General features: G+C 36.5%; 5 protein-coding genes and 3 pseudogenes across 5 annotated transcripts; 5 read left to right on the top strand and 3 right to left on the bottom strand.

The window, feature by feature from the left end:
• Positions 1-17,175: 17,175 nt before the first annotated feature.
• On the bottom strand, positions 17,176-18,605 carry LOC127122021 (uncharacterized). The gene is made up of 3 exons (XM_051052436.1): positions 18,600-18,605; positions 17,743-18,084; positions 17,176-17,490 (listed from the first exon to the last, which is right to left on the bottom strand). The coding sequence occupies exons 1-3, from the start codon at positions 18,603-18,605 to the stop codon at positions 17,176-17,178; spliced, it is 663 nt and encodes a 220-aa protein (XP_050908393.1).
• Positions 18,606-19,006: 401 nt separating this feature from the next.
• Positions 19,007-19,842, top strand: LOC127122020 (E3 ubiquitin-protein ligase At3g02290-like; annotated as a pseudogene).
• Positions 19,843-34,708: 14,866 nt separating this feature from the next.
• Positions 34,709-36,138, bottom strand: LOC127122019 (uncharacterized). Its single transcript, XM_051052434.1, has 3 exons — positions 36,133-36,138; positions 35,276-35,617; positions 34,709-35,023 (listed from the first exon to the last, which is right to left on the bottom strand). The coding sequence occupies exons 1-3, from the start codon at positions 36,136-36,138 to the stop codon at positions 34,709-34,711; spliced, it is 663 nt and encodes a 220-aa protein (XP_050908391.1).
• A 401-nt stretch (positions 36,139-36,539) lies between these two features.
• LOC127122018 (E3 ubiquitin-protein ligase At3g02290-like) lies at positions 36,540-37,375 on the top strand (annotated as a pseudogene).
• A 12,688-nt stretch (positions 37,376-50,063) lies between these two features.
• On the top strand, positions 50,064-50,942 carry LOC127122017 (uncharacterized). The gene has a single exon (XM_051052433.1). The coding sequence runs from the start codon at positions 50,064-50,066 to the stop codon at positions 50,940-50,942; it is 879 nt and encodes a 292-aa protein (XP_050908390.1).
• Positions 50,943-52,352: 1,410 nt separating this feature from the next.
• Positions 52,353-62,740, top strand: LOC127122016 (uncharacterized). Its single transcript, XM_051052432.1, has 5 exons — positions 52,353-53,203; positions 53,290-55,046; positions 55,185-55,270; positions 55,376-55,573; positions 62,501-62,740. Exons 1-5 carry the CDS (start codon positions 52,353-52,355, stop codon positions 62,738-62,740), a joined length of 3,132 nt encoding a protein of 1,043 aa, XP_050908389.1.
• A 445-nt stretch (positions 62,741-63,185) lies between these two features.
• On the bottom strand, positions 63,186-65,900 carry LOC127122015 (uncharacterized). The gene is made up of 5 exons (XM_051052431.1): positions 65,895-65,900; positions 65,268-65,379; positions 65,026-65,186; positions 63,753-64,094; positions 63,186-63,500 (listed from the first exon to the last, which is right to left on the bottom strand). The coding sequence occupies exons 1-5, from the start codon at positions 65,898-65,900 to the stop codon at positions 63,186-63,188; spliced, it is 936 nt and encodes a 311-aa protein (XP_050908388.1).
• A 401-nt stretch (positions 65,901-66,301) lies between these two features.
• LOC127122014 (E3 ubiquitin-protein ligase At3g02290-like) lies at positions 66,302-67,137 on the top strand (annotated as a pseudogene).
• Positions 67,138-72,089: the final 4,952 nt, after the last annotated feature.

Here is a 72,089-nt window from a genome sequence, read left to right as displayed (position 1 = left end):
AGATATTAAATGGACAGCATTGACAATTGTAATATTGTAAGAGTTTTGAATTTTTATTTGACCGGAAATTATAAAAAAAATGTTACCTTAAAATAGTTAATACGTTGAACGAGAATTATAAAAAAAAAGTTACCTTACTTTTTTTATGCTTTTTTATTCGTTATCAATAAAATAGTATGTACTTTTTATAAATATAATAGTCTTACTCTAAAAAAGTACTAAAAAATACGTTGATCAATATTATATTAAACAATTAAAAATGTGTGGTTTTTCTATTTTCAATACACTTAATCGAATATTTAATTGTTTGTGGTGTTGTTTATGTTGAATTCAGCGCATGATGCAGCAGTTAATGCTGCAATTCCCACCGCCTCAGTAGTAAGTCCTTTCTGCACTTAAGCTGAAACATTTGGGACAATGTTCAGTTTAGGTGTGGGAGGGGTCCTTTCATTGTTTGTTGTTTTGTTATTTTATTTTATTATTGTGTTTTGTTTTGTTATGTTTTTCGTTTTTTTGTTATGTTTTTGCGTCTACCGTAATTGTTACAGGCTTGATTGACAGAGACTGGAAACTGACAGATCGATAGTTATTGGATGAGAATACAACCTCAATTTGTCTCCCAAGGCACCCTGGAAGTGGTACCACCAATTGAAAGTTGGACGCTGCTGTCGATACTTGACTGGGCTGGTGGATGGTGTACCTGATACGGGAAGGAGCTGCATGACACTCGGAGTGTTCTGGAACCTGTAAGGTTACCCCACATGGTGAGATCACAAAAAGCCAAATTCATCAGATAAGCATCATGAGAGTTCGTCAGGTATGACTCTATCCCTCTGAATTTGCGTCCGTTCTATAGACACGACTTGACTGGAGGACACACACTGAGGCACTTGTTTGTTTAAAACCCCTGAGCCTTTTAGCCATCCATTTTCATTAATTTTATCCTTTGCTAACCCTGTTGAGCCTGTATCCATTTGTTTGTTTTCAACCACATGTATAAACCATTGGCCAAACACTCCTTACCCTTGTTTAGTACGAATGTGGTGTTTCTTGAAAGTGTGCAATAATTCAAGTTTGGGGTGATACGTGTAAAAGAAAGGCGAAGAAAGAAAGAAAAAAATGAAAAATTAAAAAAAAAAGAGAAAAGAAAAAAAATATAGTCTAAGATACCCGAGTGATCTAAGACTGAAAAAAAAAAAGACAACACTTGCATTGTTCTAAAGAGAAACTCAAGAATTAAGTGAATAAAAAGTTTGAGAAATCACCCCGAGATCACTAAGTGAGCACAAACACGAGAAGCATGACATGAGTACCGAACCAAATAAACCACTAGCTGTCCATTTCCTTGTGTATCCCACCTGTCCTAAGCCCAGTTACAACCCGAAAGTCCTCATAAAGTGTGTGTATTCTGTCAATGTTATGAAAGTAGAATTGATTCAAATTCAAGAGTCGATATTGCATATCATGATTGTATGAGCGAAACACTTTTAACCAAGAGAGAATGTGTGAGAAGTGAGAAAAGCTTGCAGGTACTGAGATACTTTGATGTGGAAATGCAGCAAGAGTCTGGTTAGTGTCATCAGAAACCAAATCAAGAAGGTAGGAACAGTGGCGAATAACATTGGTGGTTGTGGAAAGAATGAATTCAGGGTGACCTTTGCATATGTCGCTTGCATCACTTGAGGACAAGCAATGAGATAAGTTTGGGGTTGTGATCGGTCACCATTTCTATTAGATTTTAGTCTTGTTTTTGTTGATAAGTCGATCAATTCGGTAACAATGTTATGGTATGTTTATGTTTTTTTTCGCATTGTTTTGTTTTTCGTTGATTAGTGTGTTAGTTGCAATGTTAGGTAGTAAAGTGAGTTGTTTTGGTGTTAGTATCTTTTTAATTTGAGTTCTCTATGCGTGATGCTTGTTTTCGGTAGTCTTGTGTATGTGCAGCTTGAGCAAAGAGGCAACGAACGTGCCAAAGGAGAGAAGACATAAAAAAGGACTGGAAAATACAAAAGCATGAAGACCCGCACGGCCTGTGCAGCAGCACACGGCCCGTGCAGGATGGATGCTCCCCTCCCATACAAAAAACAGGGAGTTTGCACGGCCGGCCGTGCAGGTTGGCACGGCCCGTGCAATAAGGTCTGAAGCAGAATTATTTTTGAAGAAAATCTGGGAGCTGCACGGCCTGTGCAGGATTGGCACGGCCCGTGCAGAGTGCGCGAATAGAATTCCATATTTTATGTTTTCTTATGCTTTTTGGATCCGGAGGGGTATTGTTGGTATTTTGGTTTGGGGATTTTATCTAGACTATTTAAACTGAGGAAAGAGAAGGAGAAAAGGACTTTTTGCAAAATTGGGAAAGAAGATTACACTGAAGAAGATTGAAGAAACAAGAGAATTCACGACGGGGAGATTCAAGGTGACCAACCATTGAAGATCATCGTTTGAAAACTCATTGTAATGTCTAATTTCTTGAACATGTCTATTTTCTACAATATGAGAGGCTAAATCCTCCAATGTTAGGGAGGTGTCAATGATGTGTTAGGGTTTAAGAATATTGATCTCTTTGTTTTGAATTCAACGTTTGAATATTTTTGCATCAATTTTATCATTTAATCATTTGTTTGCTTATGCCATTGGGAACATAGGGATGAGTTTATTTAACGTAAAAAGCTGGAAAGTAACGTTAAAGGCTTGGTGAATGATAATATTGTGAAGATCTCACTTAGGTATAAGGTTTCTTCACAATAACTAGAATAGTTCTTGATAACTAATTGCTTAATCTTCACACTAATTTGAACGGAAGTAAAGATTAGGGTAGAGATTAAAGTCTTTTTCACTAAGGAATTAGGGAAAAGTAAACTTGAGAATCAGTGATGGATGCATATGAACCTGTTGAATTTATCTAAAGAAATCACTTACCCTACACATTATACACCAATCCCTAACATTTGTTTAATTCATAGAAAGTCAATTTTAAAATCTAAATTCGTTCTTGTGCACAAGTTATTCTAAACAAATTCAACTAAATACTTTTGTTCAACTGATAATCGTCACTATTTCGTATTTCTAACGCAATCCTTGTGATTCGATACTTGTGGGATAAATTCCATTAAAACTACATCGGTAACATAGTACACTTGCTATTTTCCCGATCAAAGACAGACCAAACACTTTTTATCAAATGTATTTAGAATATTTGGTAAGAAACAATTAAAATATTAGTAGTTGGTCAACACCCCGAAGTCATACAAAAATAGTTTTAAAAAATTGGATTCAATTTTTTACGTTAGCGTATTACCATATATGAGTCTGACGTATTCTCCATATGCCAATAAGTAAGTGCAATATTTTAGAATTATAAATCACTTTTATATAATCACATTGTTTTTTTTGCAAAACTACCTAATTTTGATGGAATTTTTATTGAAGATGTTCTTGAAGTTTATGGTTTTTTTTGCAATAAAATTGGATAATAAATTATATTATATTGTTATTTGTTATTGATTTAATTTTATTGTAAATTTTATTAGAGCGTATATGTTTAAGTGCAAGCAAGGTCTCAACAGGATATTTTTTGGTTGACATGTCTTTTTATTCTAAAAGAATTTTTGTAGTCATTCTTCACTCGATAGGCCATTTTATAACTAATAAAATCGAAGGAGAAGAATATCATATGAATCAACATGACATTAATGAATATATAAAAGCAATCCTAAAAAAAATTAACGGTTAGGCTGAAATGCATTAAAAATTATATGGACAGGGGGCTGCATAATTATATACTAAATTAAAGAGGCATGGGGCGACTCAGGTACCATAGTACCTATTATACCCTGTACGCACTCAATATATGGTTATTTAGTTTAATTTAAACAATTAAATTAATATTTATGTATATTATTTTTAAAAAATCATAACTACTAAAATATTAAGAGTTTTAATAAAAAATGTTTGTGTATTTAATATCTTCACAAAAAAGCTTGAAATCCTTTTTAATTTTATTAAAATCTTAAAAAGATAAGTATTTTAAAATTGACACATTTGATTTTTCAAGATATATGCATATGGATAAGGGTACTTAAATTTCCTTACATGCTTATACAACTATAAACATTGTTTCCCACGTGGATAAGGATACATGCATAAAGATTCTTTTAAATTATGGGTATGGACTCTGACAGGGAGACTTTTTGAATTGTCGGTGTGGAGTATATCAAACATTTACCACTACCGTCCCTCGTATAGGATGATAAATAGATAAACATATATATAATTTATATTTAAATCTGAAAATAATATTCATTTAAAAAATATTTAATTTTGTATAAAAAAAATCTCTCTTATAATTTTTTTTTATGGGTGAGGTAACTAAAATGGGTTCGCTAGTTGGACTATATGGGTGCGAGTTGTTTGTCAGTTAGAGTTCAATCCTTGGTTATTCCACAAATTTGTAGTTTTTTATAAGATAATAATACAAATAAGTTTGAAATTAATATTTTATATTAATATAATATGCACTAAAATTAACGAAAGGAAAATTAAAAATTGTAAAGCCTTCCATCTGACGCAGTATAAAAAAAATATAAAATACAAGATTAGTTTTTTCAATGAACTATAAATAAGTTAATATATAAACTTAGGCGTAAAATAGGTAATTGAAGAAATGAATAAAAAATATAAAAGAAACAAATATATAATCAAAGCTATAATGTGAACCGTCCTTCAAAAAAGATATTAAATGGACAGCATTGGCAATTGTAATATTTTAAGAGTTTTGAATTTTTATTTGACCGAAAATTATAAAAAAAAATGTTACCTTAAAATAGTTAATGCGTTGAACGAGAATTATAAAAAAAAGTTACCTTAATTTTTTATGGTTTTTTATTCGTTATCAATAAAATAATATGTACTTTTTATAAATATAATAGTCTTACTCTAAAAAAGTACTAAAAAATATGTTGAGCAATATTATATTAAATAATTAAAAATGTGTGGTTTTTCTATTTTACATACACTTAATCGAATATTTAATTGTTTGTGGTCTTGTTTATGTTGAATTTATTCTTTAAATATAAAAATTAATATAAGAATGAACGGGTACTAATTTTTTTAAGTGCTTTAAATTTTATATAAAGACACATGATATTTAATTGTGGACATATAAGTTAAATATTCACAGTCATATATAAATATATTTAGTCACAAATAAGTATTGGCAAGCAAGACAGACAAAAACTTTTTTGATTAAATGTATTTAGAATATTTGGTAAAAAACAATTAAAATATTAGTAGTTGGTCAACACCTCGAAGTCATATAAAAATAGTTTTAAAAAATTGGATTCAATTTTTTACGTTAGCGTATTACCATATATTAGTATGACGTATTCTCCATATGCCTATAAGTAAGTGCAATATTTTAGAAATATAAATCACTTTTATATAATCACATTGTTTTCTTTGCAAGACTACCTAATTTTGATGGAATTTTTATTGAAGATGTTCTTGAAGTTTGTGGTTTTAGTACTTACAATTGCGTGTGTACAGGTTGGAAATGTACAAGCCATACCACGTTGTTGTAAAGATCCTGGTGATATTTGTCAACCACTTGTATGTTCCAAACCCCCATGTTGTTACTCCTCCAAATCTTATAATATGAACCCCTAAGTATTTGTATCTCTTCTATCATTTTGAACCAATCATTTATCATATCGAAATAGATATATGTCTTGTCATGATTTAATCAATAAGATTGGATAATAAATTATATTCTATTGTTATTTGTTATTGATTTAATTTTATTGTAAATTTTATTAGAGCGTATATGTTTGAGTGCAAGCAAGGTCTCAACGGGATATTTTTTTGTTGACATGTCTTTTTATTCTAAAAGAATTTTTGTAGTCATTCTTCAGTCGATGGGCCATTTTATGACTAATAAAATCGAAGGAGAAGAATATCATATGAATCAACATGACATTAATGAATATATAAAAGCAATCCTAAAAAAACATAACGGTTAGGCTGAAATGCATTAAAAATTATATGGACAGGGGGCTGCATAATTATATAGTAAATTAAAGAGGCACGGGGAGACTCAGGTACCATAGTATCTACTATACCATGTACGCACTCAATATATGGTTATTTAGTTTAATTTAAACAATTATATTAATTTTTATGTATATTATTTTTAAAAAATTATAACTACTAACATATTAAGAATATTAATAAAAAATGTTTGTGTTTTTAATATCTCCACAAAAAAGCTTGAAATCCTTTTTAATTTTATTAAAATCTTAAAAAGATAAGTATTTTAAAATTGACACATTTATTTTTTCAAGATATATGCATATGGATAAGGGTACTTAAACTTCCTTACATACTTATACAACTATAAACATTGGTTCCCACGTGGATAAGGATACATGCATAAAGATTCTTTTAAATTATGGGTATGAACTCTGACAGAGAGACTTTTTGAATTGTCGATGTGGAGTATATCAAACATTTACCACTACCGTCCCTCGTATAGGATGATAAATAGATAAATATATATATAATTTATATTTAAATCTGAAAATAATATTCATTTAAAAAATATTTAATTTTGTATAAAAAAAAGTTCTCTTATATTTTTTTTTGATGGGTGAGGTAACTCAAATGGGTTCGCTAGTTGGGCTATATGGGTGCGAGTTGTTTGTCAGTTAGAGTTCAATCCTTGGCAATTCCACAAATTTATAGTTTTTTACAAGATAATAATGCAAAGAAGTCTGAAATTAATATTTTATATTAATATAATATGCACTAAAATTAAAGGAATGAAAATTAAAAATTGTAAAGCCTTCCACCTGACGCGTTATAGAAAAAATGTAAAATACAATTTAGTTTTTTCAATAAACTATAAATAAGTTAATATATAAACTTAGGCATAAAATAGGTAATTGAAGAAAGGAATAAAAAATATAAAAGAAACAAATATTTAATCAAAGCTATAATGTGAACCGTCCTTCATAAAAGATATTAAATGGACAGCATTGGCAATTGTAATATTGTAAGAGTTTTGAATTTTTATTCGACCGGAAATTATAAAAAAAAATGTTACCTTAAAATAGTTAATACGTTGAACGAGAATTATAAAAAAAAAGTTACCTTACTTTTTTTATGCTTTTTTATTCGTTATCAATAAAATAGTATGTACTTTTTATAAATATAATAGTCTTACTCTAAAAAAGTACTAAAAAATATGTTGAGCAATATTATATTAAACAATTAAAAATGTGTGGTTTTTCTATTTTCAATACACTTAATCGAATATTTAATTGTTTGTGGTTGTTTTTATGTTGAATTCAGCGCATGATGCAGCAGTTAATGCTGCAATTCCCACCGCCTCAGTAGTAAGTCCTTTCTGCACTTAAGCTGAAACATTTGGGACAATGTTCAGTTTAGGTGTGGGAGGGGTCCTTTCATTGTTTGTTGTTTTGTTGTTTTATTTTATTATTGTGTTTTGTTTTGTTATGTTTTTCGTTTTTTTGTTATGTTTTTGCGTCTACCGTAATTGTTACAGGCTTGATTGACAGAGACTGGAAACTGACAGATCGATAGTTAGTGGATGAGAATACAACCTCAATTTGTCTCCCAAGGCACCCTGGAAGTGGTACCACCAATTGAAAGTTGGACGCTGCTGTCGATACTTGACTGGGCTGGTGGATGGTGTACCTGATACGGGAAGGAGCTGCATGACACTCGGAGTGTTCTGGAACCTGTAAGGTTACCCCACATGGTGAGATCACAAAAAGCCAAATTCATCAGATAAGCATCATGAGAGTTCGTCAGGTATGACTCTATCCCTCTGAATTTGCGTCCGTTCTATAGACACGACTTGACTGGAGGACACACACTGAGGCACTTGTTTGTTTAAAACCCCTGAGCCTTTTAGCCATCCATTTTCATTAATTTTATCCTTTGCTAACCCTGTTGAGCCTGTATCCATTTGTTTGTTTTCAACCACATGTATAAACCATTGGCCAAACACTCCTTACCCTTGTTTAGTACGAATGTGGTGTTTCTTGAAAGTGTGCAATAATTCAAGTTTGGGGTGATTCGTGTAAAAGAAAGGCGAAGAAAGAAAGAAAAAAATGAAAAATTAAAAAAAAAAAAGAGAAAAGAAAAAAAATATAGTCTAAGATACCCGAGTGATCTAAGACTGAAAAAAAAAAAAGACAACACTTGCATTGTTCTAAAGAGAAACTCAAGAATTAAGTGAATAAAAAGTTTGAGAAATCACCCCGAGATCACTAAGTGAGCACAAACACGAGAAGCATGACATGAGTACCGAACCAAATAAACCACTAGCTGTCCATTTCCTTGTGTATCCCACCTGTCCTAAGCCCAGTTACAACCCGAAAGTCCTCATAAAGTGTGTGTATTCTGTCAATGTTATGAAAGTAGAATTGATTCAAATTCAAGAGTCGATATTGCATATCATGATTGTATGAGCGAAACACTTTTAACCAAGAGAGAATGTGTGAGAAGTGAGAAAAGCTTGCAGGTACTGAGATACTTTGATGTGGAAATGCAGCAAGAGTCTGGTTAGTGTCATCAGAAACCAAATCAAGAAGGTAGGAACAGTGGCGAATAACATTGGTGGTTGTGGAAAGAATGAATTCAGGGTGACCTTTGCATATGTCGCTTGCATCACTTGAGGACAAGCAATGAGATAAGTTTGGGGTTGTGATCGGTCACCATTTCTATTAGATTTTAGTCTTGTTTTTGTTGATAAGTCGATCAATTCGGTAACAATGTTATGGTATGTTTATGTTTTTTTCGCATTGTTTTGTTTTTCGTTGATTAGTGTGTTAGTTGCAATGTTAGGTAGTAAAGTGAGTTGTTTTGGTGTTAGTATCTTTTTAATTTGAGTTCTCTATGCGTGATGCTTGTTTTCGGTAGTCTTGTGTATGTGCAGCTTGAGCAAAGAGGCAACGGACGTGCCAAAGGAGAGAAGACATAAAAAAGGACTGGAAAATACAAAAGCATGAAGACCCGCACGGCCTGTGCAGCAGCACACGGCCCGTGCAGGATGGATGCTCCCCTCCCATACAAAAAACAGGGAGTTTGCACGGCCGGCCGTGCAGGTTGGCACGGCCCGTGCAATAAGGTCTGAAGCAGAATTATTTTTGAAGAAAATCTGGGAGCTGCACGGCCTGTGCAGGATTGGCACGGCCCGTGCAGAGTGCGCGAACAGAATTCCATATTTTGTGTTTTCTTATGCTTTTTGGATCCGGAGGGGCATTGTTGGTATTTTGGTTTGGGGATTTTACCTAGACTATTTAAACTGAGGAAAGAGAAGGAGGAAAGGACTTTTTGCAAAATTGGGAAAGAAGATTACACTGAAGAAGATTGAAGAAACAAGAGAATTCACGACGGGGAGATTCAAGGTGACCAACCATTGAAGATCATCGTTTGAAAACTCATTGTAATGTCTAATTTCTTGAACATGTCTATTTTCTACAATATGAGAGGCTAAATCCTCCAATGTTAGGGAGGTGTCAATGATGTGTTAGGGTTTAAGAATATTGATCTCTTTGTTTTGAATTCAACGTTTGAATATTTTTGCATCAATTTTATCATTTAATCATTTGTTTGCTTATGCCATTGGGAACATAGGGATGAGTTTATTTAACGTAAAAAGCTGGAAAGTAACGTTAAAGGCTTGGTGAATGATAATATTGTGAAGATCTCACTTAGGTATAAGATTTCTTCACAATAACTAGAATAGTTCTTGATAACTAATTGTTTAATCTTCACACTAATTTGAACGGAAGTAAAGATTAGGGTAGAGATTAAAGTCTTTTTCACTAAGGAATTAGGGAAAAGTAAACTTGAGAATCAGTGATGGATGCATATGAACCTGTTGAATTTATCTAAAGAAATCACTTACCCTACACATTATACACCAATCCCTAACATTTGTTTAATTCATAGAAAGTCAATTTTAAAATCTAAATTCGTTCTTGTGCACAAGTTATTCTAAACAAATTCAACTAAATACTTTTGTTCAACTGATAATCGTCACTATTTCGTATTTCTAACGCAATCCTTGTGATTCGATACTTGTGGGATAAATTCCATTAAAACTACATCGGTAACATAGTACACTTGCTATTTTCCCGATCAAAGACAGACCAAACACTTTTTATCAAATGTATTTAGAATATTTGGTAAGAAACAATTAAAATATTAGTAGTTGGTCAACACCTCGAAGTCATACAAAAATAGTTTTAAAAAATTGGATTCAATTTTTTACGTTAGCGTATTACCATATATGAGTCTGACGTATTCTCCATATGCCAATAAGTGCAATATTTTAGAATTATAAATCACTTTTATATAATCACATTGTTTTTTTTGCAAAACTACCTAATTTTGATGGAATTTTTATTGAAGATGTTCTTGAAGTTTATGGTTTTTTTTGCAATAAAATTGGATAATAAATTATATTATATTGTTATTTGTTATTGATTTAATTTTATTGTAAATTTTATTAGAGCGTATATGTTTAAGTGCAAGCAAGGTCTCAACAGGATATTTTTTGGTTGACATGTCTTTTTATTCTAAAAGAATTTTTGTAGTCATTCTTCACTCGATAGGCCATTTTATAACTAATAAAATCGAAGGAGAAGAATATCATATGAATCAACATGACATTAATGAATATATAAAAGCAATCCTAAAAAAAATTAACGGTTAGGCTGAAATGCATTAAAAATTATATGGACAGGGGGCTGCATAATTATATACTAAATTAAAGAGGCACGGGGCGACTCAGGTACCATAGTACCTATTATACCCTGTACGCACTCAATATATGGTTATTTAGTTTAATTTAAACAATTAAATTAATATTTATGTATATTATTTTTAAAAAATCATAACTACTAAAATATTAAGAGTTTTAATAAAAAATGTTTGTGTATTTAATATCTTCACAAAAAAGCTTGAAATCCTTTTTAATTTTATTAAAATCTTAAAAAGATAAGTATTTTAAAATTGATATATTTGATTTTATATGCATATGGATAAGGGTACTTAAATTTCCTTACATGCTTATACAACTATAAACATTGTTTCCCACGTGGATAAGGATACATGCATAAAGATTCTTTTAAATTATGGGTATGGACTCTGACAGGGAGACTTTTTGAATTGTCGGTGTGGAGTATATCAAACATTTACCACTACTGTCCCTCGTATAGGATGATAAATAGATAAACATATATATAATTTATATTTAAATCTGAAAATAATATTCATTTAAAAAATATTTAATTTTGTATCAAAAAAATCTCTCTTATAATTTTTCTTTATGGGTGAGGTAACTAAAATGGGTTCGCTAGTTGGACTATATGGGTGCGAGTTGTTTGTCAGTTAGAGTTCAATCCTTGGTTATTCCACAAATTTGTAGTTTTTTATAAGATAATAATGCAAATAAGTTTGAAATTAATATTTTATATTAATATAATATGCACTAAAATTAACCAAAGGAAAATTAAAAATTGTAAAGCCTTCCATCTGACGCAGTATAAAAAAAATATAAAATACAAGATTAGTTTTTTCAATGAACTATAAATAAGTTAATATATAAACTTAGGCGTAAAATAGGTAATTGAAGAAATGAATAAAAAATATAAAAGAAACAAATATATAATCAAAGCTATAATGTGAACCGTCCTTCAAAAAAGATATTAAATGGACAGCATTGGCAATTGTAATATTTTAAGAGTTTTGAATTTTTATTTGACCGAAAATTATAAAAAAAAATGTTACCTTAAAATAGTTAATACGTTGAACGAGAATTATAAAAAAAAGTTACCTTAATTTTTTATGGTTTTTTATTCGTTATCAATAAAATAGTATGTACTTTTTATAAATATAATAGTCTTACTCTAAAAAAGTACTAAAAAATATGTTGAGCAATATTATATTAAACAATTAAAAATGTGTGGTTTTTCTATTTTACATACACTTAATCGAATATTTAATTGTTTGTGGTCTTGTTTATGTTGAATTTATTCTTTAAATATAAAAATTAATATAAGAATGAACGGGTACTAATTTTTTTAAGTGCTTTAAATTTTCTATAAAGACACATGATATTTAATTGTGGACATATAAGTTAAATATTCACAGTCATATATAAATATATTTAGTCACAAATAAGTATTGGCAAGCAAGACAGACAAAAACTTTTTTGATTAAATGTATTTAGAATATTTGGTAAAAAACAATTAAAATATTAGTAGTTGGTCAACACCTCGAAGTCATATAAAAATAGTTTTAAAAAATTGGATTCAATTTTTTACGTTAGCGTATTACCATATATTAGTATGACGTATTCTCCATATGCCTATAAGTAAGTGCAATATTTTAGAAATATAAATCACTTTTATATAATCACATTGTTTTCTTTGCAAGACTACCTAATTTTGATGGAATTTTTATTGAAGATGTTCTTGAAGTTTGTGGTTTTAGTACTTACAATTGCGTGTGTACAAGTTGGAAATGTACAAGCCATACCACGTTGTTGTAAAGATCCTGGTGATATTTGTCAACCACTTGTATGTTCCAAACCCCCATGTTGTTACTCCTCCAAATCTTATAATATGAACCCCTAAGTATTTGTATCTCTTCTATCATTTTGAACCAATCATTTATCATATCGGAATAGATATATGTCTTGTCATGATTTAATCAATAAGATTGGATAATAAATTATATTCTATTGTTATTTGTTATTGGTTTAATTTTATTGTAAATTTTATTAGAGCGTATATGTTTGAGTGCAAGCAAGGTCTCAACGGGATATTTTTTTGTTGACATGTCTTTTTATTCTAAAAGAATTTTTGTAGTCATTCTTCAGTCGATGGGCCATTTTATGACTAATAAAATCGAAGGAGAAGAATATCATATGAATCAACATGACATTAATGAATATATAAAAGCAATCCTAAAAAAACATAACGGTTAGGCTGAAATGCATTAAAAATTATATGGACAGGGGGCTGCATAATTATATAGTAAATTAAAGAGGCACGGGGAGACTCAGGTACCATAGTATCTACTATACCATGTACGCACTCAATATATGGTTATTTAGTTTAATTTAAACAATTATATTAATTTTTATGTATATTATTTTTAAAAAATTATAACTACTAACATATTAAGAATATTAATAAAAAATGTTTTTGTTTTTAATATCTCCACAAAAAAGCTTGAAATCCTTTTTAATTTTATTAAAATCTTAAAAAGATAAGTATTTTAAAATTGACACATTTATTTTTTCAAGATATATGCATATGGATAAGGGTACTTAAACTTCCTTACATACTTATACAACTATAAACATTGGTTCCCACGTGGATAAGGATACATGCATAAAGATTCTTTTAAATTATGGGTATGAACTCTGACAGAGAGACTTTTTGAATTGTCGATGTGGAGTATATCAAACATTGACCACTACCGTCCCTCGTATAGGATGATAAATAGATAAATATATATATAATTTATATTTAAATTTGAAAATAATATTCATTTAAAAAATATTTAATTTTGTATAAAAAAAAGTTCTCTTATATTTTTTTTTGATGGGTGAGGTAACTCAAATGGGTTCGCTAGTAGGGCTATATGGGTGCGAGTTGTTTGTCAGTTAGAGTTCAATCCTTGGTAATTCCACAAATTTATAGTTTTTTATAAGATAATAATGCAAAGAAGTCTGAAATTAATATTTTATATTAATATAATATGCACTAAAATTAAAGGAATGAAAATTAAAAATTGTAAAGCCTTCCACCTGACGCGTTATAGAAAAAATATAAAATACAATTTAGTTTTTTCAATAAACTATAAATAAGTTAATATATAAACTTAGGCATAAAATAGGTAATTGAAGAAATGAATAAAAAATATAAAAGAAACAAATATTTAATCAAAGCTATAATGTGAACCGTCCTTCAAAAAAGATATTAAATGGACAGCATTGGCAATTGTAATATTGTAAGAGTTTTGAATTTTTATTCGACCGGAAATTATAAAAAAAAATGTTACCTTAAAATAGTTAATACGTTGAACGAGAATTATAAAAAAAAGTTACCTTAATTTTTTATGGTTTTTTATTCGTTATAGTATGTACTTTTTATAAATATAATAGTCTTACTCTAAAAAAGTACTAAAAAATATGTTGAGCAATATTATATTAAACAATTAAAAATGTGTGGTTTTTCTATTTTACATACACTTAATCGAATATTTAATTGTTTGTGGTCTTGTTTATGTTGAATTTATTCTTTAAATATAAAAATAAATATAAGAATGAACGGGTACTAATTTTTTTAAGTGCTTTAAATTTTATATAAAGACACATGATATTTAATTGTGGACATATAAGTCAAATATTCACAGTCATATATAAATATATTTAGTCACAAATAAGTATTGGCAAGCAAGACAGACAAAAACCTTTTTGATTAAATGTATTTAGAATATTTGGTAAAAAACAATTAAAATATTAGTAGTTGGTCAACACCTCGAAGTCATATAAAAATAGTTTTAAAAAATTGGATTCAATTTTTTACGTTAGCGTATTACCATATATTAGTATGACGTATTCTCCATATGCCTATAAGTAAGTGCAATATTTTAGAAATATAAATCACTTTTATATAATCACATTGTTTTCTTTGCAAGACTACCTAATTTTGATGGAATTTTTATTGAAGATGTTCTTGAAGTTTGTGGTTTTAGTACTTACAATTGCGTGTGTACAAGTTGGAAATGTACAAGCCATACCACGTTGTTGTAAAGATCCTGGTGATATTTGTCAACCACTTGTATGTTCCAAATCCCCATGTTGTTACTCCTCCAAATCTTATAATATGAACCCCTAAGTATTTGTATCTCTTCTATCATTTTGAACCAATCATTTATCATATCGGAATAGATATATGTCTTATCATGATTTAATCAATAAGATTGGATAATAAATTATATTCTATTGTTATTTGTTATTGATTTAATTTTATTGTAAATTTTATTAGAGCGTATATGTTTGAGTGCAAGCAAGGTCTCAATGGGATATTTTTTTGTTGACATGTCTTTTTATTCTAAAAGAATTTTTGTAGTCATTCTTCAGTCGATGGGCCATTTTATGACTAATAAAATCGAAGGAGAAGAATATCATATGAATCAACATTACATTAATGAATATATAAAAGCAATCCTAAAAAAACATAACGGTTAGGCTGAAATGCATTAAAAATTATATGGACAGGGGGCTGCATAATTATATAGTAAATTAAAGAGGCACGGGGCGACTCAGGTACCATAGTATCTACTATACCATGTACGCACTCAATATATGGTTATTTAGTTTAATTTAAACAATTATATTAATTTTTATGTATATTATTTTTAAAAAATTATAACTAGTAACATATTAAGAATATCAATAAAAAATGTTTATGTATTTAATATCTCCACAAAAAAGCTTGAAATCCTTTTTAATTTTATTAAAATCTTAAAAAGATAGGTATTTTAAAATTGACACATTTATTTTTTCAAGATATATGCATATGGATAAGGGTACTTAAATTTCCTTACATACTTATACAACTATAAACATTGGTTCCCACGTGGATAAGGATACATGCATAAAGATTCTTTTAAATTATGGGTATGAACTCTGACAGAGAGACTTTTTGAATTGTCGATGTGGAGTATATCAAACATTGACCACTACCGTCCCTCGTATAGGATGATAAATAGATAAATATATATATAATTTATATTTAAATCTGAAAATAATATTCATTTAAAAAATATTTAATTTTGTATAAAAAAAAGTTCTCTTATATTTTTTTTTGATGGGTGAGGTAACTCAAATGGGTTCGCTAGTTGGGCTATATGGGTGCGAGTTGTTTGTCAGTTAGAGTTCAATCCTTGGTAATTGTCATACCCCGATTTTGGCCTTGAAAAATTTTCCCCCCATCAATCACTCGTTTGCATTCTTTCTTCATTCACCTTCATATCCTTCATTCATGTTCATGTTTACTATTTCATATTTTTCAAATCTACATTCATATTTTCTTCATTCACATTGAAAAAAGTTCCATTCATATTCAAGAATTTCCACATACTCATTCATAGTTCGATTCCTTCGTTCATTCATTCAATCATAATCATCAATTTACATGGCATATGAATAACTTATAATAATAAAATAAAAAAACGTCTCATCACATGAATACATGAAGTTTCTAAGATGCAAAGGGAGATCCTTGTCTTGCTACAAGAAACACCAATTTTCATTCATTGCAAATCATAGATTATCCAACAAAAAATACATAATTTACAAAGAGAAGCACGTAGCATTATCTGATCACGTGAAATTCACAACTGAGTCCTTTATCGGCCTTGATGTTATGAACTATATTCAGCTTCTCGGTCCTGAATATGAACTCTTGAAGAAGAAGTATCTGGATGAATCTTCTGAGAGAAAACGACTTCACAAGTGCAATACGATTGTCTTCACGACGTTTCATATCCACATGGCTACGTTCACGCTTCATTTTCTACTACCTGCTGATTCATCTGCTGCTGAAGGTCCATACAAGATATTCTTGTGTCTGGAACACGGGTTTCTGCCAGTTTTAGTTGCCCAAGAAGAACCGCCTTAGATGAGAGGCTAAAAAGCAGTGAGTATTCAACTGCAGCTTTATGTGGAACGTTGCTTCACCAAATATTTCAGGCTGGACTTACAAATGACAATCTTACAATAAACTTTTTGGAATGTTATACAAAAGTGGTTTTAAAAAAAAATGTTGAAAGCTTGTTTGCATGTGGAGTAAATGAAAAGGATGTTCGCAAAACCATGATTGATGGTATCCCTAAAATATACAATTAGATCATGCTGTTCAGAAATATGGAGGCATTGCTTGAACTTTTAGATCAAGTTGAAGATGCAATTGGTGTTGATAATGATACAGTTTGTGATAAAAACACTCATTCCTTTAAATCACAAGATGGCATTGCTAACGAGCTCCCTGTCAGAGTCAACCATCTAGTTGAAAGTACTAAATCACATATACCTAAAGAGGTTGTTGGTGATTTCTCCAATTCTAATTATTTGGTTTTGGAGAAACGAGACTGCTCAACTAATGCCTGTCTAGCATTGGTTTCTGATAGATAAAGCCATTGGAAATATGGCATCCGTATTTGGAGGGATAGAAGGGAAGCTTGAGCACAATCCTTCCGTGTTTTATTGCCAGCATCAATGGAAGAGTGAACTTCAGCAGCTTCAATGAAGTAGCGCATGGAATCCAACAAGTCTTCATCCTGGTCCTTGTTATAACGCCGAAACCACTGCTCACATGATTGCTCTGCTCTGGACTCTAAAAGAGTGGCCGTCTCATGTTTCATATCAAAATGAGTATAGACCTGTAAAGAAGACAAATGAAAGATGTTAAGCAACAATGACTCCGGGAACAGAGAAACAAAAAGAAAAAAAACTATATGAGCAAGTGAAAAATGCAACGCGCACACTTCTTAAGTAGATGCTTCGAAACAGTATGCAACATTGAAATATAATTAACTAATTAATTGTATTTGAATGTAAGCAACACACAACCATCAATCTACAGACAAAGCTCAGTAGCCAGCATTTCATCAATATAGAAATTAAATACAAACCAGGGCAAATGCATCAAGGTCATTAGGGTTGAAATGCTTCAAAGATGTAAGAACGGCCATTCGAAAACCTCTGACAGCCTCAGCAGTGCCTGTGTTTGTGTCGGCAGCAGCAGAATACTTTTGAAGAAGAAGATCCAATTGACCATTTTCTATAAGAATGCCAAGAATGAAATTGAGAGCATAAAAAATTTCAACTCCAGTTATCAGGCGAGCCAAGCACGGGAAATCACCCTCCAAAACATAAGCATCAACCCTAGTTGCAGCAAGGGAAACAAGAACATCAACTCGATCAAGGCAAGCAGATGATTTGTAGAAGTGATGGGACAGAATAAGAAGCTCAACCTGAAAATGCCAATTTCACAGGAAGAACATTGTCAGCTCAAGACAAAGGAATGAGTCAGCCAGAATTGTTAAGATACATTCTTAACTAATATTTCTTTCATACAAATTACAGCTACTCAACGATTATCCCTTTAAAAGATAGGGCAGCGCACAACAGCAGCAGAAGAGAGGGGTATACCAGTTCTCAAGTTGTTATTGGATAAAGAGGAGCAAGTCTTAAATATGATCTTGTAAGAATGGTCATACAACAACACCGAGTTTATGGCATAAATTGTCTTCTAATCCTCAACATTCACGGAAAACTTGATTAAAATTCACTTCTTCTGCTCTTATTCTAGACTAGTTTACTCACTTGACATGTTCTCTCGAGCGAGAGTTAGAGTGGGTGTTGAAAAGCGTGTTCCTAGCACTCCTCTTTTTTTTATGTCTACGACTGAAGTTCTACCACACCCGAGGTAATTATGGGTCAATTTTTCGGTCAAATGTATTGGCTGGATAATGGCTTAACAACTTGCCTCCATCCTAGAAAAACAACTTGCAAGTTTACTAACCAATAAATACATGTCAACATTGAAATTGATTCACATGTGGTTTGTTGGTGATTTCTCCAATTCTAATTATTTGGTTTATGAATAGTGCACAACAGTGGTTTCTCCAATCTATTATGCACTATTCACTTTGTTTACAATATTAGCCGGTGCAATCATGTTTAAGGATTATTCAGGACAAAGTATGAGCAGTATTGCATCAGAGCTATGTGGGTTTCATCACTGTTTTATCTGTAACAACTGTATTGCACTGCACTAGAATACCAGATCCTCCCGTCAATACCGATGTGCACAGTCCCCTGTCACTAAAACTCTATCAGCATTACAAACATAATGAAGAACAGTTTTGGAGAATACAACAACACAAAAATTAAATGCAAAACCTGTTTGATGAAGGCCTCTATTCCGTGTTTCTGTTGAAGGTTCAAGAATGGAATCTTTGGTGTCGGACTGTTGTGTTCAGTTGGAACAGGTAACTCCGTGGCAGTGGTCGAGTTGCGACGGAGATGATGCGAGGCAATCAAGGTTGCTGGATAGTACACACAAGCATTCTTCTTGTGTCTACTGTATCCCTCCACACCGACTGGCTGAAATAAGAAGATTATGTGAAGACTACAAAAAGAAAGAGAACAACAACAAAATACATTATCGCTTCAATTTCGCAGTTTCATAGCAATTCTCGCCGAAAAATCCAAACTTTCACCTCAAAACTTTTGTATACTCTTCTCAATTTCACACTTCCAGGAACGGCATGTGTCTCAGTTGTTTGGTACAGAATCTTTTGAATGTGTGTGCATCAATATTCCGAAGAGGCGAAGCACTTTCAATTTCTTTATCTCTTTACGGAACAACATCCATGACATCTGCAGCATCACTTGATAATTCTCTACCGGACATGTACTGTTCTCCTCCAAGGCCCTTGCCATATGATGCCCGAGAAGATGAATTGAAGATGTACCGTTCTAAGTCTGCATCAAGAACTTTCATCATCAAAATACACACTTGGAGTCGGGCTTGTTTACACGTCACCATCAGAAGAAGAGGATATCTGTCCAACTTGCCTCGAAGAATAAACTAAAGAGAATCCCAAGATAATGACAAAATGCTCTCATCATTTTCACCTTAGCTGCATCTTGAGTGGACGGAGAGAAGTGACAACTGTCCAGTTTGTGGAAAGGAGATGGAATTCAATGAGACAATATACTCTTGATAATCTGGAGGTGGATAAAAGCAACATGTAAAGATAGTAGTCAGGCTGCAGTGAAAAGAAAAATCATTAAGAATCAGAGAGAATTTGAATTTGAAGTCAGTATTCTGGGAATAATTCAACACAAAAAATACCATGTATCCCGTGCTTGGGATGGATATAATGATCTAGAAACTATTAACACGCAGCAAGTTCATTCAAGCATTTTTGAAAATGCCATGAATTTGTCTTCGGATGTTCATGGTTTGCCCGAAGCTTCGGTGTCTGATGTTGAGATCAAGCCAAATGATTTACCTCATCATAATGGTGTTAAACATGTCCATGCTGCATACCTCAAACCTGCAGTTTTTGTCTCCAAACGAGCAAAATAGAGTGCACATCAGCCCAATAATAATAATTCAACCATACTACTAAACCACAACAATTCAGAGAATGCAGGAATCATTTACAACAGCTTTGATTTATCACATTCAGATTGACTAATTTGGAGAATGTGTTAAAAATACAGAAGAACCTACTGAGTCTCAACATACCAATTCACCAGTGCTAGAAGAACCTGCTGAAACTCAGCACAAGGAGGCTCCAAAAATAACCGACAGAGGTTTTTCATTGCTGCAAAACAGAAGCAGGAGGAGCAACAACTGTTAATACACCAACAACAACAAATGCGATACACAGTGGACCCGTTATTGCTTTTCCATTCTTTTGCTTGCATTTCACTATAGTAAAAAACACGTTAACACTCAGCAAAGCGGTAAAATTCCACCATTAATCCAAAAAAGGAATTGAGACAAATTCAAAGCAAGAAAGCATAGGATCGTATTACCTCTTCAGATTGAGTACCAAATTGAGGCAAACAAACTGAGCACCTTAAAGCACTCCCAAGAGCATGCCCTTTTGATCTCCATAAGCTGAATCAAAAACCCTAACCAGATGAGTATAAAAAGAGGAGAGCTGGAAAAAACCCAAAATTTTTCTAGAGGAGAGAGCGGCTACTGTTGAAATTTTTCTTAAGAAAACCCTAGAAAATAAGTTCTCGACGGAAAGAAGGCAAAACGGCGGAAGATTAACAAGGCCTTTATCCAAGTGTAGCACGGAGCAAGCTCACGCAGACGACGTTACCTTCCCTTCGACCGTGTGATCTGTAACACCCCAATAAAAATAAGATAATTATTTGATTTAAATTAATATTATATTTATTAATTTAGTTAAATAATTGGAATTATTGGATTATTATTATTATTATTTTGGAATAATAATTATTGGAAAATATATAAGTGTGAAGTAAGGAAAAAGAATCCCATTTGGTAAAAAGAGTTTTACGTGAAACAGAGAAGCGGCTGAAAAGTGGAAAGTGGAGAAAGGGCAAAGAGGAAGAGCAAGGGCAAAGGTTGGAGAAGAGAAAAGCTTGGAGCTTAGAGATTGCCGGATTAACTCAGGTAAGGGGGGTTTATCGTCGTTTAATGGGTATTATGGGTTAGCATGTAATGGGTAGTGATAAGCCGTTGAATTGACCCTAATTGGGATTATGAATGCTGGAAAATTATGTTGGATAAACTGTGTTTAGGCTGTAATTGAATCTGTGTTTGGGTTAGTTGTGAATTTCCGAACGTATAGCTTTTTACGGAATTGGAATCGGAGGTCCGGAAGTCCTCCAACGGCGGAAAATGCGGAGAATTCTGCATTCTGCCTTGTGTTAGCGCAGGAACAGCTTTCTGTCTTGCGTTAACCGGTTAACCCAGGGTGTTAACCGGTTAACACTGTGTTGTATTGTGTAAAATTGCTGTTTTGTCTGCGTTAACCGGTTAACCCAGGGCGTTAACCGGTTAACACTGTTGTGATTGCTGAGATATTGTTGTTCTGTCTGCGTTAACCGGTTAACCCAGGGCGTTAACCGGTTAACACTGTTAAGTTTTGGGCAGGAAGCGTGTTTGTGCTGCGTTAACCGGTTAACCCAGGGCGTTAACCGGTTAACACTGTTGCAGAGTGGAAAAATTGTTAATTAAAATGTTGTGGGCCTAATTGATGGTTGCCTATATCGGTGTGTGATATAGTAGGGATTATTTTCCCGCTGTTTTGAGCAGTATGGGTATTAGTAGAGTGTGCTAATACTGTGTTTAATTATTTGACATGATATGATGTGTTGATACATGTGTTGATAATGTATGATGGTACGCATAATGTTGTGAATGTGTATGTTATGCATGTGTTGTGAATGGACTGTTTTATGGCTTAGAGAGTGAGCATCGGTCCATTGTGGATTATTGTTGTGATGTTGCATTGCTAGGTGATTAGCGTGCATAATATGGCCTTTATGGTGGTAGCTAATTCCCATGGTGAGGAATTAGTGATGTTAGTCATTTGGACTGTTTTTGATGTTGCATGCTAGGTGAATTAGCGTGCATAGCATGGCCCTTGGGGTGGTAGCTAATTCCCATGGTGAGGAATTAGTGATGTGAGTCACTAGGTCTCAAATGAGTGGGACTGGTGAGCTTGGTAGCCGTACCTGGATTTGGTCGGTGAAGTTGAACTATATGTTCACAAATAGTCGGTACCGCATGCATGGAGTCTCATTGCATAATATATGTGTAGTGTATAATATGAATGGATGTATTCCAATGTTATACGTGTGTTGTGTTGGCATTGAGCATGAGTATGAATTGTGTTGATATTGAGTATGATGTTTGAGTTGATGTGCCGTTACTTAATGTGTGATACAATTAGGGTGATTAATGTGTTAAATTACTTAACATGACATTATATTCTATAATGCTTATTATATCGATTGAGGAACTCACCCTTACAACTATTTTTCAGGTAGCGAGCAGTGATTGAGTAGAAGCTAATGCTTGGAGTCTAGTGTAGTCTCCTTAGTGGGTCATGCTCTGATAGATGTAACATCGGGAGGGAACATTTTAATTGTGTTGTTGATGTTTGTTGAACCAGTTTACATGTAGTATGTTACATGTTTTGAATGATCGATTTGATCTCTATCCGCTGCGTATTGTGCAATACTTTATGTTTTGAGTTAAATAATGAGCATGACTAAATAGTATGACGAATGGTGCGAAATAAATGTGTGACACCCTTAATTGCATGATTACTCTGATTTATATGTTGTTATTTTAATTAAATATTTGGGGTATTTTAGAAGGGTGTTACATTAGTGGTATCAGAGCATAGTCGGTCGAGTCGAGTCGTAATTATTCTGTTTCCCCTGTACGGGATAGGTGTTGTGTAACCCTATCAGTACTTATTGTTTTAGCTTGTTGGGTTTTCAGAATAGAGATGGCGGGAAGAGGTAGAGATGATGCTGCGATTGCTGAGGCTCTGGGTATGCTAGCTGGAGTACTTGGAGGGAACCCGAATGTTGTGGGAATGGGAGCTGCTCGTCAACTGAGTGAGTTCCAGAAGAACAATCCTCCAATGTTCAAGGGAGCATACGATCCAGATGGCGCTCAGAAGTGGTTGAAGGAGATAGAGAGAATCTTCCGAGTGACTGAGTGTGCCGATAACCAGAAGGTCAGGTTCGGTACTCATATGCTGTCAGAAGAGGCTGATGATTGGTGGGTTGCTACCCGCACTGAGTTGGAAACCGCTGGGAATGCTGAGATCACTTGGGCTGTGTTCAGAGAGAGATTCCTGAGGAAGTACTTTCCAGAGGATGTCAGAGGAAAGAAAGAGATAGAGTTCTTAGAATTGAAGCAGGGTAACAGGTCTGTTACTGAGTATGCTGCTAAGTTCACAGAGCTGTCAAAGTATTACACTCCCTATAATGAGGCTGCTGGAGAATTTTCAAAATGTGTGAAGTTTGAGAACGGGTTACGTCCTGAGATCAAGCAGGCTATTGGGTATCAGCGGATTAGAGTGTTTTCTGATTTGGTGGACTGTTGCAGGATTTTTGAACAGGATTCCAAAGCCAGAGCGGAGAGCTATCAGCAGAGGGTTGATAGGAAAGGCAAGAATCAGAATGATCGTGGATAACCGTATGCAGCTGGCAAAGGTTTCCAGAGACAGAGTGGGATGAAGAGGCCTAGTGGGGGAGACTCTAGTGCTCCTGCTAAGTGTTACAGATGTGGTCAGGCGGGACATCGTTTCCACGAGTGTACCAGTGCTGAGAAGAAGTGTTTCAAGTGTGGTAAAGGTGGTCATTTGGCTGCAGAGTGCCGGTTGAAGACTCTGACTTGCTTCAACTATGGAGAGGTGGGTCATATCAGTCCACAGTGTCCTAAGCCGAAGAAAGAGAACCAGTCGGGAGGCAAGGTCTTTGCTTTATCGGGTTCTGAGACTTCTGCAGATGATCGTTTGATCCGAGGTACGTGTTATATTAATGGCTTTCCTCTTGTAGCTATTATTGACACCGGTGCTACTCATTCCTTTATATCTTTGGACTGTGCTGTGAAACTTAAGTTAGAGATATCTGAGATGCATGGAAGTATGGTGATTGATACTCCTGCGAAGGGTTCAGTGACTACTACTTCAGTTTGTTTAAATTGTCCTTTGAGTATTTTTGGTAGAGACTTTGGGATGGACCTAGTGTGTCTTCCACTAGTGCAGATTGATGTTATTCTGGGTATGAACTGGTTGGTGTTTAACCGAGTTTATATCAACTGTTTTGATAAGACTGTGATATTTCCTGAGATTGAGGAAGGTAAGGATTTGTTTCTATCAGCAAGGCAGGTGAATGAGGAAGTAGCAGGTGGGGCAGAGTTGTTTATGCTGTTAGCGACTTTAGAGGCTAAAGATAAACTGGTGATTGGCGATCTAGCCGTGGTGTGTGATTTTCCTGATGTGTTTCCTGAAGAAGTGAATGAATTGCCGCCAGAGCGTGAAGTTGAATTCTCGATTGATTTGGTACCTGGTACTAGACCGATATCGATGGCTCCGTACCGTATGTCTGCTGTTGAGTTAGCTGAATTGAAGAGTCAGCTGGAAGATCTGTTGGATAAAAAATTTATTCGTCCGAGTGTGTCACCGTGGGGTGCACCAGTGTTATTGGTTAAGAAGAAAGAAGGTACTATGAGGTTGTGTGTGGACTACAGGCAACTGAATAAAGTGACGATCAAGAATCGGTATCCTTTGCCGAGGATTGATGATTTGATGGATCAATTGGTTGGTGCGAGTGTGTTCAGCAAGATAGATTTGAGATCTGGGTATCATCAGATACGTGTGAAAACTGAGGATATTCAGAAGACTGCTTTCAGAACAAGGTATGGACATTATGAGTATTCTGTAATGCCTTTTGGTGTGACTAATGCGCCTGGAGTATTTATGGAGTATATGAATAGGATTTTCCATCCGTACCTAGATAAGTTTGTGGTGGTGTTTATTGACGACATTTTGGTGTATTCGAAATCTGAAGAAGAGCATGCTGAACATTTGAAAGTGGTTTTAGAAGTTCTCCGAGAAAAGAAGTTATTTGCTAAACTGTCTAAGTGTGAATTTTGGTTAGAAGAGGTTAGTTTTCTTGGTCATGTAATTTCAAGAGGTGGTGTTGCTGTTGATCCTTCTAAGATAGAAGCGGTGTCTAAGTGGGAAGCTCCGAAGTCTGTTGCTGAGATTCGAAGTTTCCTTGGATTGGCTGGTTATTATAGGAAGTTCATTGAGGGATTTTCTAAGTTGGCGTTACCGTTGACGATGTTGACCAGAAAGGGGCAAGCGTTTGTTTGGGACTCAAAATGTGAAGAAGGTTTCCAAGAGTTAAAGAGAAGGTTAACTACTGCTCCTATTCTGATATTACCGAGTCCGTCGGAACCATTTGAGGTTTACTGTGATGCTTCATTGTTGGGTTTGGGTGGTGTGTTGATGCAGAATAAGCAGGTTATAGCTTATGCTTCGAGACAACTGAGGGTTCATGAGAGGAACTATCCGACACACGATTTAGAGTTGGCAGCTGTGGTATTTGTTCTGAAGTTATGGAGGCATTACTTGTATGGATCAAGATTTGAGGTTTTCAGTGACCATAAAAGTTTAAAGTATTTGTTTGATCAGAAAGAGCTGAATATGAGACAGAGGAGATGGTTAGAGTTTCTGAAGGATTATGACTTTGGTTTGAATTACCATCCGGGTAAAGCAAACGTAGTGGCTGATGCATTGAGTCGGAAATCATTGCATATGTCTATGTTAATGGTTAGGGAATTGGATTTAATTGAGCAGTTTAGAGACTTGAGTTTGGTGTGTGAGAGTACTCACAATAGTGTTAAATTGGGAATGTTGAAGTTAACGAGTGGTATTCTGGATGAGATTAGAGAGGGTCAGAAATCCGATGTGCTTTTGGTTGATAAGTTGACTCTAGTGAATCAAGGTCAAGGTGGTGAATTCAGAGTTGATGAGAATGATGTCTTGAAATTTGGTAATCGGGTGTGTATTCCGGATGTTACCGAACTTAAGAAGAGTATTCTTGAGGAAGGACATCGTAGTGGCCTGAGTATTCATCCTGGAGCTACGAAGATGTATCATGATTTGAAAAAGTTATTTTGGTGGCCGAGAATGAAAAGAGAAATTGCGAGTTTTGTTTATTCCTGTTTGACTTGTCAGAAGTCAAAGATTGAGCATCAGAAGCCGTCTGGGCTAATGCAACCGTTGGCTATTCCAGAGTGGAAGTGGGATAGTATCAGTATGGATTTTGTTTCGGGTTTACCGAGGACAAGTAGGAATTTTGAAGCTATTTGGGTGATTGTTGATAGATTGACGAAATCGGCTCATTTCATTCCGATCAGAATGGGTTATCCGTTAGAGAGACTAGCTGAGTTGTATATTGAGAAGATTGTAAGTTTGCATGGTATTCCGTCGAGTATTGTTTCGGACAGAGATCCTAGATTTACATCGAAGTTTTGGGAAGGTTTGCAGAGGGCTTTGGGAACTAAGCTGAGATTGAGTTCTGCATATCATCCGCAGACTGATGGTCAGACTGAGAGGACGATTCAGTCACTAGAGGATCTTTTGAGGGCTTGTGTTTTGGAAAAGGGAGGTGCTTGGGATTGTTATTTGCCTTTGATTGAGTTTACCTACAACAATAGTTTTCATTCGAGCATTGGTATGGCACCGTTTGAAGCTTTGTATGGTAGGAGATGTCGGACACCTTTATGTTGGTATGAGTCCGGTGAGAGTGCTGTGGTTGGACCGGAGATTGTTCAACAAACCACAGAAAAGATTAAGATGATTCAGGAGAAGATGAGAATTGCTCAGAGTCGTCAGAAGAGTTATCACGACAAGAGGAGGAAGTCACTTGAGTTTCAAGAGGGAGATCATGTGTTTCTTCGTGTCACTCCGATAACTGGTGTTGGTCGAGCTTTGAAGTCGAAGAAGTTGACACCTCGATTTATTGGTCCTTATCAGATTTTGGAGAGGATAGGGGAGGTAGCCTATCGTATCGCTTTACCGCCGTCGCTTGCGAATTTGCATGAGGTTTTTCATGTGTCTCAGCTGAGGAGGTACATTCATGATCCGTCGCATGTAGTCCAAATAGATGATGTACAGGTGAGAGATAACCTGACTGTTGAAACATCACCTATGAGGATTGAGGATCGAGAGTTGAAGCAGTTGCGGGGTAAAGAGATTGCCTTGGTGAAGGTAGCTTGGGGAGGACCAGCAGGTGGCAATGTGACTTGGGAACTGGAGAGTCAGATGAAGGAGTCTTATCCGGAGTTATTCGCTTGAGGTATGTTTTCGAGGACGAAAACTCTTTTAGTGGGGGAGAGTTGTAACACCCCAATAAAAATAAGATAATTATTTGATTTAAATTAATATTATATTTATTAATTTAGTTAAATAATTGGAATTATTGGATTATTATTATTATTATTTTGGAATAATGATTATTGGAAAATATATAAGTGTGAAGTAAGGAAAAAGAATCCCATTTGGTAAAAAGAGTTTTACGTGAAACAGAGAAGCGGCTGAAAAGTGGAAAGTGGAGAAAGGGCAAAGAGGAAGAGCAAGGGCAAAGGTTGGAGAAGAGAAAAGCTTGGAGCTTAGAGATTGCCGGATTAACTCAGGTAAGGGGGGTTTATCGTCGTTTAATGGGTATTATGGGTTAGCATGTAATGGGTAGTGATAAGCCGTTGAATTGACCCTAATTGGGATTATGAATGCTGGAAAATTATGTTGGATAAACTGTGTTTAGGCTGTAATTGAATCTGTGTTTGGGTTAGTTGTGAATTTCCGAACGTATAGCTTTTTACGGAATTGGAATCGGAGGTCCGGAAGTCCTCCAACGGCGGAAAATGCGGAGAATTCTGCATTCTGCCTTGTGTTAGCGCAGGAACAGCTTTCTGTCTTGCGTTAACCGGTTAACCCAGGGTGTTAACCGGTTAACACTGTGTTGTATTGTGTAAAATTGCTGTTTTGTCTGCGTTAACCGGTTAACCCAGGGCGTTAACCGGTTAACACTGTTGTGATTGCTGAGATATTGTTGTTCTGTCTGCGTTAACCGGTTAACCCAGGGCGTTAACCGGTTAACACTGTTAAGTTTTGGGCAGGAAGCGTGTTTGTGCTGCGTTAACCGGTTAACCCAGGGCGTTAACCGGTTAACACTGTTGCAGAGTGGAAAAATTGTTAATTAAAATGTTGTGGGCCTAATTGATGGTTGCCTATATCGGTGTGTGATATAGTAGGGATTATTTTCCCGCTGTTTTGAGCAGTATGGGTATTAGTAGAGTGTGCTAATACTGTGTTTAATTATTTGACATGATATGATGTGTTGATACATGTGTTGATAATGTATGATGGTACGCATAATGTTGTGAATGTGTATGTTATGCATGTGTTGTGAATGAACTGTTTTATGGCTTAGAGAGTGAGCATCGGTCCATTGTGGATTATTGTTGTGATGTTGCATTGCTAGGTGATTAGCGTGCATAATATGGCCTTTATGGTGGTAGCTAATTCCCATGGTGAGGAATTAGTGATGTTAGTCATTTGGACTGTTTTTGATGTTGCATGCTAGGTGAATTAGCGTGCATAGCATGGCCCTTGGGGTGGTAGCTAATTCCCATGGTGAGGAATTAGTGATTTAATTTTGTATCAAAAAAATCTCTCTTATAATTTTTTTTTATGGGTGAGGTAACTAAAATGGGTTCGCTAGTTGGACTATATGGGTGCGAGTTGTTTGTCAGTTAGAGTTCAATCCTTGGTTATTCCACAAATTTGTAGTTTTTTATAAGATAATAATGCAAATAAGTTTGAAATTAATATTTTATATTAATATAATATGCACTAAAATTAACCAAAGGAAAATTAAAAATTGTAAAGCCTTCCATCTGACGCAGTATAAAAAAAATATAAAATACAAGATTAGTTTTTTCAATGAACTATAAATAAGTTAATATATAAACTTAGGCGTAAAATAGGTAATTGAAGAAATGAATAAAAAATATAAAAGAAACAAATATATAATCAAAGCTATAATGTGAACCGTCCTTCAAAAAAGATATTAAATGGACAGCATTGGCAATTGTAATATTTTAAGAGTTTTGAATTTTTATTTGACCGAAAATTATAAAAAAAAATGTTACCTTAAAATAGTTAATACGTTGAACGAGAATTATAAAAAAAAGTTACCTTAATTTTTTATGGTTTTTTATTCGTTATCAATAAAATAGTATGTACTTTTTATAAATATAATAGTCTTACTCTAAAAAAGTACTAAAAAATATGTTGAGCAATATTATATTAAACAATTAAAAATGTGTGGTTTTTCTATTTTACATACACTTAATCGAATATTTAATTGTTTGTGGTCTTGTTTATGTTGAATTTATTCTTTAAATATAAAAATTAATATAAGAATGAACGGGTACTAATTTTTTTAAGTGCTTTAAATTTTCTATAAAGACACATGATATTTAATTGTGGACATATAAGTTAAATATTCACAGTCATATATAAATATATTTAGTCACAAATAAGTATTGGCAAGCAAGACAGACAAAAACTTTTTTGATTAAATGTATTTAGAATATTTGGTAAAAAACAATTAAAATATTAGTAGTTGGTCAACACCTCGAAGTCATATAAAAATAGTTTTAAAAAATTGGATTCAATTTTTTACGTTAGCGTATTACCATATATTAGTATGACGTATTCTCCATATGCCTATAAGTAAGTGCAATATTTTAGAAATATAAATCACTTTTATATAATCACATTGTTTTCTTTGCAAGACTACCTAATTTTGATGGAATTTTTATTGAAGATGTTCTTGAAGTTTGTGGTTTTAGTACTTACAATTGCGTGTGTACAAGTTGGAAATGTACAAGCCATACCACGTTGTTGTAAAGATCCTGGTGATATTTGTCAACCACTTGTATGTTCCAAACCCCCATGTTGTTACTCCTCCAAATCTTATAATATGAACCCCTAAGTATTTGTATCTCTTCTATCATTTTGAACCAATCATTTATCATATCGGAATAGATATATGTCTTGTCATGATTTAATCAATAAGATTGGATAATAAATTATATTCTATTGTTATTTGTTATTGATTTAATTTTATTGTAAATTTTATTAGAGCGTATATGTTTGAGTGCAAGCAAGGTCTCAACGGGATATTTTTTTGTTGACATGTCTTTTTATTCTAAAAGAATTTTGTAGTCATTCTTCAGTCGATGGGCCATTTTATGACTAATAAAATCGAAGGAGAAGAATATCATATGAATCAACATGACATTAATGAATATATAAAAGCAATCCTAAAAAAACATAACGGTTAGGCTGAAATGCATTAAAAATTATATGGACAGGGGGCTGCATAATTATATAGTAAATTAAAGAGGCACGGGGAGACTCAGGTACCATAGTATCTACTATACCATGTACGCACTCAATATATGGTTATTTAGTTTAATTTAAACAATTATATTAATTTTTATGTATATTATTTTTAAAAAATTATAACTACTAACATATTAAGAATATTAATAAAAAATGTTTTTGTTTTTAATATTTCCACAAAAAAGCTTGAAATCCTTTTTAATTTTATTAAAATCTTAAAAAGATAAGTATTTTAAAATTGACACATTTATTTTTTCAAGATATATGCATATGGATAAGGGTACTTAAACTTCCTTACATACTTATACAACTATAAACATTGGTTCCCACGTGGATAAGGATACATGCATAAAGATTCTTTTAAATTATGGGTATGAACTCTGACAGAGAGACTTTTTGAATTGTCGATGTGGAGTATATCAAACATTGACCACTACCGTCCCTCGTATAGGATGATAAATAGATAAATATATATATAATTTATATTTAAATTTGAAAATAATATTCATTTAAAAAATATTTAATTTTGTATAAAAAAAAGTTCTCTTATATTTTTTTTTGATGGGTGAGGTAACTCAAATGGGTTCGCTAGTAGGGCTATATGGGTGCGAGTTGTTTGTCAGTTAGAGTTCAATCCTTGGTAATTCCACAAATTTATAGTTTTTTACAAGATAATAATGCAAAGAAGTCTGAAATTAATATTTTATATTAATATAATATGCACTAAAATTAAAGGAATGAAAATTAAAAATTGTAAAGCCTTCCACCTGACGCGTTATAGAAAAAATATAAAATACAATTTAGTTTTTTCAATAAACTATAAATAAGTTAATATATAAACTTAGGCATAAAATAGGTAATTGAAGAAATGAATAAAAAATATAAAAGAAACAAATATTTAATCAAAGCTATAATGTGAACCGTCCTTCAAAAAAGATATTAAATGGACAGCATTGGCAATTGTAATATTGTAAGAGTTTTGAATTTTTATTCGACCGGAAATTATAAAAAAAAATGTTACCTTAAAATAGTTAATACGTTGAACGAGAATTATAAAAAAAAGTTACCTTAATTTTTTATGGTTTTTTATTCGTTATAGTATGTACTTTTTATAAATATAATAGTCTTACTCTAAAAAAGTACTAAAAAATATGTTGAGCAATATTATATTAAACAATTAAAAATGTGTGGTTTTTCTATTTTACATACACTTAATCGAATATTTAATTGTTTGTGGTCTTGTTTATGTTGAATTTATTCTTTAAATATAAAAATAAATATAAGAATGAACGGGTACTAATTTTTTTAAGTGCTTTAAATTTTATATAAAGACACATGATATTTAATTGTGGACATATAAGTCAAATATTCACAGTCATATATAAATATATTTAGTCACAAATAAGTATTGGCAAGCAAGACAGACAAAAACTTTTTTGATTAAATGTATTTAGAATATTTGGTAAAAAACAATTAAAATATTAGTAGTTGGTCAACACCTCGAAGTCATATAAAAATAGTTTTAAAAAATTGGATTCAATTTTTTACGTTAGCGTATTACCATATATTAGTATGACGTATTCTCCATATGCCTATAAGTAAGTGCAATATTTTAGAAATATAAATCACTTTTATATAATCACATTGTTTTCTTTGCAAGACTACCTAATTTTGATGGAATTTTTATTGAAGATGTTCTTGAAGTTTGTGGTTTTAGTACTTACAATTGCGTGTGTACAAGTTGGAAATGTACAAGCCATACCACGTTGTTGTAAAGATCCTGGTGATATTTGTCAACCACTTGTATGTTCCAAACCCCCATGTTGTTACTCCTCCAAATCTTATAATATGAACCCCTAAGTATTTGTATCTCTTCTATCATTTTGAACCAATCATTTATCATATCGGAATAGATATATGTCTTGTCATGATTTAATCAATAAGATTGGATAATAAATTATATTCTATTGTTATTTGTTATTGATTTAATTTTATTGTAAATTTTATTAGAGCGTATATGTTTGAGTGCAAGCAAGGTCTCAACGGGATATTTTTTTGTTGACATGTCTTTTTATTCTAAAAGAATTTTTGTAGTCATTCTTCAGTCGATGGGCCATTTTATGACTAATAAAATCGAAGGAGAAGAATATCATATGAATCAACATGACATTAATGAATATATAAAAGCAATCCTAAAAAAACATAACGGTTAGGCTGAAATGCATTAAAAATTATATGGACAGGGGGCTGCATAATTATATAGTAAATTAAAGAGGCACGGGGCGACTCAGGTACCATAGTATCTACTATACCATGTACGCACTCAATATATGGTTATTTAGTTTAATTTAAACAATTATATTAATTTTTATGTATATTATTTTTAAAAAATTATAACTAGTAACATATTAAGAATATCAATAAAAAATGTTTATGTATTTAATATCTCCACAAAAAAGCTTGAAATCCTTTTTAATTTTATTAAAATCTTAAAAAGATAGGTATTTTAAAATTGACACATTTATTTTTTCAAGATATATGCATATGGATAAGGGTACTTAAATTTCCTTACATACTTATACAACTATAAACATTGGTTCCCACGTGGATAAGGATACATGCATAAAGATTCTTTTAAATTATGGGTATGAACTCTGACAGAGAGACTTTTTGAATTGTCGATGTGGAGTATATCAAACATTGACCACTACCGTCCCTCGTATAGGATGATAAATAGATAAATATATATATAATTTATATTTAAATCTGAAAATAATATTCATTTAAAAAATATTTAATTTTGTATAAAAAAAAGTTCTCTTATATTTTTTTTTGATGGGTGAGGTAACTCAAATGGGTTCGCTAGTTGGGCTATATGGGTGCGAGTTGTTTGTCAGTTAGAGTTCAATCCTTGGTAATTGTCATACCCCGATTTTGGCCTTGAAAAATTTTCCCCCCATCAATCACTCGTTTGCATTCTTTCTTCATTCACCTTCATATCCTTCATTCATGTTCATGTTTACTATTTCATATTTTTCAAATCTACATTCATATTTTCTTCATTCACATTGAAAAAAGTTCCATTCATATTCAAGAATTTCCACATACTCATTCATAGTTCGATTCCTTCGTTCATTCATTCAATCATAATCATCAATTTACATGGCATATGAATAACTTATAATAATAAAATAAAAAAACGTCTCATCACATGAATACATGAAGTTTCTAAGATGCAAAGGGAGATCCTTGTCTTGCTACAAGAAACACCAATTTTCATTCATTGCAAATCATAGATTATCCAACAAAAAATACATAATTTACAAAGAGAAGCACGTAGCATTATCTGATCACGTGAAATTCACAACTGAGTCCTTTATCGGCCTTGATGTTATGAACTATATTCAGCTTCTCGGTCCTGAATATGAACTCTTGAAGAAGAAGTATCTGGATGAATCTTCTGAGAGAAAACGACTTCACAAGTGCAATACGATTGTCTTCACGACGTTTCATATCCACATGGCTACGTTCACGCTTCATTTTCTACTACCTGCTGATTCATCTGCTGCTGAAGGTCCATACAAGATATTCTTGTGTCTGGAACACGGGTTTCTGCCAGTTTTAGTTGCCCAAGAAGAACCGCCTTAGATGAGAGGCTAAAAAGCAGTGAGTATTCAACTGCAGCTTTATGTGGAACGTTGCTTCACCAAATATTTCAGGCTGGACTTACAAATGACAATCTTACAATAAACTTTTTGGAATGTTATACAAAAGTGGTTTTAAAAAAAAATGTTGAAAGCTTGTTTGCATGTGGAGTAAATGAAAAGGATGTTCGCAAAACCATGATTGATGGTATCCCTAAAATATACAATTAGATCATGCTGTTCAGAAATATGGAGGCATTGCTTGAACTTTTAGATCAAGTTGAAGATGCAATTGGTGTTGATAATGATACAGTTTGTGATAAAAACACTCATTCCTTTAAATCACAAGATGGCATTGCTAACGAGCTCCCTGTCAGAGTCAACCATCTAGTTGAAAGTACTAAATCACATATACCTAAAGAGGTTGTTGGTGATTTCTCCAATTCTAATTATTTGGTTTTGGAGAAACGAGACTGCTCAACTAATGCCTGTCTAGCATTGGTTTCTGATAGATAAAGCCATTGGAAATATGGCATCCGTATTTGGAGGGATAGAAGGGAAGCTTGAGCACAATCCTTCCGTGTTTTATTGCCAGCATCAATGGAAGAGTGAACTTCAGCAGCTTCAATGAAGTAGCGCAAGGAATCCAACAAGTCTTCATCCTGGTCCTTGTTATAACGCCGAAACCACTGCTCACATGATTGCTCTGCTCTGGACTCTAAAAGAGTGGCCGTCTCATGTTTCATATCAAAATGAGTATAGACCTGTAAAGAAGACAAATGAAAGATGTTAAGCAACAATGACTCCGGGAACAGAGAAACAAAAAGAAAAAAAACTATATGAGCAAGTGAAAAATGCAACGCGCACACTTCTTAAGTAGATGCTTCGAAACAGTATGCAACATTGAAATATAATTAACTAATTAATTGTATTTGAATGTAAGCAACACACAACCATCAATCTACAGACAAAGCTCAGTAGCCAGCATTTCATCAATATAGAAATTAAATACAAACCAGGGCAAATGCATCAAGGTCATTAGGGTTGAAATGCTTCAAAGATGTAAGAACGGCCATTCGAAAACCTCTGACAGCCTCAGCAGTGCCTGTGTTTGTGTCGGCAGCAGCAGAATACTTTTGAAGAAGAAGATCCAATTGACCATTTTCTATAAGAATGCCAAGAATGAAATTGAGAGCATAAAAAATTTCAACTCCAGTTATCAGGCGAGCCAAGCACGGGAAATCACCCTCCAAAACATAAGCATCAACCCTAGTTGCAGCAAGGGAAACAAGAACATCAACTCGATCAAGGCAAGCAGATGATTTGTAGAAGTGATGGGACAGAATAAGAAGCTCAACCTGAAAATGCCAATTTCACAGGAAGAACATTGTCAGCTCAAGACAAAGGAATGAGTCAGCCAGAATTGTTAAGATACATTCTTAACTAATATTTCTTTCATACAAATTACAGCTACTCAACGATTATCCCTTTAAAAGATAGGGCAGCGCACAACAGCAGCAGAAGAGAGGGGTATACCAGTTCTCAAGTTGTTATTGGATAAAGAGGAGCAAGTCTTAAATATGATCTTGTAAGAATGGTCATACAACAACACCGAGTTTATGGCATAAATTGTCTTCTAATCCTCAACATTCACGGAAAACTTGATTAAAATTCACTTCTTCTGCTCTTATTCTAGACTAGTTTACTCACTTGACATGTTCTCTCGAGCGAGAGTTAGAGTGGGTGTTGAAAAGCGTGTTCCTAGCACTCCTCTTTTTTTTATGTCTACGACTGAAGTTCTACCACACCCGAGGTAATTATGGGTCAATTTTTCGGTCAAATGTATTGGCTGGATAATGGCTTAACAACTTGCCTCCATCCTAGAAAAACAACTTGCAAGTTTACTAACCAATAAATACATGTCAACATTGAAATTGATTCACATGTGGTTTGTTGGTGATTTCTCCAATTCTAATTATTTGGTTTATGAATAGTGCACAACAGTGGTTTCTCCAATCTATTATGCACTATTCACTTTGTTTACAATATTAGCCGGTGCAATCATGTTTAAGGATTATTCAGGACAAAGTATGAGCAGTATTGCATCAGAGCTATGTGGGTTTCATCACTGTTTTATCTGTAACAACTGTATTGCACTGCACTAGAATACCAGATCCTCCCGTCAATACCGATGTGCACAGTCCCCTGTCACTAAAACTCTATCAGCATTACAAACATAATGAAGAACAGTTTTGGAGAATACAACAACACAAAAATTAAATGCAAAACCTGTTTGATGAAGGCCTCTATTCCGTGTTTCTGTTGAAGGATCAAGAATGGAATCTTTGGTGTCGGACTGTTGTGTTCAGTTGGAACAGGTAACTCCGTGGCAGTGGTCGAGTTGCGACGGAGATGATGCGAGGCAATCAAGGTTGCTGGATAGTACACACAAGCATTCTTCTTGTGTCTACTGTATCCCTCCACACCGACTGGCTGAAATAAGAAGATTATGTGAAGACTACAAAAAGAAAGAGAACAACAACAAAATACATTATCGCTTCAATTTCGCAGTTTCATAGCAATTCTCGCCGAAAAATCCAAACTTTCACCTCAAAACTTTTGTATACTCTTCTCAATTTCACACTTCCAGGAACGACATGTGTCTCAGTTGTTTGGTACAGAATCTTTTGAATGTGTGTGCATCAATATTCCGAAGAGGCGAAGCACTTTCAATTTCTTTATCTCTTTACGGAACAACATCCATGACATCTGCAGCATCACTTGATAATTCTCTACCGGACATGTACTGTTCTCCTCCAAGGCCCTTGCCATATGATGCCCGAGAAGATGAATTGAAGATGTACCGTTCTAAGTCTGCATCAAGAACTTTCATCATCAAAATACACACTTGGAGTCGGGCTTGTTTACACGTCACCATCAGAAGAAGAGGATATCTGTCCAACTTGCCTCGAAGAATAAACTAAAGAGAATCCCAAGATAATGACAAAATGCTCTCATCATTTTCACCTTAGCTGCATCTTGAGTGGACGGAGAGAAGTGACAACTGTCCAGTTTGTGGAAAGGAGATGGAATTCAATGAGACAATATACTCTTGATAATCTGGAGGTGGATAAAAGCAACATGTAAAGATAGTAGTCAGGCTGCAGTGAAAAGAAAAATCATTAAGAATCAGAGAGAATTTGAATTTGAAGTCAGTATTCTGGGAATAATTCAACACAAAAAATACCATGTATCCCGTGCTTGGGATGGATATAATGATCTAGAAACTATTAACACGCAGCAAGTTCATTCAAGCATTTTTGAAAATGCCATGAATTTGTCTTCGGATGTTCATGGTTTGCCCGAAGCTTCGGTGTCTGATGTTGAGATCAAGCCAAATGATTTACCTCATCATAATGGTGTTAAACATGTCCATGCTGCATACCTCAAACCTGCAGTTTTTGTCTCCAAACGAGCAAAATAGAGTGCACATCAGCCCAATAATAATAATTCAACCATACTACTAAACCACAACAATTCAGAGAATGCAGGAATCATTTACAACAGCTTTGATTTATCACATTCAGATTGACTAATTTGGAGAATGTGTTAAAAATACAGAAGAACCTACTGAGTCTCAACATACCAATTCACCAGTGCTAGAAGAACCTGCTGAAACTCAGCACAAGGAGGCTCCAAAAATAACCGACAGAGGTTTTTCATTGCTGCAAAACAGAAGCAGGAGGAGCAACAACTGTTAATACACCAACAACAACAAATGCGATACACAGTGGACCCGTTATTGCTTTTCCATTCTTTTGCTTGCATTTCACTATAGTAAAAAACACGTTAACACTCAGCAAAGCGGTAAAATTCCACCATTAATCCAAAAAAGGAATTGAGACAAATTCAAAGCAAGAAAGCATAGGATCGTATTACCTCTTCAGATTGAGTACCAAATTGAGGCAAACAAACTGAGCACCTTAAAGCACTCCCAAGAGCATGCCCTTTTGATCTCCATAAGCTGAATCAAAAACCCTAACCAGATGAGTATAAAAAGAGGAGAGCTGGAAAAAACCCAAAATTTTTCTAGAGGAGAGAGCGGCTACTGTTGAAATTTTTCTTAAGAAAACCCTAGAAAATAAGTTCTCGACGGAAAGAAGGCAAAACGGCGGAAGATTAACAAGGCCTTTATCCAAGTGTAGCACGGAGCAAGCTCACGCAGACGACGTTACCTTCCCTTCGACCGTGTGATCTGTAACACCCCAATAAAAATAAGATAATTATTTGATTTAAATTAATATTATATTTATTAATTTAGTTAAATAATTGGAATTATTGGATTATTATTATTATTATTTTGGAATAATAATTATTGGAAAATATATAAGTGTGAAGTAAGGAAAAAGAATCCCATTTGGTAAAAAGAGTTTTACGTGAAACAGAGAAGCGGCTGAAAAGTGGAAAGTGGAGAAAGGGCAAAGAGGAAGAGCAAGGGCAAAGGTTGGAGAAGAGAAAAGCTTGGAGCTTAGAGATTGCCGGATTAACTCAGGTAAGGGGGGTTTATCGTCGTTTAATGGGTATTATGGGTTAGCATGTAATGGGTAGTGATAAGCCGTTGAATTGACCCTAATTGGGATTATGAATGCTGGAAAATTATGTTGGATAAACTGTGTTTAGGCTGTAATTGAATCTGTGTTTGGGTTAGTTGTGAATTTCCGAACGTATAGCTTTTTGCGGAATTGGAATCGGAGGTCCGGAAGTCCTCCAACGGCGGAAAATGCGGAGAATTCTGCATTCTGCCTTGTGTTAGCGCAGGAACAACTTTCTGTCTTGCGTTAACCGGTTAACCCAGGGTGTTAACCGGTTAACACTGTGTTGTATTGTGTAAAATTGCTGTTTTGTCTGCGTTAACCGGTTAACCCAGGGCGTTAACCGGTTAACACTGTTGTGATTGCTGAGATATTGTTGTTCTGTCTGCGTTAACCGGTTAACCCAGGGCGTTAACCGGTTAACACTGTTAAGTTTTGGGCAGGAAGCGTGTTTGTGCTGCGTTAACCGGTTAACCCAGGGCGTTAACCGGTTAACACTGTTGCAGAGTGGAAAAATTGTTAATTAAAATGTTGTGGGCCTAATTGATGGTTGCCTATATCGGTGTGTGATATAGTAGGGATTATTTTCCCGCTGTTTTGAGCAGTATGGGTATTAGTAGAGTGTGCTAATACTGTGTTTAATTATTTGACATGATATGATGTGTTGATACATGTGTTGATAATGTATGATGGTACGCATAATGTTGTGAATGTGTATGTTATGCATGTGTTGTGAATGGACTGTTTTATGGCTTAGAGAGTGAGCATCGGTCCATTGTGGATTATTGTTGTGATGTTGCATTGCTAGGTGATTAGCGTGCATAATATGGCCTTTATGGTGGTAGCTAATTCCCATGGTGAGGAATTAGTGATGTTAGTCATTTGGACTGTTTTTGATGTTGCATGCTAGGTGAATTAGCGTGCATAGCATGGCCCTTGGGGTGGTAGCTAATTCCCATGGTGAGGAATTAGTGATGTGAGTCACTAGGTCTCAAATGAGTGGGACTGGTGAGCTTGGTAGCCGTACCTGGATTTGGTCGGTGAAGTTGAACTATATGTTCACAAATAGTCGGTACCGCATGCATGGAGTCTCATTGCATAATATATGTGTAGTGTATAATATGAATGGATGTATTCCAATGTTATACGTGTGTTGTGTTGGCATTGAGCATGAGTATGAATTGTGTTGATATTGAGTATGATGTTTGAGTTGATGTGCCGTTACTTAATGTGTGATACAATTAGGGTGATTAATGTGTTAAATTACTTAACATGACATTATATTCTATAATGCTTATTATATCAATGTAGGAACTCACCCTTACAACTATTTTTCAGGTAGCGAGCAGTGATTGAGTAGAAGCTAATGCTTGGAGTCTAGTGTAGTCTCCTTAGTGGGTCATGCTCTGATAGATGTAACATCGGGAGGGAACATTTTAATTGTGTTGTTGATGTTTGTTGAACCAGTTTACATGTAGTATGTTACATGTTTTGAATGATCGATTTGATCTCTATCCGCTGCGTATTGTGCAATACTTTATGTTTTGAGTTAAATAATGAGCATGACTAAATAGTATGACGAATGGTGCGAAATAAATGTGTGACACCCTTAATTGCATGATTACTCTGATTTATATGTTGTTATTTTAATTAAATATTTGGGGTATTTTAGAAGGGTGTTACATTAGTGGTATCAGAGCATAGTCGGTCGAGTCGAGTCGTAATTATTCTGTTTCCCCTGTACGGGATAGGTGTTGTGTAACCCTATCAGTACTTATTGTTTTAGCTTGTTGGGTTTTCAGAATAGAGATGGCGGGAAGAGGTAGAGATGATGCTGCGATTGCTGAGGCTCTGGGTATGCTAGCTGGAGTACTTGGAGGGAACCCGAATGTTGTGGGAATGGGAGCTGCTCGTCAACTGAGTGAGTTCCAGAAGAACAATCCTCCAATGTTCAAGGGAGCATACGATCCAGATGGCGCTCAGAAGTGGTTGAAGGAGATAGAGAGAATCTTCCGAGTGACTGAGTGTGCCGATAACCAGAAGGTCAGGTTCGGTACTCATATGCTGTCAGAAGAGGCTGATGATTGGTGGGTTGCTACCCGCACTGAGTTGGAAACCGCTGGGAATGCTGAGATCACTTGGGCTGTGTTCAGAGAGAGATTCCTGAGGAAGTACTTTCCAGAGGATGTCAGAGGAAAGAAAGAGATAGAGTTCTTAGAATTGAAGCAGGGTAACAGGTCTGTTACTGAGTATGCTGCTAAGTTCACAGAGCTGTCAAAGTATTACACTCCCTATAATGAGGTTGCTGGAGAATTTTCAAAATGTGTGAAGTTTGAGAACGGGTTACGTCCTGAGATCAAGCAGGCTATTGGGTATCAGCGGATTAGAGTGTTTTCTGATTTGGTGGACTGTTGCAGGATTTTTGAACAGGATTCCAAAGCCAGAGCGGAGAGCTATCAGCAGAGGGTTGATAGGAAAGGCAAGAATCAGAATGATCGTGGATAACCGTATGCAGCTGGCAAAGGTTTCCAGAGACAGAGTGGGATGAAGAGGCCTAGTGGGGGAGACTCTAGTGCTCCTGCTAAGTGTTACAGATGTGGTCAGGCGGGACATCGTTTCCACGAGTGTACCAGTGCTGAGAAGAAGTGTTTCAAGTGTGGTAAAGGTGGTCATTTGGCTGCAGAGTGCCGGTTGAAGACTCTGACTTGCTTCAACTATGGAGAGGTGGGTCATATCAGTCCACAGTGTCCTAAGCCGAAGAAAGAGAACCAGTCGGGAGGCAAGGTCTTTGCTTTATCGGGTTCTGAGACTTCTGCAGATGATCGTTTGATCCGAGGTACGTGTTATATTAATGGCTTTCCTCTTGTAGCTATTATTGACACCGGTGCTACTCATTCCTTTATATCTTTGGACTGTGCTGTGAAACTTAAGTTAGAGATATCTGAGATGCATGGAAGTATGGTGATTGATACTCCTGCGAAGGGTTCAGTGACTACTACTTCAGTTTGTTTAAATTGTCCTTTGAGTATTTTTGGTAGAGACTTTGGGATGGACCTAGTGTGTCTTCCACTAGTGCAGATTGATGTTATTCTGGGTATGAACTGGTTGGTGTTTAACCGAGTTTATATCAACTGTTTTGATAAGACTGTGATATTTCCTGAGATTGAGGAAGGTAAGGATTTGTTTCTATCAGCAAGGCAGGTGAATGAGGAAGTAGCAGGTGGGGCAGAGTTGTTTATGCTGTTAGCGACTTTAGAGGCTAAAGATAAACTGGTGATTGGCGATCTAGCCGTGGTGTGTGATTTTCCTGATGTGTTTCCTGAAGAAGTGAATGAATTGCCGCCAGAGCGTGAAGTTGAATTCTCGATTGATTTGGTACCTGGTACTAGACCGATATCGATGGCTCCGTACCGTATGTCTGCTGTTGAGTTAGCTGAATTGAAGAGTCAGCTGGAAGATCTGTTGGATAAAAAATTTATTCGTCCGAGTGTGTCACCGTGGGGTGCACCAGTGTTATTGGTTAAGAAGAAAGAAGGTACTATGAGGTTGTGTGTGGACTACAGGCAACTGAATAAAGTGACGATCAAGAATCGGTATCCTTTGCCGAGGATTGATGATTTGATGGATCAATTGGTTGGTGCGAGTGTGTTCAGCAAGATAGATTTGAGATCTGGGTATCATCAGATACGTGTGAAAACTGAGGATATTCAGAAGACTGCTTTCAGAACAAGGTATGGACATTATGAGTATTCTGTAATGCCTTTTGGTGTGACTAATGCGCCTGGAGTATTTATGGAGTATATGAATAGGATTTTCCATCCGTACCTAGATAAGTTTGTGGTGGTGTTTATTGACGACATTTTGGTGTATTCGAAATCTGAAGAAGAGCATGCTGAACATTTGAAAGTGGTTTTAGAAGTTCTCCGAGAAAAGAAGTTATTTGCTAAACTGTCTAAGTGTGAATTTTGGTTAGAAGAGGTTAGTTTTCTTGGTCATGTAATTTCAAGAGGTGGTGTTGCTGTTGATCCTTCTAAGATAGAAGCGGTGTCTAAGTGGGAAGCTCCGAAGTCTGTTGCTGAGATTCGAAGTTTCCTTGGATTGGCTGGTTATTATAGGAAGTTCATTGAGGGATTTTCTAAGTTGGCGTTACCGTTGACGATGTTGACCAGAAAGGGGCAAGCGTTTGTTTGGGACTCAAAATGTGAAGAAGGTTTCCAAGAGTTAAAGAGAAGGTTAACTACTGCTCCTATTCTGATATTACCGAGTCCGTCGGAACCATTTGAGGTTTACTGTGATGCTTCATTGTTGGGTTTGGGTGGTGTGTTGATGCAGAATAAGCAGGTTATAGCTTATGCTTCGAGACAACTGAGGGTTCATGAGAGGAACTATCCGACACACGATTTAGAGTTGGCAGCTGTGGTATTTGTTCTGAAGTTATGGAGGCATTACTTGTATGGATCAAGATTTGAGGTTTTCAGTGACCATAAAAGTTTAAAGTATTTGTTTGATCAGAAAGAGCTGAATATGAGACAGAGGAGATGGTTAGAGTTTCTGAAGGATTATGACTTTGGTTTGAATTACCATCCGGGTAAAGCAAACGTAGTGGCTGATGCATTGAGTCGGAAATCATTGCATATGTCTATGTTAATGGTTAGGGAATTGGATTTAATTGAGCAGTTTAGAGACTTGAGTTTGGTGTGTGAGAGTACTCACAATAGTGTTAAATTGGGAATGTTGAAGTTAACGAGTGGTATTCTGGATGAGATTAGAGAGGGTCAGAAATCCGATGTGCTTTTGGTTGATAAGTTGACTCTAGTGAATCAAGGTCAAGGTGGTGAATTCAGAGTTGATGAGAATGATGTCTTGAAATTTGGTAATCGGGTGTGTATTCCGGATGTTACCGAACTTAAGAAGAGTATTCTTGAGGAAGGACATCGTAGTGGCCTGAGTATTCATCCTGGAGCTACGAAGATGTATCATGATTTGAAAAAGTTATTTTGGTGGCCGAGAATGAAAAGAGAAATTGCGAGTTTTGTTTATTCCTGTTTGACTTGTCAGAAGTCAAAGATTGAGCATCAGAAGCCGTCTGGGCTAATGCAACCGTTGGCTATTCCAGAGTGGAAGTGGGATAGTATCAGTATGGATTTTGTTTCGGGTTTACCGAGGACAAGTAGGAATTTTGAAGCTATTTGGGTGATTGTTGATAGATTGACGAAATCGGCTCATTTCATTCCGATCAGAATGGGTTATCCGTTAGAGAGACTAGCTGAGTTGTATATTGAGAAGATTGTAAGTTTGCATGGTATTCCGTCGAGTATTGTTTCGGACAGAGATCCTAGATTTACATCGAAGTTTTGGGAAGGTTTGCAGAGGGCTTTGGGAACTAAGCTGAGATTGAGTTCTGCATATCATCCGCAGACTGATGGTCAGACTGAGAGGACGATTCAGTCACTAGAGGATCTTTTGAGGGCTTGTGTTTTGGAAAAGGGAGGTGCTTGGGATTGTTATTTGCCTTTGATTGAGTTTACCTACAACAATAGTTTTCATTCGAGCATTGGTATGGCACCGTTTGAAGCTTTGTATGGTAGGAGATGTCGGACACCTTTATGTTGGTATGAGTCCGGTGAGAGTGCTGTGGTTGGACCGGAGATTGTTCAACAAACCACAGAAAAGATTAAGATGATTCAGGAGAAGATGAGAATTGCTCAGAGTCGTCAGAAGAGTTATCACGACAAGAGGAGGAAGTCACCTGAGTTTCAAGAGGGAGATCATGTGTTTCTTCGTGTCACTCCGATAACTGGTGTTGGTCGAGCTTTGAAGTCGAAGAAGTTGACACCTCGATTTATTGGTCCTTATCAGATTTTGGAGAGGATAGGGGAGGTAGCCTATCGTATCGCTTTACCGTCGTCGCTTGCGAATTTGCATGAGGTTTTTCATGTGTCTCAGCTGAGGAGGTACATTCATGATCCGTCGCATGTAGTCCAAATAGATGATGTACAGGTGAGAGATAACCTGACTGTTGAAACATCACCTATGAGGATTGAGGATCGAGAGTTGAAGCAGTTGCGGGGTAAAGAGATTGCCTTGGTGAAGGTAGCTTGGGGAGGACCAGCAGGTGGCAATGTGACTTGGGAACTGGAGAGTCAGATGAAGGAGTCTTATCCGGAGTTATTCGCTTGAGGTATGTTTTCGAGGACGAAAACTCTTTTAGTGGGGGAGAGTTGTAACACCCCAATAAAAATAAGATAATTATTTGATTTAAATTAATATTATATTTATTAATTTAGTTAAATAATTGGAATTATTGGATTATTATTATTATTATTTTGGAATAATGATTATTGGAAAATATATAAGTGTGAAGTAAGGAAAAAGAATCCCATTTGGTAAAAAGAGTTTTACGTGAAACAGAGAAGCGGCTGAAAAGTGGAAAGTGGAGAAAGGGCAAAGAGGAAGAGCAAGGGCAAAGGTTGGAGAAGAGAAAAGCTTGGAGCTTAGAGATTGCCGGATTAACTCAGGTAAGGGGGGTTTATCGTCGTTTAATGGGTATTATGGGTTAGCATGTAATGGGTAGTGATAAGCCGTTGAATTGACCCTAATTGGGATTATGAATGCTGGAAAATTATGTTGGATAAACTGTGTTTAGGCTGTAATTGAATCTGTGTTTGGGTTAGTTGTGAATTTCCGAACGTATAGCTTTTTACGGAATTGGAATCGGAGGTCCGGAAGTCCTCCAACGGCGGAAAATGCGGAGAATTCTGCATTCTGCCTTGTGTTAGCGCAGGAACAGCTTTCTGTCTTGCGTTAACCGGTTAACCCAGGGTGTTAACCGGTTAACACTGTGTTGTATTGTGTAAAATTGCTGTTTTGTCTGCGTTAACCGGTTAACCCAGGGCGTTAACCGGTTAACACTGTTGTGATTGCTGAGATATTGTTGTTCTGTCTGCGTTAACCGGTTAACCCAGGGCGTTAACCGGTTAACACTGTTAAGTTTTGGGCAGGAAGCGTGTTTGTGCTGCGTTAACCGGTTAACCCAGGGCGTTAACCGGTTAACACTGTTGCAGAGTGGAAAAATTGTTAATTAAAATGTTGTGGGCCTAATTGATGGTTGCCTATATCGGTGTGTGATATAGTAGGGATTATTTTCCCGCTGTTTTGAGCAGTATGGGTATTAGTAGAGTGTGCTAATACTGTGTTTAATTATTTGACATGATATGATGTGTTGATACATGTGTTGATAATGTATGATGGTACGCATAATGTTGTGAATGTGTATGTTATGCATGTGTTGTGAATGGACTGTTTTATGGCTTAGAGAGTGAGCATCGGTCCATTGTGGATTATTGTTGTGATGTTGCATTGCTAGGTGATTAGCGTGCATAATATGGCCTTTATGGTGGTAGCTAATTCCCATGGTGAGGAATTAGTGATGTTAGTCATTTGGACTGTTTTTGATGTTGCATGCTAGGTGAATTAGCGTGCATAGCATGGCCCTTGGGGTGGTAGCTAATTCCCATGGTGAGGAATTAGTGATGTGAGTCACTAGGTCTCAAATGAGTGGGACTGATGAGCTTGGTAGCCGTACCTGGATTTGGTCGGTGAAGTTGAACTATATGTTCACAAATAGTCGGTACCGCATGCATGGAGTCTCATTGCATAATATATGTGTAGTGTATAATATGAATGGATGTATTCCAATGTTATACGTGTGTTGTGTTGGCATTGAGCATGAGTATGAATTGTGTTGATATTGAGTATGATGTTTGAGTTGATGTGCCGTTACTTAATGTGTGATACAATTAGGGTGATTAATGTGTTAAATTACTTAACATGACATTATATTCTATAATGCTTACTATATCGATTGAGGAACTCACCCTTACAACTATTTTTCAGGTAGCGAGCAGTGATTGAGTAGAAGCTAATGCTTGGAGTCTAGTGTAGTCTCCTTAGTGGGTCATGCTCTGATAGATGTAACATCGGGAGGGAACATTTTAATTGTGTTGTTGATGTTTGTTGAACCAGTTTACATGTAGTATGTTACATGTTTTGAATGATCGATTTGATCTCTATCCGCTGCGTATTGTGCAATACTTTATGTTTTGAGTTAAATAATGAGCATGACTAAATAGTATGACGAATGGTGCGAAATAAATGTGTGACACCCTTAATTGCATGATTACTCTGATTTATATGTTGTTATTTTAATTAAATATTTGGGGTATTTTAGAAGGGTGTTACATGATCTCGTCGTAACAGGTAAACTTTTCTTCTCGAATCATGTTGTTGCTTTGTTTATTCGATCCCGACCAGTAGCATTCGGTCCAGTCCCTAGGATGAGAAAAGGGTCGGTGTTTATGTTCATCGCGATTTGTTTCGAGCTGCAGACTCATCATCTTTGTTTGTGGCGTGGTCGACTTTGTTTGATTTTCATTTACTAGAAAAAAAAATTGCTTTGGGAAGAAGGTCGTTTGGTTTGACGTTGTTATTCTCATTTTTTCGTTTTATTTTTATGAGCTGGGATTACTTAATGACGGGTATTATGGGTTTGTTTCTAAAGCCAAAATCCAGTGGACCATATTTTCCTTTTATTGTTTTTTTTCGGTTAGTTGGTTTCCACCCTTATTTTGTTATTTGTTGGTCCTAAGTCTAGCAATAGGAAACTTGTGGCCTAGTGGAGATGGAGATTAGCTCACCTCTTCTTTGGTCCTGTGTTCGACACCCATGTGTGTGGTCTTGGTTTTTCAACATTTTTGATTTTCTCATATTTCTTTAATTCTCACATTTGATTATATGGTCTTACTACTTAACTAACATGTTTCTATTGTTTATTCATTTTTATAATTTTATTTTTAACATAACTTAGGTGATTATTCTTTCTTTGGGATTTATGTGAATTATTCATTTTTATGTGTGAGATATGTTTCAATCATGATAAATCATCTCAATTTCATTGATAAAAAAAACATTAAAAAGAGTAATAATGATAAATATCACTTAATTCTCGATTCAACGTCGAGCCCATTTCCATACCCTTGTAAGTCGATTGCTTTTAAGTATCGCCATCAACCTCACATGGCTTACTCTTGGGCCTTCTTACAATGAGCTCTTAAGCAACATCAACTTAACTTTCAATAATTTCAAACATCGGTACTTTAATTGTTTTAATTTAATATTCAAATCATTTTCTAAATAAAACGTGAAGAAAAAGATTACCTGGATGGAATATCCAGTCGTAATCCCGAATATTAGGCTCAAGCTGTAAGAGCTTGTAAGCCATAAATATTCGTCTTCTCTCTGAAATAGTTATGAATATCTAAACCTCTTCTTAATAAAGTTGGAAGAAAAAGATTACCTGGAGGGAATATCCAGTCGTAATCCCGAATATTAGGCTCAAGCTGTAAGAGCTTGCAAGCCATAAATATTCGTCTTCCCTCCAAAACATTTATAAGTATTCGAATCATTTTCTTAACAAATATTGGAAAGAAACAGACTGCCTGGGTGGAATGTCCAGACGTAGTCTCGAGTACTAGAACCAAGCTGTAAGAGCTTGTAAGTCACAAGTACTCGTCTTTCAAACTTCAAAATACCTAATTCCTACCTTAGTACTTTTTCAATAAAGATGGAAATGGAACATGGTGTATACCGTGCACTCCTGAGGCTAGGATTCGAGATGTATATCTCGCTCATCCAAGTTCTCGCCATCACTCAAAATACACCCAACCGATCAAACTCTTTTCTCGCCGCCGTGCGATTAATCAAAACCTTTTTCATAAACGAAAGATATATTGTCTTAAGGTGATACAAAACAATGTTTCGGCCACAATTGTTGAGTCGAGATAAGTGACGCTTTTCCGAATGTAGATTTATAAATCCGTTCGATGTGTGGTATGCGTCCACTCCTCATCTGTTTTGGGTAAAACAATGTTTTCGTCGATTAATACAGTATAGCTTTCGCTAAAATCGACTAACAAACAAACATTTTTCTACCCAGAACTACGTAAGCCTTGATTTCTCTTTTGAGATACGTAGGAGAAGGATTTGTAAATATTGTCAGGCCCACTAATAAAAAACTTAGGTTTAGTCTTTCGTCAAAAATCCAAAAACATCTCTTCTCATCCTTTCTTTCTTTCCCACCTAATAATTCGAAAAGCTTAACATTTCAACTAACATTAACGCACACAACTGACCTAATGGTTCCCGTTGAGTACAACGGACGTGAGGGGTGCTAATACCTTCCCCTTGCGTAATCGACTCCCGAACCCTGATATTGGTTGCAATGACCATATCTTATCCTTCCTTTTGTCTTGGGTTTTATCGATATTTCCCCTTTCCTTTTTAGGAATAAATAAAGTTCGGTGGCGACTCTGTTCAGTCCATCATTGCGAGCGTGCGATCGCGCTTCGCTTTGAAGTCGTATCCCCATTTTTTCAAGGTGCGATAGATGGCGACTCTGCTGGGGAATATTAAGAAGTTCCTAAGTGAGTCAAGCCTAGTTAGGTCGTTTGTGTGCCTTTGTTTGTTTACCTATGTGGCTTTTCTTTATTGTTTTTACTATCTCTATTGTCATATTGATATGAATCTGTTGTATTGGTTCGATTATGGTTTGGTACTTGGATACTCTGATTGCAAACCTTGTGGGAAAGACTTTTTACCCGAGTCTCGAGTAAAAACATAAGATAGGACGAGGTTGAGTAGTGCGGGTCCGCGAGATGTATTTCTCGTTGGGTCGGTACGAGAACCTTACTTAGAGTAGATTCTTGAGAGGATGTTGTCGCTCGGCAAGTAAGTTGCCGTAAGCTTCGATATTTTCTTTAGGATCCATGACTCTGAGAACCATTTGTAGAACCTTAGTTCTTTGCCCAACTAGGAAAGATGGTTGCGTAGTGTGGGTCTGCGAGATGTATTTCTCGTTGGATCGATGCGAGAAACTCACTTAGAGTAGATTCTTTAGATGGAGTTGATGCCCGGCAAGTAAGTTGCCGCAGGTAGCAAACAGTCTAATGGATCCATGACTCTAGGAACTTTTTCAAAAACCTTAGACCATACCTGGTGAGAACCATGTTCCATACAAGGCAATCAGACTTATCCATGCCTTAAGCCTATTGAACCTATACAAAAAAAATGCATTACATTCATACATTGCATCAACATCATAAAAAAGCAAGCTCTTAGTTGTCTCTTATTTGTTTCAGGAATTGAGAACTTGAAAATGACAACTTCAATGAGACACACTTTCACACTTAAGTACAAGGAACCTAAGTTGGACAGTCTGAAGGATTTGATCTCTGATTTGTCTCTCAGCAGACGTGATGAGTTTGGAAAAAGCTATGGGAAAATTTTGAGCCTTCTAAATAAGAAAGTTGACTATGGAATTATCGGCTCTCTGGCACAATATTATGATCCCCCTCTGCGTTGTTTCACATTCGCTGATTTCCAGCTAGCTCCTACTTTGGAAGAAGTTGAGAGAATTGTGGGTCTCAAATTGAAAGATTTTAATCCATTTCCAAAGCTCGAAGAAGATATGGGACCAAAGAAGATAGCTTCGGCCCTAAGCATCAATGTCCCGACTGTTCGAGACAATTGGGCTGAAAAAGGGGGTTGCAAAGGTTTTGCCGCGATGTTTTTGGAGGATTTAGCTCTAAAGTTCAAGAAAAGTGGAAACTGGAATGCATTCTACGCTGTGGTGGCTTTATTGATCCATGGGATTGTGTTATTCCCAAATGTTGAAAAATTTGTAGATCAAGTGGCCATAGAAGTCTTTCTCTCTGGAAATCCAGTACCATTTCTCTTAGCTGATATTTACTATGCCCTTCATGCTCGACATGAAAAGAGGGGTGGAACGTTATTGTGTTGTGCTCCTTTTCTTTACAGTTGGTTCATGCAACACATGCCCGGAGAAGGTCCTTTTGTGGCAAAAGAACTTAAGTCTCCTCAGAAATTAGCTTCTCTCACCGCAAGTTCCATCAGATGGTATATCCGAGAGTGGGAAACCTCAGACATTATAGTCAGCTGTGGGGAATTTCCTAATGTACCGTGGTTGGGCACCAAGGGTTGCATCAACTATAACCCTATGTTATCTCGATTATAACACGGTTACCCCATGGATGGTCCTCCTGACGCAAAGGACTTACAGCCATTTGTGCTCTCTGACATCCAAGCAAGCAATCCTGATGTAAGAGCAGTACGAAAGGCTTGGTTAAAGATTGTAAGAAAGGGTAAAGAGTTTGGAAAGAGAAACATTCTTGCCAAAGAACCTTACACGCAATGGGTGAAAGAAAGAGTTGAGAAAATCCAGTTGCCATATATCTTAAAGGCTCCAGCTTTTCCTAAAACTCCTGAGCCCGAGCCCATACTCCCTGAGGACATGGAGAAACTCGTTACTAAGGTTAAGGAGCTCGAAGTGGAGAATGCCGAATTACGAATTCAGATGAACCGAGTTATCTTGGAAAATCAGAATTTGAAAGAGGAACGTAAGGGAAAAGCCCAAGAACTTGAGGATAGCAACAAGAGAGCCCGGCTATTGGAAGACCAGAAAGATGATCTTGATCATATCCTATTAGGTTCCACATCAGTGATCCGAACCAGGAAGGAAGAGCTCAAGAAAGCTGAGTATAGGATCTGTGAGTTAGGGAGATTGTTGGATAAATCTCTTATGGTTAAAAAAGAAATTAAGCTTGATTTTGAGGCACAGATCCGTGACTTGAGGGACGCTCTGAAGAAATGCGAGGAAAAGTTGTCTCGTGAGATCCTCCAAAAGGAAGAAGCTGAAAGAAACTGTCACCATCTCAGGTACCAGTTGGAAGAAGCTACTAGGAGGTTTGCAGTTTTGGAGAGCCAAGAAGGTGATGCAGCCTACTTACTCCTAAAGAATGATTGTGCGTACTGGAAAAGGTTGTATAGAGAGGCTAGAGCAACCTTAGATGAAGATCAGAAGGTCATCCAGAAACTCCAAGAGCTCTATGTTGAATGGAATGGCAAGTTCCGCAACTTAGCTAGGTTTGTTAACCTCAATATGTTGGAACTCCCAGAAAAACTCCAGGAAGCGGATTGGTGTATGTGTCCAGAAAACACACCTCCTCAAGTTTTCAATTTCGTCAAGTTTATCAAGAAGATGATGAACGAGCTCACCACAGATCTGACTACGATCATAAGAGTTGAGACATAACTTAAGTTTACTTGTACTTGAATTTGAATTGTTGGTGTTTAAATCCTTTTGTATTCGAATCATGTGTACTTGAAGTTAAATCTCTTTGTATTCGAATCTGATTTTAATTAATGGAAGTTGTCATTTTAGTTCTCAATTATTACATGTTATTCTTATATTGTAACATTGCTTGAACAAATAATAAAGATAACTAAGAGTTTTGCAAACAAATGCATCCATACATGCATTCATACATTTTCAAAAAAAAAAGAGTCTCACTCCGCCCTTTCTTCCACCAGTTTCACGCTGAATTTTCAACACCAGTATAATACTTGCGCCAGAGCAAGACAGAGAATGGCTGAACAAGAGCAAGAAAGCGCCCGAGTTAGAGCTGAACTAGACGAAATCAAAGGAGGCATGTCCCAGATGCGAGAGATGCTGCAAGCTTTAACCTTCAGGTTTGAGGTTCCACAAGCGACCGTTATTTCAGAGACCACGGGCCCAACAGTGGAAGTCCCACCTCAAAGGACGTTACCCTCAACCCTTCCTCCATATGGGCTACCTTATGACTTCGTCCCCCGAGCGGAGGTGGTGCACGACATGGGGCAACCTGTCCAACAAGCCGTGCCATTACCGGTTTACACTGAGGCACGTTCAGTCATCCATACTGTGGTTCCACCAGCCGCCTATGCTAGGCATGTTCCTCATTATGAAGATCAAAACCACATGTATCAGACTGTCGACTCAACCGTTGCTGGTGACAAAGTAAGGTTTGAGGATTTCAAAGAAGTAAAGGAGAACATGCAGCTCCTTGAGAAGAAGTTCCGGGATTTAGAGGGTGACCACGTCTTTGGATCTGCTGCCAAAGAAATGTGCCTTGTATCCGGGTTGGTGATTCCAGCAAAATTCAAAACCCCGGACTTCGACAAATACAAGGGGCATACTTGTCCAAAGAGCCATCTCATCATGTATTATCGAAAAATGGCTGCACACGTGGAAGATGACAAGCTGATGATCCATTGCTTTCAAGATAGTTTGAGTGGGGCTCCTTCCATGTGGTATTTGAGTCTGGATCAGAATAGGATCAGGTGTTTCCAAGACCTGTCAGATGCGTTCATAAAACACTACAAGTATAACATGGATATGACGCCTGACAGAAGACAGCTGCAGAGCATGTTCCAACATGATAAGGAGTCCTTCAAGGAGTATGCTCAAAGATGGAGGGAATTGGCTTCTCAGGTTGAACCACCTCTTGCTGAGAAAGAATTGGCCGTGTTGAATATGGTGTAAGGAATGGAAAACTGGCGGCTGTAGCTGGAACTTCAAATGCTAATCCAAAGAAGTTCTCTGGAGGGTTTCCTAGAAAGAAGGAAGGGGAAACAAATGTTGTGACTGTTGGTCAGGGAAGAGCTCCTCCAAGAAGGAGACCACAACAGTACCCACCTCAGCAATATGTTCAACAACCAGTTCCCTATCAGCAACCCATGTATCCCGTCCAGTATGCTCCGCAACCATACGTGGCTGCCGTTACGCCCGCATTCAATCAACAACCTGCTCAGGCTTATCAAGCGCCTCCAGCTTATCGACCAGCTCCAGTTCAACAACGTGTTGCGGCTCCGCCAGCTTATCAACAAGCACCAGCAGCTCCTGTTTATCAACAACTGAGAGCTCAAGCGCCGAGGCAGAATGCTCAAAACCAAAATAGGAGACAAGGGGAAAGGGCGACCTTCAATCCAATCCCAATGTCATACACTGAGTTGTATCCCTCCCTATTGCAAAAGGGGTTGGTGGTTCCCAAACCTTTGGGACCTCTACCTGATCGTCTTCCTCCATGGTACAACCCTAATGCACACTGTCCTTTTCATGAGGGTGCCCCCGGGCATGACCTAGAGGGTTGCTATGCTCTAAAGCATAGGGTTCGTGAGCTAATTGAAAGTAAGATCTTGTCTTTTAAGGACATGGGACCGAATGTGAAGAACAATCCTCTTCCTCCCCATGGAGATCCTGCGGTGAACGCCATTGAAGATGCATCTACTGTTGTTATGGTTGAGAAGGTGGAGGATGTTAAGACCCCTTTGGCAGCATTCCATGCCCGATTGGTGGAAGCCGGCCTGGTTAATGTTGATCATGACAACTGTGAAGAGTGTGCCACATACCCGAAGGGATGTCAGGTGGTACGAGACAACATTCAAGATCTGATGGATAAAGGAGTGCTTCAAATATCCAGTGTTGTGAAGAACGAAGACGTGTTGGTAATTGAACCTTGTTTCAATTTACCCGAACCAGTGGAAATCCCTTACTATAGCAGAAGGGTGGCGCCTGAGAATAGTCATCCGTCGCCTGTTGAAATATGTATGCCCGCACCTTTTCCGTATGAGAGCACCAAGGCAGTGCCTTGGAAATATGAGATTACTGTTGTGGATAAGGTAGTTGATGAAAGTTCAGACGCTGAAGTGACAGAAGCTGTAAGTGAAGACGTCACCAATATTGCAGGAATGAGCAGAATGACCCGTAGTGGTCGAATCTATACGCCCGAATTCAACGTGACTCCTCAGGGGCCAAACAAGGAATCAACAGTTGCAGCTCCCACTAAAGAACCAGAAGTGGTCCAATCCGAAGATGCTGTTGAATTCTTGAAGTTAATCAAGAGAAGTGACTACAAAGTGGTGGATCAACTACATCAAACACCATCTAAGATCTCTATTCTGTCTCTGTTATTGAGCTCCCAAGCCCATAGGGAAGCTTTGTTGAAGGTGCTTGCTCAAGCTCATGTAACACAAAGCATAACAGTAGACCAATTTGATGGAGTAGTTGCAAATATCACAGCCTGCAATACTTTGAGCTTCAGTGGAGAAGAATTACCTGAGGATGGACAAAATCACAACCATGCTCCCCATATCTTGGTGAAATGCAAAGATGATGCTTTGGCGAGAGTGTTGGTTGATACTGGATCTTCGCTGAATGTCATGCCAAAGAGAACACTCGCCAAATTATCTTATCAAGGACCAGCTATGAAGCCTAGTGCCTTGGTAGTGAAAGCTTTTGATGGTTCCAGGAGAACAGTGATTGGAGAGGTTGAATTGCCCATATTGATTGGCCCTCATGTATTCCCAATTAATTTCCAAGTCATGGATATTAATCCAGCATATAGCTGCTTATTGGGGCGTCCCTGGATTCATGCTGCAGGGGAAGTTACCTCCACCTTGCATCAGAAAATGAAGTTTGTAGTGGACAATCAATTAATCATCATTTCTGGAGAGGAGGACTTTGTGGTCAGTCACCTTTCATCCTTCAGATACATTGAGGCTGATGAGGACGCTTTGGAAACTTCTTTCCAAGCTCTTGAAATAGCCAATGCCACTTTTGTGGAAATGAAGGACCCTGTTGGGAAAGCTTGTTCATCCTTCGCGTCTCTGAAAAGCGCAAAGTCTAGTATTGAAGGAGGAAACCCTGAAGGTTGGGGTCAGCTTATCGATATTCGTGAGAAGCATGATCGCTTTGGTCTAGGATATGTGCCTTCCGCTGCGAAAGGAGCCCGCGTCCCTACAAAGGACAACACCCGAAGCATCCAGGAAGTATTCCTCAGCATAGGATTCATCCATGGAGATCAAGTCAATGCAATTGAAGATAGCACCGCGAATGAAGATGAGCCATGTTTGGTTTACCGGTGTGAGACAGCTTTGAACAACTGGAAGGCGGTTGAGATCCCCGAAATTTTTCCTTTGTCAAAGTAATAATTGTTGTATTTTCCTTTCAAATCCTTAGCTCTGCCCAAGGCTAAATGGATCATGTTGTAGGGCCCCTTTTCATTTTCAAATAATCATTATCAATGAATGAAAGACATTTTATTAAATTCTTTTTTCATTTACTAGGTTTTCTCATAAGAAAATGGCAATCTTTTCAAAAACAAAAAACTTTTCATTTATACATCTTTTATTTTTACTTTTCTAAAAAGAATCAATCATTCGAACATGCAGAATAAACGATAACCCCGTTGAATCCAATGACTTTACTACCTCTCATAACTTTGACTCCCCTATCTACCAAGCGGAAGAGGAGGGTGGAGAAGATTGTTACATCCCCGACGAACTGGCAAGGCTGCTCGAGCACGAGTCTAAAGCCCTTCAGCCACATGAAGAACCGGTGGAAACAATCAACCTTGGCACAGAGGAAGAGAAGAAAGAAGTCAAAATCGGTACCACGCTTGAAGCAAGCATCAAGGAGAGATTAGTTAAGCTGCTACAAGAATATGTGGATGTGTTTGCATGGTCATACCAGGATATGCCAGGTCTAGACACCGACATCGTTGAGCACAAGCTCCCGCTTCAGCCAGAATGCCCGCCAGTAAAACAAAAACTCCGAAGAACAAGACCAGATATGGCTCTGAAGATTCGTGAAGAAGTCAAACGACAATTTGACGCTGGTTTTCTCGCAGTGGCGAAGTACCCACAATGGGTAACTAACATTGTACCTGTGCCTAAAAAGGATGGCAAGGTGAGGATGTGTGTTGACTATAGGGATCTGAACAGAGCTAGTCCAAAGGACGATTTCCCTCTACCACACATTGATACTTTGGTAGATAACACTGCAAGATTTGTTGTCTTCTCCTTTATGGACGGTTTTTCGGGATACAATCAAATCAAGATGGCTCCAGATGACATGGAGAAGACCACTTTTATCACCCCTTGGGGGACTTTTTGCTACAAGGTAATGCCTTTCGGTCTCAAAAATGCTGGGGCAACTTACCAAAGAGCTATGGTCACTCTCTTCCATGATATGATGCACAAGGAGATAGAGGTCTATGTTGACGACATGATCGCTAAATCTCAGAATGAAGAAGATCATATGAGCCATCTGAAGAAGCTGTTTGAACACCTCAGAAAGTTTAGATTACGATTAAACCCTGCAAAATGCACATATGGTGTCCGTTCGGGAAAGTTGCTTGGCTTCATCGTTAGTCAACGAGGAATTGAGGTAGACCCTAACAAGGTCCGAGCTATACAGGAAATGCCTGCTCCACGCACCGAGCGAGAGGTCAGAGGCTTCCTTGGACGTTTGAATTACATCTCAAGGTTTATCTCACACATGACGGCCACGTGTGAGCCTATATTCAAATTGCTTCGAAAGGACCAAGCTGTTGAATGGAATTCGGATTGTCAAAATGCTTTTGAGAAGATCCATCAATACTTGCAAGAGCCTCCAATTTTGATTCCACCTGTCCCGGGAAAGCCATTAATCATGTATATGATTGTGCTTGAAGGATCAATGGGATGCGTGTTGGGGCAGCATGACGAAACTGGTCGGAAAGAACATGCTATTTACTATCTGAGTAAAAAGTTTACCGATTGTGAAAGTCGATATTCACTTTTGGAGAAAACTTGTTGTGCGCTAGCATGGGCCGCTCGTCGTTTGAGGCAGTACATGATTTGCCATACTACTTTATTGATCTCGAAGATGGATCCAATAAAGTATATCTTTGAGAAACCTGCCTTAATGGTAAGACTTTCCCGTTGGCAGATGCTTTTGTCCGAGTACGACATCCAGTACGTAACCCAGAAGGCAATTAAGGGAAGTGTGTTAGCAGAGTATCTTGCTCACCGACCAGTTGAAGACTATTAGCCCTTGAAGTTTGATTTCCCCGATGAGGATATAATGGTGATAAAGGATTGTGAGATCCCAGGCCCAGATGAAGGACCAGAACCAGGATCTCGATGGAAGCTCGCGTTCGATGGTTCTTCCAATTACAGTGGTCATGGTGTGGGAGCTGTTTTGATGAATCCAAATGGTGGCTTTACTCCATTCACAACAAGGTTGTGCTTTGATTGTACAAATAATGTTGCCGAATATGAAGCCTGTATCCTTGGTCTTGAAGCTGCAATTGATCTCCGAATCAAGATCCTTGAGGTGTATGGAGATTCAGCCTTGGTGATCTACCAAGTCAAAGGAGAATGGGAAACTCGCGATAAGAAGCTGATCCCGTATCGCGCTCATGTTGTGAAGATGATGGAATACTTCGATGATATCACTTTCCATCACATCCCAAGAGTAGAGAATCAAGTGGCTGACGCTTTGGTAACATTAGCATCAATGTACCAAGTCAGATTCCATAATGAAGCTCCACTTATTCGAATCGAGCGAAGGGATGAGCCTGCTTACTGTCAGCTGATTGAAGAAGAAACTGATGGTAAACCATGGTTTCATGACATCAAGCGATATCTTCTAAATCAAGAGTATCCAGAAGATGCTACATTGTTGGATAAGAAAACTCTGAGGAGGTTATCGTCCAAATTCTTTTTGAGCAATGATGTGCTTTACAAGAGAAACCATGACATGGTTCTGCTCAGATGCGTGGATAGACACGAAGCAGACATGTTAATCAAGGAGATTCATGAAGGATCCTTTGGAACCCATGCTAATGGACATGCCATGGCCAAGAAGATTTTGAGAGCTGGCTATTATTGGTTGACCATGGAGTCCGATTGTTTCAGCTATGCAAGAAAATGTCATAAATGCCAAATTTATGCTGATAAGGTGCATGTACCGCCAACACTGCTGAATGTTTTGACATCACCTTGGCCTTTTTCAATGTGGGGCATCGACATGATTGGTGCTAGAGAACCTAAGGCTTCCAATGGTCACCGCTTCATCCTGGTTGCCATTGATTACTTTACTAAATGGGTGGAGGCTGCTTCCTACACCAATGTGACGAGACATGTGGTTGCTCGCTTTATCAAGAAGGAGATTATCTGCCGCTATGGAATCCCAAGCAAGATCATCACCGACAACGGTTCAAACTTGAACAACAAGACAATGACAGAATTATGTGAGAGTTTCAAGATTGACCACCATAATTCTTCTCCATACCGTCCAAAGATGAACGGTGTTGTTGAAGCTGCCATTAAAAATATCAAGAAGATCCTGCAAAAGATGGTGAAAACTTATAAGGATTGGCACGAGATGCTACCCTTTGCTTTGCATGGATACCGGACCTCAGTCCGCACTTCAACAGGGGCAACCCCATTCTCCTTAGTATATGGGATGGACGCAGTCCTCCCAATCGAAGTAGAGATACCTTCAACAAGAATATTGATGGAAGCCAAGCTGGACGAAGCTGAATGGATCCAGAACAATTATGATCAACTTAATCTGATTGATAAGAAGCGTATGACCGCTTTGTGCCATGGACAATTGTACCAGCAATGAATCAAGAAAGCTTTTGACAAAAAAGTCCGTCCTCGAGAGTTCAAGGAAGGAGATCTTGTGCTCAAGAAGATCTTGCCAGTACACAAAGATTCACGTGGGAAGTGGACTCCCAACTATGAAGGCCCATACGTTGTAAAGAGAGCCTACTCTGGAGGTGCTCTATTTCTCACAACTATGGATGGCGAAGAGCTCAGTCACCCTGTGAACTCTGATGCAGTCAAAAGATACTATGCCTAACAAATCCCAGTGGACTGAAAACCCGAAAGGGCGGTCCAGGAAAAAGTTAGGGATAAAAAAATGGTAGCTCGCTAAGTCGAAAACCTGAAAGGGCGACTTAGGCAAAAAAGAGCGTCCCGGTGGATTGAAAACCCGAAAGGGCGATCCAGGCAAAAATTAGGGACAAAAGGCATAGACTGCATCGGTTGTCACTGATCAACACAGAAGAGCTAAAAATGGAAGATCAATCTAGTTACTCCCTTCGGAAGCGAGGTCTCATGGAGTCATTGTTATTAGGGATAGTAGTAGTCATTGTGATTCAATGTAAACCTTTCCCTATTGCCATTTTCAAATTTGTAACATTCCAGGGAGCTATGCCATTTGCGTGCTACCATTCTTGAATAAATACAAGTTTACCCATCAAATTCTATCATTTGCTGTTTTTCTCTGATTTTCTTTGTTATGCAAAATGTCATTTATTTGTTAATAATGAAATTTTGAACTCAAAAAAAGATTTTTTCAACATATTGAGAAACACAATTTTGCCTTGACATGTGGAAATATTAAAAGGAAATATTCCGTCTTTCCCCGCAAGTCTCAAGTTGCAAGACTCCCTTTGGATGATCAATATCTATCTCCAGAGAGCACAAATTGATCATTCTCTGGAAGGATTATTGGGCCAGTTGTAACTGTTTAGCTTGATAGATCCTCCTTTGATGCATTTACTCACTCCTTTGGTTGAGTTATTGGTGTTGAAGATTCAGTACCTCCATAAAGCTTTCCCTAATGTTTAGTCTGTATATTGTCAGCATTTGCATTTCATGATCATTCATACATCATGCATATAAGCAAAATCCAAAGCATGCATAGCCGAAATGTACTTCGTGCTCATTTTGCATTGACCTAGGTCTTGTTGTTGATCCTACATCCTTTGACATCTAATTCTGGTTTGTCTTTGGTGCCCTTAAACCAACACCCGGTTTTCGCAGTCATTTTCAAAGTCCAATTGTTGTTGGCACGTACAGAAAGTTTAATTACCCTGTCTTTCCTGATGGTTCCGTGAAAGTCATGTATGATTTATCATCTTGAGGAATTTCCAGAAGCTTGGAGGTTCTTCGTGTTAGAAAGCTCCAATGATGTTCCTTTGTTTGTTTTCCAATATTCTCAGGTCATGTATGAACCTATTGGTAAGACTCCCTTTGTTTTTTTTTTCCAAGTGATGTCAGGTCATGTATGAACCTATTGATGAAACTTGCTTTGTATGTTTTCCAATGTTCTCAGGTCATGTATGAACCTATTGGTAAAACTCCCTTCGATTTTTTCCAAGTGTCGTCAGGTCATGTATGAACCTGCCTGTTAAAAATTCTTTGAATAATCAAGTGTTGACAGGTCATGTATGAACCTGCTGTTGAAAATTCTTTGGATGTTCCAGCATTGTTAGGTCATGTATGAACCTGTTGCTGTTGAGCTTTTATGCCAATATTCCCAGGTCATGTCTGAACCTGTTTTTGAAGAATCTTTCCAATGGTGTCAAGTCATGTATGAACTTGTTGTGGAAATTTTCTCAAAATGTTCCAGCATTGTTAGGTCATGTATGAACCCGTTGTGGCTGAACCTTTTATTCCAATGTCGGCAAGTCATGTATGAACTTGTTCTGGAAATTTTCTCGAAGTATTCAAGTTTGTCATCAGGTCATGTATGAACCTATTGATATACTCTTTTTGAATTTTTCTGAGTTTGTTAGGTCATGTCTGAACCTACTGTCAGAAATTCTTGATATTCTCCAGCATTGTCAGGTCATGTATGAACCCATTGCTGTTGAGCTTTCATTCCAGTATTACCAGGTCATGTATGAACCTGTTTTGAAGTATCTTTCTCTATGTTTATTTCAGTGTTGTCAGGTCATGTATGAACTTGTTGACACACTCTTTTGATTTTTCTGTTTGTTGTCAAGTCATGTTTGAACTTGCTGTCAGAACCGTTCTTGGTATTCCCCAACATTGTCAGGTCATGTATGAACCTGCTGTTGAGCTTTTATTCCTGTGTTACCAAGTCATGTCTGAACTTATTTTGAAGAATCTTTTTCTTTGATTATTCCAGTATTATCAGGTCATGTATGAACCTGTTGCTGAACCTTTTGTTTCAATGTTGTCAGGTCATGTATGAACCTGTTGTAGAAGTCTTTCTTATTCGGTTTTAGTAAGTCATGTGTGAACTTACTGCCGAAATCTCTTGTATTCCAAGTGTCGTTAATCGAATTTTACTTTGAGTACTCTCTAGTGTGTGTCTGATTCTCCAGCAAGATTGTTTTCCCCAGCGAGTTGGTTTTTACCATTTGTCTGTCTCCCTGTGGACCATCAGTATTCCCCACAGATTGGTTTGTCAAGTAGCATCTCCTGTTAAGATTTCACCGTGTCCCTAACAAATAAAATTCAAAAAAAAATCACGCATCCATGCATATCATATCATAGCATTTTCATATTTTTTTCAGGTTCAAAATCTGGATCTCCATGGTATTTAACCATCCCCCACTACGATCTGATGAAAAATGCTGTTTCATTTTCCTCTGGTGGAGGATGTTTAAATAGGGGCAACTGTCATACCCCGATTTTGGCCTTGAAAAATTTTCCCCCCATCAATCACTCGTTTGCATTCTTTCTTCATTCACCTTCATATCCTTCATTCATGTTCATGTTTACTATTTCATATTTTTCAAATCTACATTCATATTTTCTTCATTCACATTGAAAAAAGTTCCATTCATATTCAAGAATTTCCACATACTCATTCATAGTTCGATTCCTTCGTTCATTCATTCAATCATAATCATCAATTTACATGGCATATGAATAACTTATAATAATAAAATAAAAAAACGTCTCATCACATGAATACATGAAGTTTCTAAGATGCAAAGGAGATCCTTGTCTTGCTACAAGAAACACCAATTTTCATTCATTGCAAATCATAGATTATCCAACAAAAAATACATAATTTACAAAGAGAAGCACGTAGCATTATCTGATCACGTGAAATTCACAACTGAGTCCTTTATCGGCCTTGATGTTATGAACTATATTCAGCTTCTCGGTCCTGAATATGAACTCTTGAAGAAGAAGTATCTGGATGAATCTTCTGAGAGAAAACGACTTCACAAGTGCAATACGATTGTCTTCACGACGTTTCATATCCACATGGCTACGTTCACGCTTCATTTTCTACTACCTGCTGATTCATCTGCTGCTGAAGGTCCATACAAGATATTCTTGTGTCTGGAACACGGGTTTCTGCCAGTTTTAGTTGCCCAAGAAGAACCGCCTTAGATGAGAGGCTAAAAAGCAGTGAGTATTCAACTGCAGCTTTATGTGGAACGTTGCTTCACCAAATATTTCAGGCTGGACTTACAAATGACAATCTTACAATAAACTTTTTGGAATGTTATACAAAAGTGGTTTTAAAAAAAAATGTTGAAAGCTTGTTTGCATGTGGAGTAAATGAAAAGGATGTTCGCAAAACCATGATTGATGGTATCCCTAAAATATACAATTGGATCATGCTGTTCAGAAATATGGAGGCATTGCTTGAACTTTTAGATCAAGTTGAAGATGCAATTGGTGTTGATAATGATACAATTTGTGATAAAAACACTCATTCCTTTAAATCACAAGATGGCATTGCTAACGAGCTCCCTGTCAGAGTCAACCATCTAGTTGAAAGTACTAAATCACATATACCTAAAGAGGTTGTTGGTGATTTCTCCAATTCTAATTATTTGGTTTTGGAGAAACGAGACTGCTCAACTAATGCCTGTCTAGCATTGGTTTCTGATAGATAAAGCCATTGGAAATATGGCATCCGTATTTGGAGGGATAGAAGGGAAGCTTGAGCACAATCCTTCCGTGTTTTATTGCCAGCATCAATGGAAGAGTGAACTTCAGCAGCTTCAATGAAGTAGCGCATGGAATCCAACAAGTCTTCATCCTGGTCCTTGTTATAACGCCGAAACCACTGCTCACATGATTGCTCTGCTCTGGACTCTAAAAGAGTGGCCGTCTCATGTTTCATATCAAAATGAGTATAGACCTGTAAAGAAGACAAATGAAAGATGTTAAGCAACAATGACTCCGGGAACAGAGAAACAAAAAGAAAAAAAACTATATGAGCAAGTGAAAAATGCAACGCGCACACTTCTTAAGTAGATGCTTCGAAACAGTATGCAACATTGAAATATAATTAACTAATTAATTGTATTTGAATGTAAGCAACACACAACCATCAATCTACAGACAAAGCTCAGTAGCCAGCATTTCATCAATATAGAAATTAAATACAAACCAGGGCAAATGCATCAAGGTCATTAGGGTTGAAATGCTTCAAAGATGTAAGAACGGCCATTCGAAAACCTCTGACAGCCTCAGCAGTGCCTGTGTTTGTGTCGGCAGCAGCAGAATACTTTTGAAGAAGAAGATCCAATTGACCATTTTCTATAAGAATGCCAAGAATGAAATTGAGAGCATAAAAAATTTCAACTCCAGTTATCAGGCGAGCCAAGCACGGGAAATCACCCTCCAAAACATAAGCATCAACCCTAGTTGCAGCAAGGGAAACAAGAACATCAACTCGATCAAGGCAAGTAGATGATTTGTAGAAGTGATGGGACAGAATAAGAAGCTCAACCTGAAAATGCCAATTTCACAGGAAGAACATTGTCAGCTCAAGACAAAGGAATGAGTCAGCCAGAATTGTTAAGATACATTCTTAACTAATATTTCTTTCATACAAATTACAGCTACTCAACGATTATCCCTTTAAAAGATAGGGCAGCGCACAACAGCAGCAGAAGAGAGGGGTATACCAGTTCTCAAGTTGTTATTGGATAAAGAGGAGCAAGTCTTAAATATGATCTTGTAAGAATGGTCATACAACAACACCGAGTTTATGGCATAAATTGTCTTCTAATCCTCAACATTCACGGAAAACTTGATTAAAATTCACTTCTTCTGCTCTTATTCTAGACTAGTTTACTCACTTGACATGTTCTCTCGAGCGAGAGTTAGAGTGGGTGTTGAAAAGCGTGTTCCTAGCACTCCTCTTTTTTTTATGTCTACGACTGAAGTTCTACCACACCCGAGGTAATTATGGGTCAATTTTTCGGTCAAATGTATTGGCTGGATAATGGCTTAACAACTTGCCTCCATCCTAGAAAAACAACTTGCAAGTTTACTAACCAATAAATACATGTCAACATTGAAATTGATTCACATGTGGTTTGTTGGTGATTTCTCCAATTCTAATTATTTGGTTTATGAATAGTGCACAACAGTGGTTTCTCCAATCTATTATGCACTATTCACTTTGTTTACAATATTAGCCGGTGCAATCATGTTTAAGGATTATTCAGGACAAAGTATGAGCAGTATTGCATCAGAGCTATGTGGGTTTCATCACTGTTTTATCTGTAACAACTGTATTGCACTGCACTAGAATACCAGATCCTCCCGTCAATACCGATGTGCATAGTCCCCTGTCACTAAAACTCTATCAGCATTACAAACATAATGAAGAACAGTTTTGGAGAATACAACAACACAAAAATTAAATGCAAAACCTGTTTGATGAAGGCCTCTATTCCGTGTTTCTGTTGAAGGTTCAAGAATGGAATCTTTGGTGTCGGACTCATTCGAAAACCTCTGACAGCCTCAGCAGTGCCTGTGTTTGTGTCGGCAGCAGCAGAATACTTTTGAAGAAGAAGATCCAATTGACCATTTTCTATAAGAATGCCAAGAATGAAATTGAGAGCATAAAAAATTTCAACTCCAGTTATCAGGCGAGCCAAGCACGGGAAATCACCCTCCAAAACATAAGCATCAACCCTAGTTGCAGCAAGGGAAACAAGAACATCAACTCGATCAAGGCAAGTAGATGATTTGTAGAAGTGATGGGACAGAATAAGAAGCTCAACCTGAAAATGCCAATTTCACAGGAAGAACATTGTCAGCTCAAGACAAAGGAATGAGTCATCCAGAATTGTTAAGATACATTCTTAACTAATATTTCTTTCATACAAATTACAGCTACTCAACGATTATCCCTTTAAAAGATAGGGCAGCGCACAACAGCAGCAGAAGAGAGGGGTATACCAGTTCTCAAGTTGTTATTGGATAAAGAGGAGCAAGTCTTAAATATGATCTTGTAAGAATGGTCATACAACAACACCGAGTTTATGGCATAAATTGTCTTCTAATCCTCAACATTCACGGAAAACTTGATTAAAATTCACTTCTTCTGCTCTTATTCTAGACTAGTTTACTCACTTGACATGTTCTCTCGAGCGAGAGTTAGAGTGGGTGTTGAAAAGCGTGTTCCTAGCACTCCTCTTTTTTTTATGTCTACGACTGAAGTTCTACCACACCCGAGGTAATTATGGGTCAATTTTTCGGTCAAATGTATTGGCTGGATAATGGCTTAACAACTTGCCTCCATCCTAGAAAAACAACTTGCAAGTTTACTAACCAATAAATACATGTCAACATTGAAATTGATTCACATGTGGTTTGTTGGTGATTTCTCCAATTCTAATTATTTGGTTTATGAATAGTGCACAACAGTGGTTTCTCCAATCTATTATGCACTATTCACTTTGTTTACAATATTAGCCGGTGCAATCATGTTTAAGGATTATTCAGGACAAAGTATGAGCAGTATTGCATCAGAGCTATGTGGGTTTCATCACTGTTTTATCTGTAACAACTGTATTGCACTGCACTAGAATACCAGATCCTCCCGTCAATACCGATGTGCATAGTCCCCTGTCACTAAAACTCTATCAGCATTACAAACATAATGAAGAACAGTTTTGGAGAATACAACAACACAAAAATTAAATGCAAAACCTGTTTGATGAAGGCCTCTATTCCGTGTTTCTGTTGAAGGTTCAAGAATGGAATCTTTGGTGTCGGACTGTTGTGTTCAGTTGGAACAGGTAACTCCGTGGCAGTGGTCGAGTTGCGACGGAGATGATGCGAGGCAATCAAGGTTGCTGGATAGTACACACAAGCATTCTTCTTGTGTCTACTGTATCCCTCCACACCGACTGGCTGAAATAAGAAGATTATGTGAAGACTACAAAAAGAAAGAGAACAACAACAAAATACATTATCGCTTCAATTTCGCAGTTTCATAGCAATTCTCGCCGAAAAATCCAAACTTTCACCTCAAAACTTTTGTATACTCTTCTCAATTTCACACTTCCAGGAACGGCATGTGTCTCAGTTGTTTGGTACAGAATCTTTTGAATGTGTGTGCATCAATATTCCGAAGAGGCGAAGCACTTTCAATTTCTTTATCTCTTTACGGAACAACATCCATGACATCTGCAGCATCACTTGATAATTCTCTACCGGACATGTACTGTTCTCCTCCAAGGCCCTTGCCATATGATGCCCGAGAAGATGAATTGAAGATGTACCGTTCTAAGTCTGCATCAAGAACTTTCATCATCAAAATACACACTTGGAGTCGGGCTTGTTTACACGTCACCATCAGAAGAAGAGGATATCTGTCCAACTTGCCTCGAAGAATAAACTAAAGAGAATCCCAAGATAATGACAAAATGCTCTCATCATTTTCACCTTAGCTGCATCTTGAGTGGACGGAGAGAAGTGACAACTGTCCAGTTTGTGGAAAGGAGATGGAATTCAATGAGACAATATACTCTTGATAATCTGGAGGTGGATAAAAGCAACATGTAAAGATAGTAGTCAGGCTGCAGTGAAAAGAAAAATCATTAAGAATCAGAGAGAATTTGAATTTGAAGTCAGTATTCTGGGAATAATTCAACACAAAAAATACCATGTATCCCGTGCTTGGGATGGATATAATGATCTAGAAACTATTAACACGCAGCAAGTTCATTCAAGCATTTTTGAAAATGCCATGAATTTGTCTTCGGATGTTCATGGTTTGCCCGAAGCTTCGGTGTCTGATGTTGAGATCAAGCCAAATGATTTACCTCATCATAATGGTGTTAAACATGTCCATGCTGCATACCTCAAACCTGCAGTTTTTGTCTCCAAACGAGCAAAATAGAGTGCACATCAGCCCAATAATAATAATTCAACCATACTACTAAACCACAACAATTCAGAGAATGCAGGAATCATTTACAACAGCTTTGATTTATCACATTCAGATTGACTAATTTGGAGAATGTGTTAAAAATACAGAAGAACCTACTGAGTCTCAACATACCAATTCACCAGTGCTAGAAGAACCTGCTGAAACTCAGCACAAGGAGGCTCCAAAAATAACCGACAGAGGTTTTTCATTGCTGCAAAACAGAAGCAGGAGGAGCAACAACTGTTAATACACCAACAACAAATGCGATACACAGTGGACCCGTTATTGCTTTTCCATTCTTTTGCTTGCATTTCACTGCAGTAAAACACACGTTAACACTCAACAAAGCGGTAAAATTCCACCAGTAATCCAAAAAAGGAATTGAGACAAATTCAAAGCAAGAAAGCATAGGATCGTATTACCTCTTCAGATTGAGTACCAAATTGAGGCAAACAAACTGAGCACCTTAAAGCACTCCCAAGAGCATGCCCTTTTGATCTCCATAAGCTGAATCAAAAACCCTAACCAGATGAGTATAAAAAGAGGAGAGCTGGAAAAAACCCAAAATTTTTCTAGAGGAGAGAGCGGCTACTGTTGAAATTTTTCTTAAGAAAACCCTAGAAAATAAGTTCTCGACGGAAAGAAGGCAAAACGGCGGAAGATTAACAAGGCCTTTATCCAAGTGTAGCACGGAGCAAGCTCACGCAGACGACGTTACCTTCCCTTCGACCGTGTGATCTCGTCGTAACAGGTAAACTTTCCTTCTCGAATCATGTTGTTGCTTTGTTTATTCGATCCCGACCAGTAGCATTCGGTCCAGTCCCTAGGATGAGAAAAGGGTCGGTGTTTATGTTCATCGCGATTTGTTTCGAGCTGCAGACTCATCATCTTTGTTTGTGGCGTGGTCGACTTTGTTTGATTTTCATTTACTAGAAAAAAAAATTGCTTTGGGAAGAAGGTCGTTTGGTTTGACGTTGTTATTCTCATTTTTTCGTTTTATTTTTATGAGCTGGGATTACTTAATGACGGGTATTATGGGTTTGTTTCTAAAGCCAAAATCCAGTGGACCATATTTTCCTTTTATTGTTTTTTTTCGGTTAGTTGGTTTCCACCCTTATTTTGTTATTTGTTGGTCCTAAGTCTAGCAACAGGAAACTTGTGGCCTAGTGGAGATGGAGATTAGCTCACTTCTTCTTTGGTTCTGTGTTCGACACCCATGTGTGTGGTCTTGGTTTTTCAACATTTTTGATTTTCTCATATTTCTTTAATTCTCACATTTGATTATATGGTCTTACTACTTAACTAACATGTTTCTATTGTTTATTCATTTTTATAATTTTATTTTTAACATAACTTAGGTGATTATTCTTTCTTTGGGATTTATGTGAATTATTCATTTTTATGTGTGAGATATGTTTCAATCATGATAAATCATCTCAATTTCATTGATAAAAAAAACATTAAAAAGAGTAATAATGATAAATATCACTTAATTCTCTATTCAACGTCGAGCCCATTTCCATACCCTTGTAAGTCGATTGCTTTTAAGTATCGCCATCAACCTCACATGGCTTACTCTTGGGCCTTCTTACAATGAGCTCTTAAGCAACATCAACTTAACTTTCAATAATTTCAAACATCGGTACTTTAATTGTTTTAATTTAATATTCAAATCATTTTCTAAATAAAACGTGAAGAAAAGATTACCTGGATGGAATATCCAGTCGTAATCCCGAATATTAGGCTCAAGCTGTAAGAGCTTGTAAGCCATAAATATTCGTCTTCTCTCTGAAATAGTTATGAATATCTAAACCTCTTCTTAATAAAGTTGGAAGAAAAAGATTACCTGGAGGGAATATCCAGTCGTAATCCCGAATATTAGGCTCAAGCTGTAAGAGCTTGCAAGCCATAAATATTCGTCTTCCCTCCAAAACATTTATAAGTATTCGAATCATTTTCTTAACAAATATTGGAAAGAAACAGACTGCCTGGGTGGAATGTCCAGACGTAGTCTCGAGTACTAGAACCAAGCTGTAAGAGCTTGTAAGTCACAAGTACTCGTCTTTCAAACTTCAAAATACCTAATTCCTACCTTAGTACTTTTTCAATAAAGATGGAAATGGAACATGGTGTATACCGTGCACTCCTGAGGCTAGGATTCGAGATGTATATCTCGCTCATCCAAGTTCTCGCCATCACTCAAAATACACCCAACCGATCAAACTCTTTTCTCGCCGCCGTGCGATTAATCAAAACCTTTTTCATAAACGAAAGATATATTGTCTTAAGGTGATACAAAACAATATTTCGGCCACAATTGTTGAGTCGAGATAAGTGACGCTTTTCCGAATGTAGATTTATAAATCCGTTCAATGTGTGGTATGCATCCACTCCTCGTCTGTTTCACAAATTTGTAGTTTTTTACAAGATAATAATGCAAAGAAGTCTGAAATTATTATTTTATATTAATATAATATGCACTAAAATTAAAGGAATGAAAATTAAAAATTGTAAAGCCTTCCACCTGACGCGTTATAGAAAAAATATAAAATACAATTTAGTTTTTTCAATAAACTATAAATAAGTTAATATATAAACTTAGGCATAAAATAGGTAATTGAAGAAATGAATAAAAAATATAAAAGAAACAAATATATAATCAAAGCTATAATGTGAACCGTCCTTCAAAAAAGATATTAAATGGACAGCATTGGCAATTGTAATATTGTAAGAGTTTTGAATTCTTATTTGACCGGAAATTATTAAAAAAAATGTTACCTTAAAATAGTTAATACGTTGAACGAGAATTATAAAAAAAAGTTACCTTAATTTTTTATGGTTTTTTATTCGTTATCAATAAAATAGTATGTACTTTTTATAAATATAATAGTCTTACTCTAAAAAAGTACTAAAAAATATGTTGAGCAATATTATATTAAACAATTAAAAATGTGTGGTTTTTCTATTTTACATACACTTAATCGAATATTTAATTGTTTGTGGTCTTGTTTATGTTGAATTTATTCTTTAAATATAAAAATTAATATAAGAATGAACGGGTACTAATTTTTTTAAGTGCTTTAAATTTTCACTACGCCAAATAAGGGAAAAGAGGGCGCTTATTTTGGCCTATAACAGCGCTTTTAAGCGCCCTCTAAAGTGGCGCTGGCATAGGTAAAGACAACGCTTTGTTTTCCTGGAGAAAGCGCTGTCTAAAGTGGCCACATTATAGTGCGCTTTCAGAAAAAAGCGCCCTCTGGAGTGGTCCATACAGGGACACCTTAGAGGGCGCTTTCTGGAAAAAGCGCCCTCTAAAGTTGTCAATGTAAAGTGTTTAGAGGGCGCTTTCAGGAAAAAGCGCCCTCTAAAGTTGTCAATGTAAAGTGTTTAGAGGGCGCTTTCAGGAAAAAGCGCCCTCTAAAGTTGTCAATGTAAAGTGTTTAGAGGGCGCTTTCAGGAAAAAGCGCCCTCTAAAGTGTTAGTTATTTTAAAAAAATTTGTTTGAAAAACAGTGGATATTTAATTGGTAACCTCTTTGAATGCTGCAAAAGTGTAAAATTCATATTGATTTCATCCTTTAATCCAATGTTATACACCATTAATCCATTGATATATACAACATGAATCCATTTATATACAACATTAATCCTCCATATATACAACATTAATATATGATTCTTTGATCAACAATATACAACAACATATTCATGATTTAGTAAAAGTACAACAACAATATACAACATATATACAACAACAGCATACAACAACAACATTCCATACATATATGTACAACAATATACAACCTAGCTATATGATTCTTTGATCAACAATGAATTGACACAATTCATCCTTCATTTCATCCAAATGAGCTCTTGAGTAAGATTTGTATTCCTCAAAGTACTACAATTAAGAGAATAAAACATATTCATGATTTAGTAACAAATTAGATGAAATATCTGACAGACATAATTAAATATACAAATACACACGAATATTTAGGGGAATTTCACTTACGCGTCAACCGTCTTCTTCATACTCGGATATTTACTCCAATCACCCGATAACGAATCGAGATAATACACTATTAGTCTCGAAAGATCCATAGCAACCAACACCCAGTGACCACTGTATCCAAAAGCTGTCTAGTAGTTCTAACCAATACTAAACAAAATAACGCCCATCCACCCATGGTGAATAATAGCAAGTGTGCATAATAGGCAGGAGGAACTGCATACAAGATAACATTTTTGTTAAACTAAAGTTTTGTATAGCCTAAAACAAAAACAAGCAAAGGGAATCGAGTAACAAACCTATTGAGACAGATCGAGTACACCTCGCATAACTGAATGGAAAAAAATAGTATCAGAAGGCTTCTAAAATTAAATGAAAACAGTACAAGTTTAGAAAACATTAATTAAGATTAAAAAAGCAAATCATATCATTACGTGTAGCACAAGTTATTGGTCAAACTCTGTAGCTGGTCTGCAGTGAATTTATTTTCATCATACAGCACATGATAATGCGTTGGTCGACTAGTCCCCTGCAAAAAGAACA

The sequence above is a fragment of the Lathyrus oleraceus genome, chromosome 2 (genome assembly GCF_024323335.1).
Source record: "Lathyrus oleraceus cultivar Zhongwan6 chromosome 2, CAAS_Psat_ZW6_1.0, whole genome shotgun sequence".
NCBI classification, from domain to species: domain Eukaryota; kingdom Viridiplantae; phylum Streptophyta; class Magnoliopsida; order Fabales; family Fabaceae; genus Lathyrus; species Lathyrus oleraceus.
Note: the sequence above shows the minus strand (reverse complement) of the source record. Positions and strands in the feature narration are given on the sequence as shown.

Bases quoted from the DNA above. Each gene is read 5' to 3' on its own strand.
- LOC127122021 (XM_051052436.1), bottom strand. The intron at 17,491-17,742 runs GTTTGTATTTAA...TCTTCTTTACAG, and splicing joins ACCTTGATGCATTTGCCCTG to GTCTATACTCATTTTGATAT.
- LOC127122019 (XM_051052434.1), bottom strand. The intron at 35,024-35,275 runs GTTTGTATTTAA...TCTTCTTTACAG, and splicing joins ACCTTGATGCATTTGCCCTG to GTCTATACTCATTTTGATAT.
- LOC127122017 (XM_051052433.1), top strand. From the start codon at position 50,064: ATGACAACTTCAATGAGACACACTTTCACACTTAAGTACAAGGAACCT.
- LOC127122016 (XM_051052432.1), top strand. From the start codon at position 52,353: ATGGCTGAACAAGAGCAAGAAAGCGCCCGAGTTAGAGCTGAACTAGAC. The intron at 55,047-55,184 runs GTTCCAGGAGAA...TTCATGCTGCAG, and splicing joins GGTAGTGAAAGCTTTTGATG to GGGAAGTTACCTCCACCTTG. The intron at 55,271-55,375 runs GTCAGTCACCTT...GTGGAAATGAAG, and splicing joins CTGGAGAGGAGGACTTTGTG to GACCCTGTTGGGAAAGCTTG.
- LOC127122015 (XM_051052431.1), bottom strand. The intron at 64,095-65,025 runs GTTTTGCATTTA...TGGCATTTTCAG, and splicing joins TAGAGGCCTTCATCAAACAG to GTTGAGCTTCTTATTCTGTC. The intron at 63,501-63,752 runs GTTTGTATTTAA...TCTTCTTTACAG, and splicing joins ACCTTGATGCATTTGCCCTG to GTCTATACTCATTTTGATAT.